Raw genomic sequence first — 60,948 nt, 5'->3', positions numbered from 1 at the left:
GTCACCTGAAAAAGTTGAAGCCTTCTTATGATCAGATGGTGTAAAACTCCGTATAAATTATAAGAAATGATCGGGTGCGATGATTTTTTCAGCTTATTGTTGATAAAAGATAAAAGAGTCACTAGTCGGTCTGCTTACGATTTGCCGTAGTTTTAAGAGGTTGAGTTTTTTATTGAGTAAAAATCCTACACTATCTAATCAATTTTTTCTCCCTCATAAAACAACAATAATAACAAAACTTTAAAGGACAATAGAATTCAATTAAACATATTTTAAACTTAATGTTTTAATACTAGTGGACTTCTAAGTTTGTGGAGAAAAATTTCTCATAAAACAAAATTAGTTAAAAAATGTCGAATACTGTGAACATATAATTATGTGGAACGGCATGCACATCAGGATTTTAAACTTTATCGAAAAAATTTCACCTTAAAAGTAAACAATGCCGGTACAGGTGCATGTACGTACACAATTATTGTATTTTTTTTAAGAAAACATTATGTGGAGAATGATTTAGATATGGTTTGATTTACGTAGATTAAATGAAAATAATCTTCATTTTCTGCGAAGTGTATATTTTGCTTAAACTTCCCCCATAATTGCATAATACATTTCATTAAATAACAAAATACTTAAAGGAAATCTGATAAGTCGTCTGCGTGAAGACTTTTCATCTTACCATCTCGTGCTGGGCTTAGTGGAAATTGATATGTTCCCAGTTCGTTGCTATTGTTGCAAACGGTAAATAAAGGTAGAGATGGTATTAGTGTTAAGTAGTAGATGGTAACGAAATGAAAATGAAAGAAAATATAAATAGTTTCCTCAGATTTTAAACCCTAGTAGTGCAAAACATTTCAATCTCTCGTACAAATCATTTTATCGGCAGAGGCCAAGAATAGCGACGTTGAACTTCGCATTCATCTACCGTTTCACCAACTAGATAGTTTCATCCACTCCTACAAGCATGGTCAGAGTAAGTCTTTCTAACAACTCTTGTAGACAAAACAAAGAAAATTCTTCAAATCATAACTTTGACTCTTTGTTGTTATGTGCAAGTTTATAAGGGACTTCTTAGTACTTCAAGTCAATAACTAACAGTCAAGAAGTATTGGAGTTTAAAACTTTGTGTAGTTGAATTAAAGTTTGCAGATTGGAATCGAGAAGCACCCAGAATTGAAAAGATGAAGTGGTAGAAATCGTTCACAAAGATTTCCCATTAAGATTAGGAAAAACAAGCAAAAGTAGAAAGGGGTTGACGAAGAAATTTTACACCTTCAGACTTTTACCATATGATCAATTGATAGCTGTAAATTTTGGGAAGTAGTGTGGATGAAACGCATGTATTTTTCAAGTTTAGAAGAATTCTTATTTATTTTTACTGTTAGATGGAATTTGCTCCTGTAGTTTGAAATCCAACTCTTTTTCTTAAAACTAACTTCCCGCTAGCGCTACCTACCGAAATTCGAAATGATTGGATACCTATTAATAAAAACTTTGCTGAAGCCTGCAGTCCAATTTAAGCCCACGCCTCATAGGTTATAAGTTGCATGCATGTTTTCGGAAGAGTTTGTGACGTTTTTTTAATGGAATCTCAGAAATACAAAGCCTGTCGAACAGCAAACGAAACTTTTCCAAAAGCAACACAATCTTTTAGCTTTTTCAGAAACTTTTTTATTCATTGAACATGTGTTGGGCATCGGTAGAATGTTTTGCACGATAAATTAGCATATCGAATGGATATTCAAGTCGTTCTGATCTCTCCTTCAAAATCCCGGTCTCAATATCCTTTCAGTGCCAAATGTATATAGTTGCCCGGAGAAGTAGAAGTTACGAGGTGCCAAATCCGGAGAATGGGGTGAGTGGTTGACGATTAAAATGTGAGTTGTTCAGAAAAACAGTGAAAAACGTAGAACAATGAGCCGGCACATTATCGTGCAAAAGACCAGCTTCCACTTTGATAGCCTTGCGGCCTCACACAGTTGACCTTGTGGTTCATTTCCTTTGAATCATAGGAACAATTCAAATGTGTCCCCACTTTTGACGCGGCGTCGTTTTTTTCGGATCTGGCTCCATTGAGTACTTTTTTTCGTGATCATATTGAAAACACCACGTTTCGTCACATTTAGGCCGATTAAGTCGTTACAATGTTGAATTCAAAGCAATTTTTGGTCATTAATCAATTTGTATGAAACAAAGCGAACACAAACCTTTCCCAGTTCTAATTTTTCGGATAAAATGCGATGACATGTTCAATTCGATTCTCATATCCATGCAAAGAAGATTTTGGCTCATTTTTTATAAATTCGCCCACAATTTCAATGTTACTTAACGTAATCTCGAAACTTTTCTGACCTGGATGTTCGTTGTACTTGATTTCTTGACGATCTTGTGTATCATTAAAAGTTTCATCAAGTTACAAACAAAACTTAATATTCGCTCTTTGTTCGAAGTTTATTTTTCGAGAGATGTTATAAACACACTATAATTTATAAAGCAGCTTCTAATTGTCCATTGGTCACGAAATTTTGATATAACGTCAGAGGAGGATGTATCTCTCCTCTCCTACTCATGTGAAAAGATAGCGTTACTGTAAATAGAGATTTTGAAAAAGTCTCATTTACTTTGCAACAGACCTTGTGCATATCTGAATATAGAGCTTGTTGCTAGGATGTTCATATACCGGAACGTTGCTATTGAAATCAAAAGGTTTGGCTATCAAGAATTTATCCTTTCTTTTTAAACACTCTGGCTCCGCGTACGCGTAGTCTGCACGCCCTACGGCTCTAAAGGCTCTAAGGGTTTCGTCCAAGAATACGAGGAAAAGCATCAACTCCATCAAAATTACAAAATGATGTAATAATTCGAAGATGATTTCTAGACCTCATCGTTTAAATGTCTTTAATGACTGCTAAATTGTTTAATTCAAGATATTGAACTCATTTTAGACGTGATCTGTCCGTATCGCGATGATTCAAACTTTCGCATAAGACACACTTGGTACTGTTAGGTACATGATTGCGGTTTCATTGCCTTCTTTTGCGCATTGGAATTTGCTACACTCGGGAAAATTGATTGTGTGACCAAGCCTTCCACATATAAAGCATTATCGCGACTTAGGAGTACTCAACATGAAATTTAGTATAGTTCAAAATGACATTCCGGAATATCTGACTCAACGAAAATAAATTTTGCTGCCAACAACGACATCAAATATTATTTTTAAAGTTATTAAAATCGATTCATTGTCTCTCTATCTGTCGGTCATATGTAGTTTTCTCAGAAACGACTGTACCAATTGACATGAAATTTAGTGAGAAGGCGGGAGCTAAAAACCCCCACACATGATGCTGGATGTTGAAGTTAATGTACTCATGACAAAATATTTTTTACCAAATATGGCTAATATGTAGTGTATCAAATGAAAAGTCTCGATTAGTACTTCCCAAAGCAAATATTAGTTTTAACATTGGTTTCAAAAGCGAGCAATGAGGGCACCCGAAGTCAGTTACTTGAAAGACCCACTCTCAGGAACTGCACAACCGGAAAATCTGAAAAAGGTCAAGGTAGTCCAAGCACTTAGTATCTAGGCCTCAAAATATTCGCTGTTACGAAAGCTGCTCAAATAAAGTTAATAATTGTACGTTATAATATTTTTAAAATTTACTGTGAACCTCCTTTAAGTTAATCCTTAACTGGAAGCATCACCATATTTCACATCAAGTTACTTCTCCCCAAGAGATAAAACGTCAGTACCACATCGAATTTAATATCGGGTATATTACACTACGAGTTGTGCATAACTGGAACCACCATGTACCCAGATATCCAGAAACCTTTCATATCTGTTTTGAGGATACAATGGTGTCTCTTGAAGCATATGACAGTTTGTTGCTAACAAATAATGGAGATTTTAATCCTTGACAACGTGATTCAGCCAGAAATGACGTTCATCGCTGAAGATGATTTTTCGATGGAATACTTCTTTTTCTTCAAGCCTTAAAAGGGCTCAGTTAGAGAAGTTTTCGCAAAATACGCCACAGTGTGGTTCGGAAAATGCCTTATTCCTGAGAGCGACCTAACATCGACTGATTTGGCTCATTTTCAATCGATACACTTACGGCTAAAATATTTTCATCGCTTTGAACGGTGCGACATCTCATTGCCACCGGAATATCGAATAGTGAAAATGCGGACTCAAATTTATCCACTATAGCGCACACAGCTTGCCGGGTGGGACGATTGTTAAGGTTGAAAATTAGAGTATACCTCCTAAAGTTGCGACCACCATAAATGTTAATACTTTCCAAACGTTTCTCGTTCATGAACTTTACCATGATGAAAATGTTGACTTTGCGTAATGACGCAATGTTCGAGGGTGCGTTGATAAGAAGTTACGAAATTGCTATGTCCCTATTGGTCGTTGATGTCAAGTGACAGCTTTTTTGTCAGTGAAATAAAATGCTGAATAAAAATTCAGAGCAGTATGGCTCTGAAACTGCGACTGAAATACGGCTGCTTTAGGTAAAAGACTGAGGAAAGCAAACCAGGATGCAAAATCTACGAACTTCCAAACTTGTACAAGATTTCTCCTTTTGACTGAGTTTAGAGTTTCATCCTTGCGTCTTCGTATATAAGGCAATTATACAAAACATAAACTACTGTCAATTTCTACTTTTGAACAATATTGTGACTAAACTATCGTAAACTAATTCTCAATTATTTGAATATGTTTCAAACTTCATGCTCTTGGTGATTTCCAAATAGGAGAAGGAGGTCCATTCAGGAGGCACCAGGTATTATAGCAAACATTGACGCTACTTGAGGGATTAGGTCACTGCAGAAATTTAAAAAAATCGAATTTTTGGTTTTTTACCAAAAGAATACGCTATTACTTTATGAATGATATGCTGAACGGATTGAGGTGGAGAAGATGTCTATATCCTTCTATTTTGAATTTAGGTGAAATCCCTCTGAGTCGGACATGAACAAACCGAAAATTTGAAAGGCGTTTTTCCCGAAGCTACGTTTTTCAAGTTTACCGATCTCACAACTCGAACAAACCTTGACCGATTGTCTTGAAATTTTACCTGTATACTTATTATACATTACATAGTATTTTTTAAGGTTTTGTTTGTAAAACAAAACCTTATTAAAATCGGTTTACTGTCTGTCTGTCTGTCCGTCTGTCTGTCTGTCTTTTTTTTTTTTTTTTTTGAGGAGGTGGAAATCTTCAAAAGACACTGGTCTGGACACACCAGCGTGTGGGATTTTTACCCACTAAAACCACCCCCGACTCCCTCCATGCCCCGCGGAACCACCATAAGGTATTACATCACGGGGCGGAGTCAGCTCACTCTAGCTTAATCCCATTTCTTCTATACGCGACGCACGTGACCGCGTTTTTCTCCTTTCCTCTGCCTTTCGCAATTTATCTTGAATTGATGCAATCATGGAGTTGACCGCATCCCAATTCTCTTGATGTGCTAGCATTTTCGGCACCACATTTTCTGGTACCAGCACCTCTCCTAGAGTCTCCTCTAGATTCCTCCTTTCTTCCACAAATCTCGGACAGTGGAAGAATACATGCTCTGGGTCCTCTGGGACTCCATCACAATTTGGACAGTCGGGTGAAGTCTCCAATTTAAACCTGTAAAGGTATTGGAGATATCCTCCATGTCCCGTGAGAAACTGGATGAGATTATAATTAATCTCACCGTGTCGTCTCTCCAACCACTCCTTGATGGCAGGAATGAGCCTGTGAGTCCACCGACCCTTTCTCGAGCGTTCCCACCGCTCTTGCCATCTATTTATGGATCTCTCCCTCTCAGCCTTCTTCATCGGCAATAAGGGAGAGATTGGCTTCGTATGGTATATATCCGCCATCTCATCTACCAAGATGTCAATCGGCATCATTCCAGAGATGACGAATGCTGCATCATCTGAGACAGTCCTGAAGGCAGAGCATACCCTCAGAGCTGTCCTCCTGTAGACTGCATTCAGTTTGCTAGTGTTAACTGACATCCGCAACGCCTCGCTCCAAACTGGGGTCGCATAGAGCATGATTGAGGTCACCACCCTGGCTATAAACAACCTAGAGGTATGCCGTGGCCCTCCCACGTTCGGCATCATCCTGGCCAGGGCCATACTGGAAGTGGATGATTTATCACAAACATACTGTACGTGTTGCTTATAGCTGAGCTTCCTGTCTATCACCACCCCCAAGTATTTGATGGCCGGCTTGGAAGTGATGATATGATTCCCGACTCTAACACAGGCGTAATTTCTCTTCCGGCGCTTCGTGATGAAGACCACTTCCGTTTTTTCCTCCGCAAGCGTCAGACCAGAGCTCTCCAACCAGCATTTGACAGCACTGATTGCCTCGCTTGAGTATAACTCAGCATCTTCGAGATGCTTTGCGACAACAACCAGTGCAATGTCGTCAGCGTAACCCACCACTGTGGCTTCCTCCGGAAGGGGAAGATTAAGTACATCGTTGTATAATACATGATGTTCCACAGTAGTGGGCCCAATACGGAGCCCAGCGGGACACCCGCGGTAATGACGTACTCCTGCGGTCCGTCATCAGTGTCGTACCAGAGCCTCCTTTCAGTTAAATAACTATCGACAATTGCGGCGAGGTAGGCGGGAATACCAACCTTCGCTAGGGATTTCCGGATTAGATTCCACTTAGCCGAATTGAATGCATTTTTCACGTCCAGGGTTACTACCACGCAATATTTGCTGGTACTACCCTTTCCGTGGATTGCATCTTCGGCCAAGCCAGTAACCAATTTGATGGCATCAATGGTTGATCTGGCTTTACGGAACCCATACTGCCGATCTGAAAGGCCGCCTTGGCTCTCAACTACTGGAAGTAATCTATTATAGATTACCCGCTCTAGCATTTTCCCCACCGTGTCCAAAAGACATATGGGTCGGTATGAGGATGGTTCACCTGGTGGTTTACCAGGCTTAGGCAGAAGCACCAACTTCTGCCGCTTCCATACCGCTGTCTGTCTGTCTGTCTGTCTGTCTGTCCGTCACACGCATTTTTCTCGGAGACAGTTATAGCGATTGACACAAAATTTGGTAGAAAGGTGGGAACTGTGAACGCTCACGCATATAGTGAGTTACATCCTCTTACGACGAATTTAAGGGGGGGTCCCCATACATGCAAAAGGGGGGTCTAAATTTTTTTTCATCAAATATAGTCATGTGGGGTATCAAATGAAAGGTCTCGATTAGTACTTTTCGAAGCCGGTATTAGTTTTGACTTTAATTTGAAAAGGTGGGGAGTGCGGGGGGTTGAAAGTGGTCATTTATTTAACGAACCCATTCTCAGGAACTACCCAACCGAAAAATCTGGAAAAAATCAGAGGGCTGCCACTATATGATGCCTAGGCTCCGAAATACCCTACATATCGATACCTGTTCAAATAAAGTTAATAATAGTATATTACTATAATTTTTAGTAATTGACAGGAAAACCCCCCTTAAGTTCACCCTAGAATCACAAAATTTTGCGGCAATGTACGCTACAGTATAGATCATGATCCTACAAAATTTGGTGAAAATCACACTATTACTAACAAAGTTATACTAGGTCAAATCTGTGCTCCTCTGCAAATTCAAGACTATGAATGTCAATATCACTAGAAAGTGGCTATTTTCACATAATATATGCATATTTTACGTGCTACATGCTAATGGGACAAATGCACACCCAAATCTCTTTATAAAAGAAATACACAAAACCTTTCATACCTGAAGCGTCTAGCTTCCGGTTTCCCGACTTGTTTATAAATTATTTTTTGGCTATTTTTGTCGGAAATTTTTTTTAAATTCGCCGTTTTTTCGAAAATTGACATATCAAAACAAATGTAGGTACTTCTAATGCTATATATATGTATAATCCAAATATTAAACGTAAGTAAAGAAAAATTCTAGGTGCAATTGGTTTGACTTCGTGCCCTTCAAAAAGAAAGGCTTCATTAAAGAAAAACTTTATAATTGCCATTTTCTTTCGCATTATTTTACAAAAATAATTTATATGTTTTCAGTGTATTACATGTACCATTAAGGATCTTTTTCAGAATTTTGTTTTTTTTTTCATTGTTCTGCTTAAAATAATTCGAAAATATGCTTGTTTTTCTCCACAATTTTTCTACCCCTTAAACGATTTGACGAAACGATTTACCTTTGTTGGCTTATCAATTTTGAATAGTTGATTTCGATTTCGGTCAATTTTAGGAAAGCCTCCTCCATTGCACTTTTAGTTTTGAGAGAAATACTCGACTTGTAGTCACTGACTTGTGTATATTTCACGTTTCGATTCTTATGACAACAAGCCTGTGGTCGAAAGGAAATTTTCAAAAGGGTTTAATCCTTCTTGGTAACATCTTTAATATAACCAAGAAGTTCTTTAGTCAATCAGCTCAATAGATAAGTTGCCCGGTAAACAGGGTATAACTTTTCGGTCTCGTGTTCCGAGCTGGCATTCAAGCTTCGTTTATGTAAGGTCGTGTTAGTCAATGTGTGTTGTCCCTGCTACAGGCTTGCATACTATTGGAAAGGAATAAGCTGGTTCAATGATTCTTTATTAAATTCTTTATGATTTGAGCATGATTTCGCAGTATTGCTCATAACATATTTCTATGGAAACTACAAATTGAGTCTCTGAATTAACGAAACGGCACAGGAAAACCCTATAATTACATTGGCTTCCTGCTCATGAGTATTATAGCGGTGTGCTAATGTTTTGATGAATTTCACTGCGATCAATCAATTGGAAGGTACTTAAAATCGTCACATCAAAGCACTAAACTTTACCAAAATAAAATGAATTCAAGTGGTATAATGTCAAAATGGACATATTAGAACGTACTCTGAGCTTGAATATGTCGCCTATTTATTGGTACAAAATGCATAAAATGCAGTTATTGTTGAACCTTAAAGAAAATCAATGGGAGTTTTCTAGTACTGGAAAACATACTGACGTACTCGCATAATCAATTGAAACAATTACATTGAATTAAACGAACAGCAGTTTGTATGGTTAGAGTTTGGGAGTAGGCTTTCATAAATCACCAAGCTAAAGGAATAGGAGTAGCATTTGCTTAAGAATAATCTTAAAGGTAATGCATGCTTGTAACCTGGTTATTGCAAAATTAGTCACCGTCATAGCGATGTAGTCAGCATTGAGCACAATTGCGAACATAATCCTCAATTTGAGCCACCCATTGACACCTGAATTGACTGATACCTCACGTCCACCATACGACACAAATTCTTCTTCTACTCATGAGACTGATTAGCATTTCAACCACTAAGCTATCCGAACTTACTTTATCTGAAACTGCTGGTTTTCGTTAATCTGCTTCTGCTGCCCATAAAAAGTAAACCAACCTAGATTATTAGAATCTTATTGGGGGCAATGACTTCGACATATATAGACTCTCAGTCCATTCATTCCGCTGCAGAAATGACTGCTGCAGAATTTACCACCTTAATATTCTAATAGTAGTGCATAGCCAGCATTTATAAACTCCTTATCATCCAATTTCAACGTCGTGCAGTGTATTACCGCAGCTCGAGTCACTATCGTTTCCTGCCACATCCTTGCCACACAATATAATAGTAACCTGAAACACTTGGAAGTTTTTATATCAACCTCATACACTCCAGCTATTCAAATTGAAGCCAGCGCTCAAAGGGCAGTAAAGGATCAACTACCGCGCGAATCATATATTTTGCAAATTGATTCCAGTTAAAGAGAAGCTGATTGGAATACATAATTGAGTTCCGGAATATAACAAAATCACACAAACGTTTATTTCAGTCAGTAATGTGGTTGCCATAGACCCCAATGTGAGCCATAACGCGTCAACCACACCTACGCGCTTTCGCTGTCGTTTCGTGGCAACGGGCTTCAACTCCCACCAACAAAATAGGAAATAATTCTTTATTTATTCATAATACCGCCCGCATATTCTAAGCATTACTTGATGTCTCCTCCTGTATGATAAACGGGCGCATCCTACTTGAGCCACATGTTGATCGTGTTCATCTAATCGAAAGATAAGCATTCTTCCAAATTTTAGTTTTATTTTCTTTGTTAGCGTTCGCTACCTTTTCTGTTACAAATCATAGTTTCATTGAAAATAACGCCGGCATAACAATATTTTTTTCTAATCTCCGACAAATTTCACTAAACCTAGGTTACTTGATGTAACCATTCTGATAATTTCACTTATTTTCTGCTATGACTAGTTTCTGGTAATGCCTCATCGTAGTTTAGCAGTATCGTAAATGTCCTAGTAAATACTATTAATGTAACATTCACGTATGCCTGACGACAGGGGGTGGGAAAGGCGTAATTCCCTCCGGGCACGGAGCTTCCTTGGGAACCCAGTATAATAAAGTCCCTATTCCGGACTAGGTGTTTTGGTGATATAGAAGGGGCATTTTCATACGTGCATGGATACAAGAGGGTGCTGACTTGAGATCAAAGGCACGTTACCAAGGAGTGTGACAAAACTCAAATATGCGTAAAGAAGGGTTTGCATAATAACCACATTGCTTCTAGCGCCCAAGGTCTGTATTCCTAGATCTCTTCCGAAGTTGACTCCACAGGAGTTTTCTCCTTTTCAAGACCATAATGGGGAGACTATTTACCTGCCTAGCGGAACCTTTTGTAGGAGTGTGATTAAATCAGATATCCATGCAGAGATAGGTTTCAAAAAACAAAGTCCATCTCGACCATCACACCATGATAGGGTACCTCGAAAATCATAAGTGAGATCACGTGCACTAATTTCGTCATCATACAGCAGCCTCAGCAAGGGCATGATCGCGGCTACCATAAGTGACCGCACCGGAAAATAATAGTAATACCGACAATAATCAGAGAAACGCTCCTGATAATTTACATAAAAATGCAGGGAATTTTTAGTATAAAAATCATAATAAAATGATAAATAGGAATATATGTAATTCAATTTTCCTCATTCAAAGATTACGACAGATGTAAAGAGTTTTAAAAATTAGATTAATTGATTGAATGATCTAATCTCAGCTTCCTTTATTTGTACAATTCACATTTCAGTCTCTAAATCAGGCCAAAATCTTTGTCATGCGTCTCAAATATATCGCATTTTTTTGGGAAGAAAACTCTTTTCCTTTCTAGTCTAAATGTTTTTTCGATATTTCTGTCAGAATATTTCCTAACTTTGTATAATATCCCCCGGGTTCGAATACTTCAAATGTATTCTCTTCGGCTACTTTGCCAAAACCTATAGTTTTTGCAATTTTTTGCGTCATTGTTTTGTTTTTCTTTTTTTTAACAATTTTCGGTATTAATGGGAGAAGAAAACTCAGTTCTCCCCAATTTTGATCATCTTCTATTTTTCAACCTTTGTCCCATGCAGAAGCGGGGTCTGCTCTTCGTGATCGGTTTCCCATTTGGTTCTATCAAATTCCTGATGTAGATGCAATTGCGGGGTTTCTAAATCCCCGTCGAGGATATCAAGCCACCGTTGTTTCAGTCGGCCTTTTGGTCGCTTACCATCGACTTCGATGTTCAGACCAATCTTGGCAAGTGAATCCTAGTTGGCGCAAATTATGTGACCTTTCTCGCAGTTTTTCCACGATCTGTGCAATCCCACCGATCGCGGATATCCTCATTTCGGATGCGGTCAAAACGTGTCACGCCACTAGTCCAACGCAATATCTTCGTTTCCATCACCACAAGACGCAGTTAATCGTCTTTTATAGTCGGCCAAAACTCAGAATCATAGAGAGCGTAAGGACGGACGACATCGCCGTAAATTTTTGATTTGAGACATTCGCTGATACGTCGATTACAAAGAACACCAGTTGTGGAACGCCAGCCAGGTTGCGTTAATGCATGAAAGAATTTCATAACGCAGTTCTCCATAACCTGATAGCGTTGACCCGAGGTATTTAAATCGTTCAGTTCTAGGCAGATCACTGCCGCTGCCAGTGATTGTGCCTGTTTCATGGGGATCGATCGTCAAAAACTCAGCTTTATTCACATTCATTTTCTCATTCATTTTGGACAAGGTACTCAAGATTATATTTACTATGAGACACTCTTCACTTTCAAGACTTCAGATGGGATGTCGTTGGGTCCTGTTGTTTTCCCCGAATTCATTCGTTTTATTGCCTCCACGACTTTAGTTGCGCTGACAGGTGCAACTTCGCCAAATGTCGGGAATGATTATGGAAGTGGAGGAGGATGAACTTTTCAACTGACATTTCTTCGAAATATTCTCGCCATCTATCCGTCGCGGCTCGATGGCTGGTAAGCAAAGTACAGTTCTTGTCATTAATGCAACAGAAGTCTTGGATATGCTGTATGCGTTCGTATCGGCTTTTGGCAAGTTGAATATACAAATTCTTCCAGATTTGCCTAATCAATAATTGTCTATCTTTATCCGGTGCCCTGGTATTGAATTGGCTTCAATTCAATGCATATCATCATCATCATCATCAACGGTGCAACAACCGGTATCCAGTCTAGGCCTGCCTTAATAAGGGATTCCAGACATCCCGGTTTTGCGCCGGGGACAACCAATTCGATATCCCTAAAAGCTGTCTGGCGTCCTGGCCTACGCCATTGCTCCATCTCAGGAAGGGTCTGCCTCGTCTTCTTTTTCTACCATAGATATTGCCCTTATAGACTTTTCGGGTTAGATCATCCTCATCCATACAGATTAAGTGACCCGCCCACCGTAACCTATTGAGCCAGATTTTATTCCAAACCAGACGGTCATGGTATCGCTCATAGACTCCGTCGTTATGTAGGCTACGGAATCGTCCATTCTCATGTAGGGTACCAAAAATTCTTCGGAGGATTCTTCTCTCGAATGCGACTAAGAGTTCGCAATTCTTCTTGCTAAGAACCCAAATCTGGGTGCAATACATGATTACTGGCAAGATCATTGTCTTGTATAATAAGAGCTTTGACCATAGAGTGACACGTTTCGAGCGAAACAGTCTTTGTAAGCTGAAATAGGCTCTGTTGGCTGACAACAACCGTCCGCGGATTTATCATCGTAGCTGTTATCGGTTGTCAGTTTCGACGCTAAATAGGAGAAATTATCAACGGTCTCAAAGTTGTAGTCTCCTTCTTATTCTTCCCGTTTAACCAGTGCAGTTTGATGTTGTTAGCTGGTTGGTTTTCGGTGCTGACGTTGACATATTTTGCCTTGCCTTCATTGATGTGCAGCCCAAGATCTCGCGCTGATTGCCGCCTGCTCGATCTGGATGAAGGCAGTTTGTACGTCTCGGGTTGGGTGGACTTGAAGAGGATCGTACCCCTCGCATTTACCTCAGCATCACGGATCACTTTCTCCAGGGCCAGGTTAAAGAGGACGCATGATAGGGCATCCCCTTATCGTAGACCATTGTTAATGTCAAATGGTCTTCAGAGTGGTCATGCTGCTTTTATCTGGCCTCGCACATTGGTCAGGATCAACCTAGTCAGTCTTATTTCGTCGGGATACCGAATTCTCTCATGACCGTGTACAGTTTTACCCTGGCTATGCTATCATAGACGGCTTTAAAGTCGATGAATAGATGGTGCAACTGTTGTCCATATTCCAACAGTTTTTCCATCGCTTGCCGCACAGAGAAAATCTGATCTGTAGCTGATTTGCCTGCAATGAAGCCTCTTTGGTATAGGCCAATGATGTTCTGGGCGTATGGGGCTATCCGGCCTAGCAAGATAGTGGAGAATATCTTATAGATGGTACTCAGCAACGTGATACCTCTATAATTGCTGCACTGTGTGATATCTCCCTTTTATGTATGAGACAGATAATGCCTCGTTGCCAATCATCAGGCATTGATTCGCTGTCCCATACCTTCAGCACAAGTTGATGAACCACTTGGTGTAACTGGTCGCCTCCATATTTAACCAATTCGGCTGTAATTCCATCGGCTCCTGGCGACTTATGATTTTTTAGCCGATGAATTGCACGGGTTGTTTCTCCTAAACTTGGTGGTGGCAGTATTTGTCCGTCGTCTTCAGTTGGCGGGACCTCCAACTCGCCGATGTTCTGGTTGTTCAGTAGTTCATCAAAGTACTCAACCCATCGCTCCAATATGCTCATTCCGTCGGAAATCAGATTTCCCTCTTTGTTACGGCAGAATGAACATCGAGATGTGTAAGGCTTCACCCTGCTGACTTGTTGGTAAAACTTCCGCGCCTGGTGCGGTTGCTCCCTGTATTTTTCGAATTCACAGACTTGGTGGTTCTCCCACGCTTCCTTTTCCCATCTGTGATGTCGCTTCTCCACTCGCCCGAGTTCGTGATAAGTCTCTGTGTGTCCCCGCGTTCTTTGAGAATGCAACTTTACTCGGTATGCGGCATTCTTCCGTTCCGTTGCTAGTTTACATTCATCGTCAAACCAGTCGTTCCGACTTTTTTTGCGGCTGAGGCCAAGTATCTTTGTGACCGTATTTATGATAACGTTCTTGAGATGATTTTGAAGATCATTTGTTGATGCTTGATCTCCAGGATCTCTGCTGACTGTGGTTATTACGGCATCCATTTTCCTCTTATTGGTGTTGCGGATGGCTTTAGTGTTAACTCTCACCTGATTGTCAGAGGGGATTCTGGGTAATGTTGTTATTCGCGCTCGAAGCACCATGGCAACGAGATAGTGATCGGAGTCTATATTGCCCCCCCCCTCCCCCAAATGTTCTGACTTTCATCAAGGCTGAAACGTGGCGGCGTTCGATCAACACATGGTCAATTTGGTTGAAAGTGGTCCCGTCTAGAGAGGCCCAGGTGTGTTTGTTGACCGCTTTCCTCGCAAACCAGGTACTTCCAACAACCATTTCGTATGACACTGCTAATTGAATAATCCGCAGTCCGTTATCATTTGTATTTTGATGTAAGTTATGAAAGTCAACGTATTGCCTGAATACGGACTCCGTCCTTACGTGGCTGTTAAAATCCCCAAGAATGATTTTGATGTCATATCTGGGACAGGCTTCGAGGGTTCGTTCTACTGCCTCGTAGAAAGTATCCTTATCCAACTACAGTCTCCTCTGTAGGGGCGTAAACGTTAATGAGGCTTATATTTCTAAATCCGCCTCGGAAGCGCAGACTACATAGCCGTTCCCTTTGTTTTCGAAGCAGGTTTCATTTTTTGGCTGACTAAGAAACCTACTCCGAGCACATGGTTTACTGGATGGCACTATTACATATGGTGTAGTGATTCTTCTCCAGGAAACCGGTCCCTGTCCAACGCATCTCTTGTAACGCTGTTACATCAGCCCTATATTGGGACAGAGTATCGGCTAGCTGCTTGACAGCTCCATCTCTGTACAGGGAGCGCACGTTCTATGAGAAAATGTGCAAATCATTATTCCTTTTTCGTTGCCGGGTTCGTCGTTCTAACATCCATAAATTCCGAGGCTCCTGTTGTGGCTTTGTTTCCGTGCAGGGTTGTCAGCCCTACCCAACCCCCAACCTGGAGAACCACTTGGTACAATTTGTCCCGTACAATGCAGATAATATACTTAAAGGTAACAAGAAAATGTTATTCGCCAATTAGAAGACTACGTTTAAATCTTCATCGCTTAGATCCAGGGTTGCAGAATGTCCAAGTTAATTAACAACAAATGGCAAAAACATTTTCTCACTACTCGACAAAATTTAATTCTGATCCGATCGGTGAATAGTGTCGAAGTTACCCAAGTTTTTTATTATGCAAGTGGACGTGTGGTTTCTGAGGCATTTTTCAAGACGCTTGGAAGGGAATAAATTTGAAATTTAGTAGAATTTTTATTCCCAAAATTTCAAAAATTAAGCAAACTCAACCACTCTGCTCTTGAATTGGAAACTTCATTTCAGTTGAACTCTGGAGCCCATCCCCTCATTTTGGATGTCAAAAAATTGACATTGTTCGCGTTTTTTCGTTGGCTTACGGCTGCTACGTTACACCCCAAGTGACAAACTTGTTTTATTTTAATGTTGAACAAAATTGACCTTTTTTCTGCAGGGTAAGAATGTACTCAGGGGATGTTTTGCTGAGTCTGAATGTTGGCAATAGTTTGGCTCAGTGTCTTTTCCTCTCACCACTCATTACAGCTGATTTAAAAATGCGGTGCCATCGTTCGACATGGCCTGGATGGTAAGCTAAACTTCGAATCGCTTTTATTATTATTATTAAAAACGGTTTACTGTTTGTGTGTTTTTTTGTCTGTCACACACATCTTCTCAGAAGCGATTACTCCTATTGAGACGAAATTCGGCAAAACATGCCAATAGTGAACTCCTTGCGTGGGATGGGTGACATAGTTTGCAATTAATTTTAAGGTGCGAAGAATAACCCCATATATGCAAAAGACGGGGTGTAAAATTTTTCTTCACCGCACATATTCCTGTGGGGTATCATATAAAAGGTCTTGATTAGATACCAAAGCTGGTCTCATTTTTGATATTTGATGGAAGTAGGGGATAGACGGACGCGTTCTTGGAAACTACTGAACTAAAAAATGTGAAAAGAAATCAAGCTGCCTCTATGTGATGCCTAGGCCTCAAGATACCCATTCCGATATCTGTTTAAATAAAGTTAATTATAATTAATTAAATATTTCTGTCTGTGGTTTAGCTTGGAATCACAAAGTTTTGCAGTAATATAGGTTATACTATACAGCATGATACTGGTGGGGATCGCAACATTATTAACAAAGTTATAATAAGTCAAAGTTGTTGTTTTTTTAATAAATTACTTCAATCTACCGCTGAATGTCATATTATAGTAAAGTGAATAGTCTGACATACTAAATACATGCACATTACGGGCTAGTTGCAAATCAGCAAACATACGTTCATTACTGAAGCTCCGAATTTTTGGTTTTGGACTTGTTTTATTCTGCCTTCCTGTCTGTGTCCGGATAGCTAAGTGGTTAGAGCACAAGGCTGTCGTACGGAAGGTCGCAGTTCAAATATCACTAGTGGCAGCGGAATTTGTATCGTGATAGGACGTCGGATACCAGTCGACTCAGCTGTGAATGAGCACATTGGTCAAGTCAAGGTAATATTCTCGGGCGAGCGCAATGCTGACCACATTGCCTCCTATAGAGTACTGTAATCCTGCAGTGTAACGTTACAGTCTTGAATGGTGTGCTCTCAAATACTTCAAGGCCCTGATCCAAATGGATTTTGGCGCCAACGATTATTATTATTATTTATTCTGTCGTTAATTCAAATTGCTTGTCTTGCTTTGCTACGAACTAATTCTTAGGAGATTTTTTTTAGCATATTGATTGACGCTATGCGTGATATTGCGTCTGCCACTCCATCACACTCACCAATAATATTGGTGTTAATTATATTAAATTGTGGAATGAAGTCAAGTGGGCTATTTCGAGGTGTCGGCTTTTTAGGTGAATGCACTAATCAACGGTTTAGTTTTTGTCCTAATTGTGAAATGCTATTCGATGAAGATGACTGCACTAAAGATCACCAGAGTTTCGCAATCACAAGGCATTTATCGGCAGAAAGTTAATGGTACCATAGCGTTCTCCAGCAATTGCTAGAGAAACGTGACTGCATCTCGTTGATAGTAAGCTAGAGTTCCTGATTATGCGAGATTACTTTCGCATTTTTCTTAATAATAATCGTTGGCGCAACAATCCATATTGGATCAGGGCCTTGAAGTGTATTAGAGCACTTCATTCAAGACCGTAACGGTACACTACAGCACTATGTTGCACTGTAGGAGGCAATGTGGTCAACATTGCGCTCATCATCATCGTCAACGGCGCAACAACCGGTATCCGGTCTAGGCCTGCCTTAATAAGGAACTCCAGACATCCCGGTTTTGCAGCGAGGTCCACCAATTCGATATCCCTAAAAGCTGTCTGGCGTCCTGACCTACGCCATCACTCCATCTTAGGCAGGGTTTGCCTCGTCTTCTTTTTCTACCATAGATATTGCTCTTATAGACTTTCCGGGTGGGATCATCCTCATCCATACGGATTAAGTGACCCGCCCACCGTAACCTATTGAGCCGGATTTTATCCACAACCGGACGGTCATGGGATCGTTCATAGATTTCGTCATTGTGTAGGCTACGGAATCGTCCATTCTCATGTAAGGGCCCAAAAATTCTTCGGAGGATTCTTCTCTCGAACGCGGCCAAGAGTTCGCAATTTTTCTTGCTAAGAACCCAAGTTTCCGAGGAATACATGATTACTGGCACGATCATAGTCTTGTACAGTAAGAGCTTTGACCCTATGGTGAGACGTTTCGAGCGGAACAGTCTTTGTAAGCTGAAATAGGCTCTGTTGGCTGACAACAACCGTGCGCGGATTTCATCATCGTAGTTGTTTTAAAGTCGATGAACAGATGGTGCAACTGTTGTCCATATTCCAACAGTTTTTCCATTGCTTGCCGCACAAAGAAAATCGGACCTGTTGCTGATTTGCCTGCAGTGAAGCCTGTTTGGTATGGGCCAATGATGTTCTGGGCGTATGGGGCTATCCGGCCTAGCAAGATAGTGGAGAATATCTTATAGATGGTACTCAGCAACGTGATACCTCTATAATTGCTGCACTGTGTGATATCTCCCTTTTTATGTATGAGACAGATAATGCCTCGTTGCCAATCATCAGGCATTGATTCGCTGTCCCATACCTTCAGCACAAGTTGATGAACCACTTGGTGTAATTGGTCGCCTCCATATTTAACCAATTCGGCTGTAATTCCATCGGCTCCTGGCGACTTATGATTTTTTAACCGATGAATTGCACGGATTGTTTCTCCTAAACTTGGTGGTAGCAGTATTTGTCCGTCGTCTTCAGTTGGCGGGACCTCCAACTCGCCGATGTTCTGGTTGTTCAGTAGCTCATCAAAGTACTCAACCCATCGCTCTAATATGCCCATTCTGTCGGAAATCAGATTTCCCTCTTTGCCTCGGCAGGGTGAGCATCGAGGTGTATAAGGTTTCATCCTGCTGACTTGTTGGTAAAACTTCCGCGCCTGGTGCGGTTGCTCCCTGTACTTTTCTAGTTCACAGACTTGTTGGTTCTCCCAGGCTTCCTTTTTCCGTCTGTCAAGTCGCTCCTCCGCTCGACGGAGTTCGTGATAAGTCTCTGCGCGTGCCCGCGTTCTTTGAGAATGCAACATTACTCGATATGCAGCATTCTTCCGTTCCGTTGCTAGCTTACATTCATCGTCAAACCAGCCGTTCCGACTCCTTTTGCGGCTGGGACCAAGTATGTTTGTGGCCGTATCCATGATAACGTTCTTCAGGTGATTGTGAAGATCATTTGTTGATGCTTCATCTTCAGGTCCTCTGTTGACTGCAGTTATTGCGCATCCATTTCCCTCTTATAGGTGTCGCAGAAGGTTGTGTTGTAGATGGCTTCAGTGTTCACTCTCACCTGATTGTCAGAGGGGATTCTAGGTGGTATTGTTATTCGAGCTCGGAGCACCATGCGCTCGCCAGAGATCATTACTATGATTTGACTCAGGTACTCATTCACAGCTGAGACGACTGGTATATCCGACGTCAAATTACGATACAAATCCCACTGCGACCAATGAAATTTGAACCGCGAGCTTCCGTACCACAGACTTGCGCTCTAACCACTCAGCTATCCGGACACATTTTTCTTATCATCTTCTAATATAACACTCAAGAATTTAACATAAGGAGAAATCAGCAAAGTTCATTAACCATTTTCTGCTTTTCAATGCTGCTATAGCTTGCACTTTGGCTTCTGTTAGTCTAATGCTATTCTTCGTTAATCTCGAAAGTACATTTAGCTTTATACCAGGAATACGTCATAGGTATTAATTTTTGAATCTAGAAAACAAAGTTTCTGATTTGCATCATAATCTCCGCTTTCTTTGGTGTTCCTAGTAATACGTCCTGAATTTTGTCTGCATCAAGAATAACGTAATATTTGTTTCAAGCTAATGGAACTTAAATAGTAGCAACCCTCTGGTGTCGATTTGGAGATTTCTGTTTAGATACTCAAATTATAAAGACTCCCTTAAAAGTTATTCAAGTAGTAAATGGGTGATTCAGCTTGTTCTAAATTCGTTCTTTCTAAATCGTGTCGAACAAATTTCCCTGGGATGCTGAATTGTAGTATTATGTTGCATTGCTGTAAGGCTAATTAATATTTAATAATAATAAGTATTATTATTACTTAGGTGTACGAATTAGTCACCTTTTTATAGATAGGATAAATGATGCATTTACAGTAGTTACGGGGAATTTCTTGTCATTCAATTCTTATTGCATCAGTGCTTTGTGAATCTGTGGATGGAATTTCCAATCTACCCGAAGGACTCTTACCCACTTACAAGGTTCAGTACCTTGAAGTGGGTCGCCCACCTTTTGCCACTCCCACTGATCGTACTTCCATTCTTCAGCCTACAGAAACTAATTTTGCTCAAAAACCATATTTAACGGCCTTCGCTATTTTACACTGACGAACTTAATGTCAATGCTCCATGTTTTATGTTCTTGGTTTCTTGCAGTAGGTCCTCGTATTTACTAGTTTTAGCTCTAGTAAGTCCTTGTGCGCATTGTCGATAGAATTGATTTCTCCCTTGAAATACTGCTTCGCATTCGTTGTCGACAACATCGTTTCGCTTTCGTAGGGCATCAAATCGTATTTCGTGTTCATCTATATTTTTGATTTTGTATTCAATTTTGCCCAATCGGCATCAATGGGTATGTTAAGGTATGTTAAGGATTTATTCTGCATTCTATCGGGGCTGAATTCCCAAGGGTGCTAGCTTCCTTCACGCACTGTAGGTATGCAACACTGATATGTTGTTTTCACTAAGTGGGGCTACCAGTTACAGTTAGCGCCTCGAAACATGCGGACTTTGAGTATTCTAATAGGTAATTGTTTTTGAATTAATACGAAGTGGATTTATTTATATCATTATAATGATCTGAACAATTCTGCCTACATTCTTTTATATTTCTAGAGAATCATATTTTTAATCTGTAATCAAAATTAACGATTATGTTTCAAACAGAAAAGGGATAAGTGTAGTTACTAAAAATGGATGTTATAACTAAGATAGACGTCAATTAGGCAGGAAGGCGCCTAGTGTCAAAGTTATCACGGGTGCTCATGGTGGGACCTCTAATAAAATGTTGAAGACAAATTGGATCGCAATATAATTTTTTAAAATATGTGAATTGTATTTATATAAATTTGTCTCCAGTATATGGTATGTAATGAGGCCTATAAGATAACACAATGTAATTCGATTAGAAATCTCAAATACAAAAACCACATTAAAGCCGATATCGGCCCAATTATCGATAATGTAATGTGTAACGTGATAATTACGAGCAATTAAGTAAAACAATCAATATTTTTTTTCACTTACCAACAGAGAGCGGCACTAACTATGTAGTCACTATATCAGAAAGCACTAGAAGATTAACTCAAACATAGCCTTAAATGTCGAACCTCAAACCTTCCCAGCGGAATATGTTTGCATTGTTGTTTTCGTATCAAGTACCTTTAATGTTAAATCTCTTCTCCTGTACAACAAAAGATAGTACTTAAAGCCCTCATAACAATCAAAAGAAGAGTATTTTTTTTCTAAAACCTTATTCCATTGCTTAAAAAGTCAAAGTGCATATTTAATACCCACATACCTCTCGAGACCCTGATTCTAATAAAAGGACACTGATTCTTCCGAGGATTTCATGTCAAACGTTGCAATAACCTATTTAGCTTTTGCTGATGCTGAACCTTTACGAAGTCCTACTAACAAATATAATTTTGCTTTACTTGGGGAGCTTCCTCTTTTGCCCTATGTTAACATAATCTGAATAGAGCACCATCCAACTTAACTTTGCTGGCCAGTGAAAAACGCAACACCCCTTTGAAGGTCAAAACCAGGACACTACTTTTTGCTTGTAAATGGCGGTCATTATTCATACATTTGAATATTAAGCTTAAAAAGAAAAATCTTAGCTTTCGTGTAAAAGCGCGGCTTTTTTACAAATGTTAAATCTTTTTCTTCTATGTAAGCTTCTAAACTTTATTCTCGAGAAACTCGGATACTATTTACATTCGTTGATTTACTGCTCTTTTTCCTTGTTTCATTGTCTCGAAATTGACACTCTAAAAATAATATTTAGCTTTCACAATATTTCAACCCACTCCCGTATTTCCCGAGGCGTCGATATTTCAAATGCAGGTTGAACGTGTTAGAAACTAGAAGCTAGTTACGAGTTTATAAAATTGAGTAACTCTATTTGACCAGATGTAGCAAGCTTTTCGGTTGGACTGGAAACAGTTGAAACTTGGACATGACCAACTTCAGTCTGGACTTTTAAACCACTTGCTTCCCTGTTTGCAACGCGTGGTGATATTTAAGGAGAAAATGTTTAAATCGGTTTTTGTACAGAGAACATGCTTATTAAACTTTGTGTCAATTTATACAACCATTTGCGAAAAATAGGATCTATGCAAACAAGCATCAAACTGATGATCGCAACGATTTCTTTGCAGGAAACTTTAAAGAAAGAAGTGAGTATATTTCACATCATTGAGTGTAAACATCTTTAAGAGATTCTGGTTAATTTCTTTTCATTAGAAATCTTTGAAGAAATCTTTAAATATGACTTGAATGATGATCCAGTTTCCTTGATTGATATTTCGTCTTGGGCTCTAACTCTCCCATAGCAAACCATAAAGGCTTTTTATTTTAATTTCCAGGTATTTTTGAACCGCCTTCAGTAATTAGTCATTCCTTCATATCACCCCCCGTGCAGATGGCGTTCACAGCTTATTTGAACTTTAAATTTAAAATATTTTTTGAACTTCCTTTAGTGGTTACCTCTATCTCGAATGAGCCCTGAGTTCTCTAGTCAAGAGAAATCAATGGCGAAATAGTTTCATTAATATCGTTTATTCAAACATATCTTAATTAAAACTTGTGTACCATCTTCAGTTTTGCATAGAAAGATAGATTGAGGCTACCACCATTTACTAACATTGTCCAATATATTAACCAGGCATTCGTCGGAGATAAGTGTCTACGAAACCCCGAAAAAGTGGCAGCACGCAATTAACATGCCAAATACATTAAAACTGCCCGTCTTATAATGAAAACTGGAAGTATTAGATGAATACTTTAAAATTAGAGCAATATTATTTATTATAAAGAGATGGTAGCAATAACTCTAAGATATAATTACTTCTTAAAAATTTTCAAATCAAATTTTCAAGTCCGATCAAATGGGAAATAATTTTCTCATTATCAAGGAGAGGTTCTATTTTTATGGCACCGTATATTGTATAGTCGCACGGTGTACACCATCAATCCATCAATCTAGTGGCTACCAACTTAAGATTCACATTTTACTGGGAAACCTCCAAGACCTGTTATTATAATGAATCAATAAGAAGATTCTTGTATTTTCATCTGCCCTATGAAGATGTTTGAGATAATCCTTCAAACTTTGATAATTGATCCTTGTTTTGATCATCACCGATGCTAATTTCCTTACAATACCAAAACTGAACAGTTTGAGCTTCAGCTTGTGAAAGAAATAGTAAGCCGCTGAAAATATTTAGTATTTTGGGTTGCAGCAATTTTTCCCGGAAATCGCGACTTTGAGCTACCATAACTTTGCTACCAATGGTACATTTTCGACCAAATTAGTTTGGGAATATCATGCTTCCTACCATAATCTATATTGCTGGAAATTTTTCTAATTCTAAGATAAACCTGATGTGGTTTTTCAGTCAGTTTCCCAAAAAAACAATAATATGATATCGAGAGTATTTTGAAGCCTGGACACCGTAGAGACGCAGCTTCATGATTTCTTCAGATTTTTCAGTTTTTCTGACAATGGGTCCGTTAATGAAATCATCACTTTCAGCCCCCGCACTTCCCGCCTTCCCAATGAATTTCAAAAGTAACGCTGGCTTCGATAGTACTTACTGATAGTAACCTTTCATTTGGTACCTAACATGTTGTTGTTGTTGTTGTTTACACCCCCCTTTTGCATGTATGAGGACTCCTTAAACCAAGCGTAGAATGATGTAATTTACTGCATGTGGCAGCGTTCACAGTGCCCACTTCTCACCAAATTTCGTGTCAATCTGTTTAGCCTTTTCTGAGAAAAGTGCGTATGATAGACAGACGGACAGACATTGAATCGATTTTAATAAGGTTTTCTTTTACAAACCACCCACCCAAATTTCCTGTGTACCAATGAAGGAAACCCTCTAGGGCTGGATCAACAAAGAACAGGCCAGTTTCCACTCTTAATACTCCTGTACTGACCACAATAGAATACTTTCGATCTTTGTGATACCACGTTGTATATTTCGTGAAACCTTACAACACACACACCACACGGAATGTATCTGAATTGTTCTACGGAGACAGGGTATACTTGGGAAGCTAATAACTATTATCAGTGAAATGAGATTTGTTTTAGTTGCACCTGAATAAGCACGATTTATGGTTTATAGTAGCGTGGAGCGTGGTCAGAGCACGTGCAGTAGTATAGATTAGATCACGGGCGAGCAGCTCAATGGCTTTGACTCGGCTTCGAGTGCAGTGTGGACGCTAGAGCAGTCCCAGTCTTATATGGGGAAGCTATCCTCTTTGATTCTATCCTAGAGAAGTTGAAAAGCTATCCTCCTTATGACCAGCAATGAAACTGCTGTAGCTCAGCAGTGTTGATTTTTATTTACACATTCTCGACCTTAGATACAGTTTAATGCTCACGTGGCTATCTTTTTATTTGGCTAAATTCCTTTTCCTAATTTACAAACTATTGGGTCAGTGTCACAATTGGCAAATGCACAGGTCATAGTTCATTACTATAGTAAACTTTACTTGTACAATTCATATTTTCATAATAAGTTTATTGTTTATAGATAAGGTTGATTATATTATGTTCAACTAGGTTGAATTTGCCACCGATGCGATATTTGCATGGGCGAGGTGAGGTTCTTATGGTGTCCTGGCCGAAGGGACCCACAGGAATTTAATGGAAGATGACATCTTTTCTCAAGCACTGCCATTATATTATCTATGATATTACTCTAATCTTCAATTTAGAGGCAAAAACAAGTTCTGATGGGTTGTTTGCTTGATTTACGTGACTGCTCTATAAAATCTCTCTGCTTAATAAGGGCAACTGTGCCAACAGACAAGTTTTTCGTAAGCGTACAATGCTAGGTGTCCACTCGAAACCTTTAAAAGGTACTGTCTTAACGTTTAATTTCAGAACGAATTGATATTGTTCAAGGAAGGTAATAATTCTGTCATCTTATTTCTGACACCTGTTCAATGCCTGCTGCTTAGTCTTGTAGATATAACCTCATAAATGTTTGTGTAATAAGTGTAGTAAGCCCTTGTTTTTTTAACAAGTTGTACCATGGCCACATCTTTCTCAAGTTCGCACATGTGGGAAACCATTGCCACCTAGGGTTTGTCATTTGCCGCAGGAAGAAAGTAAGACAAAATTGAATCCTTCATTAAATTAGTGGGGTTTTCACCTCTGCGACCGTCACAGCTGTTCCGATCACTTACTCCCGACTATGTCCTAGTGACTGAAAACCCAGATAACCCAAACGGCTGAATAAGTCAGCGGGCTAAACGACTCGTGAAAGTCGTGCGACTTTGAGTAGACCCCAACTTAGAGTCTGACATCAGTTTAAGGACCATCGCAAGAATCACAGTGTTAAAACCTACTCAGAGTTCACCGTTTTCCCGTATTCTTCCAGTTGGAATTTCTTTGATGAAGCAGCCTTCTTGCGGTGTTATCAGGTGAAGTAGTCTCTGTTTTCTGAACAATAACTCGACTATGATGCTGTGGCTTGGCTCTCCAGTATCAAAATACCACGAGCATTTCGGACGACCGTGAAACCCGTGTGGTGTCAAAAAAGGCTACTCTGGTTACAGCCTCCATTTTCTGATATAAGTAATTTTGTAACTATCATAATGTATGATGACTGTGTTGACCGTTAATGAAGACAAAGATGTAGCTTTGCACTAGTGGCGCGACACCCCTCGATGACACCCGAAACGAGGATATCCGTGATCGATATGAGGGCAAATTAAGAAAGATTACAAGAGATTACGAATACTTAGTCTAAGCAAGCCGATGGTAAGCGGCCAAAAAGGCGGTTGAAACAACGGTGGCTTATAAGGTGATTGAAGGCCTTGCGACTACCGCCAGATCAGACCATTGATAAAATGAAATAGCACAATAGATCACAATTAGCCGACCTCGCTTGTGAATGGGACAAAGGCTAAAGAAAGAGAAGAACACAGAAGGACCACAGCATCGTTCCCATTTTCTCTGATAATTCCAGGGTTTCATTCATTGTCAATTATAAGACTATAGAAAAAAATGGCTGCTTAGAATGCTACACACTCTCCCCCAAACTTGCTTCAATTATCAATCGGTTAGGAGAGCTCTCCAATATAAAATTTTGTAGAGTCTTTTACATGGCTTTGCTATTCAAGTTGCTGTTTGTAGTGAATTGTCCGTTCAATTGCCTCAACCACCTCATATTAAGACCTGTCCAATGGCAATCCGTCTTGCATCTGTCTAATATGAAAATGTAACATGCGTCCCGAAGCTTTCAGTACAGAACTTGTCAGTCCTGGAATAGGAAGGAGGAATAAAGAATAGATTGGCATGTTTGTCCTGGAGCGAAAGGAATAGATTACGTCCACCTTTCCCTCCGAGATGCACCAACTGCTCCTCTGCTCTTTTGTGTTAAGTGGTCTTATGGCGACTCACTCGTCAACCATTTTAAGGGAGTAAGTTCTATTGCATGACAAGCAATCAATGGAATTGTCACCCCCCTTAATGTGCGTCCTCTACACTTCCACTTTCGGCTTCCCAATCAACTCGTCCACAGGCGTACAGACAGCCGACCAAATTCTTTGCTCGAAACTGTGTTAGTCTCATACCCAATGACACCTCAGAGAGGTGTTTCTGAATAATACCAGCAACATAGAACATTCCCGACTTGATTTTGGTGTTAAGATAAATGCGTTTTCAGATTCTATACTACTCGTCAAGCAACACCCAGTTCAGAGCCACCTAGATGTGGTGGTTGATCAACATCTCCGACACTCATTTTATTGCTGTTTATCTCCGGTTCGACTCTACTTCTACTCGAAATCCGGAGCCCGACGCCCGTGAGTCGATGTAAGAACGGAAACGTGGCGGATGTGCTTGGGTGAAGACGGCATGGTTCATTGAAGTCCTGCGGACAAGGCAGCATGAAAAAGTCACCGATATGGACAGGAAATAATATCGATGACAAAATGCAACCCTAGTGGATTGCAGTTGAATCTCTCATTCCTCTGAAAATTTACCCCGATGCAGCACGTAACATTTTAGGCCATCATATATCATTCTTGTAATAGTTATTAGTTTCTCCAAAATGCCCCTCACTCTACGCTCAAAACACACTCCCTGCTCACGCCATCCCCAAAATCGATGAGGAGCAAGGGAGTTCCACACACCATTCCAAAACTCTTCGTAGGGTGTTGATACGGCGAACCCAGGGCGCTAACAATCCTGCTCGTTGCCAATCAATAATTTCAGATATTCTTGACACAATTCAATTTAATTAAGCCGTTTTCTATAGCCAAAGATCGTAATCGTGAGGTCAGCCCCTATTTGAGGTGATGTTGACGTTCCAGTAGCTCGAAATTCGCAGGTTACCAGCCCACAAAGTTCTAGTCCGTTTAGTCGCCTTTTGTCAATGCAAAAAATAAACTTAAAAGATAATCAAAAAAGGTACTTTTCCTTTGGACAAACATGCCCACATATTGCAGCACCTACAACCTTTAGCAAGTATTATTCAAGTTGTGTCAAAAGTCAAAATACAGAGCAATTTATTGTAGGAATCGAATATACTTGAATCCCTTTCAAGCAGACCCCCTCAAATTGTCTCACCCTTTTTATGAATACCTGAAAACATTTTGCAGACTGAGCTATCTAGAACGAATGGCATTCCAAAAACATACACTAGCGTATGAAGCGGTACCCACGGAGAAACAAACACGATTATTTTTAAGAACCTAAAGCACTTTTTGTTTAGTCGATATGCCATTCAATTGTTGAATAAAGCATAATTCCACTTTAAGTGATCTATATCCCTTGATGAATTCTATAAACGCTTCTGTTCACTCAAAAAATTGATATATTTTATTATTTCTCAGGTCTGGTGCACAAGAGCCATCATTATAAATACAATGATATCAATACTCTACGCGAATGCCTTGAACGTGCAGATACTACCACAAACACTATCATCAGCAAGACGCCTAATACCTGCAGACTCACCATCCTCTTTTTCATCATCGTCATCGTTGTCGGCATCTTTATTTGCTTCTGACGCGGAATCATCCAGCGAAGAAGTATCTGAAAATTACGATTCCTTTCCACGGTACTCCTCCACTTTCACAGCAGAAGATCTAAGTACCGGAGATGAAAAACAACAAGATGAAAAACGTGATGGTGATTCCTCGCAAGGACAGGTAATGTAATCAACCTTCAACTGAGCTTTTTTATTTTCGACGGAAAAAATACCCATGACATAACAATTTCCTTTTCCCTCTATTTGCGACTCGCATAAAATGTACATAGTGGGCTTAAATGGATAAATATACAGTGCGTAGATGCATCGTATTTTATAGTCCCAACAAGTTTTATATAAACAAAGTCAACGCCAAAGTAGAATCGAGCTAAATTAAAATGGTAGTGCTTTTTCTGCGATATTACAAGAGGTGACTATTTCAAATGTGTGCGCAAAAATTGGGAAACTCAATTCGAACAAGAACTTCAGCTTGGTCTGCAAATTTCCAGTAGAGGATTTCAACAACTTCTACATGATTAGGTAATAACAGGGTCCAATGAACATACATTATAGAAATCATCAACAATCATTTTCTACTGAATATGTACTTTGCATCAAATATTTCCCAATAATATTTTGTAACGAGTAATTACTTTCAAGAAAACAAAGTTTTCCGAATTGATTAATTCTCCAACTAAATCTGAGTAATGCTTATATGGGCTCGAATTTCCTTTTGCACTAAAGCGTAATAATTATACTTCCACCCGCTTTACAGTTCAATGAATGTACATGCGAAAATTACAGTACCTTGAATTCATTAAAATAAATACATAAAATGGTAAAGAGTTGTTTTTGCGATTTCCGCCCTATCAGAATCGAATCCAAAATTTATCTTACGTATACTTTCATGGCTGTTCTACTCTGACCGTTGTTACACTGTCTAATCATGCAAATGTGTATGTAAATTCGCAGAACCCTCTGTTGGAATCGAATGAAAGCGGGCAAATTCTGGAGTTTACGGATGATTCAAATGAATTCTCGTCAATCCTGTCACGGGATCCAAAACCCGATGACCATCAGCAATCGGCAGGAATACCGTCATCAATAGAAAATGTTGCCGGGAGTGCGGAATTAAGGACGCAATACCCAAAAGCTCTGAAATCATCACCCAGCGCATCACAAAGTGAGCAACGTCTCACAAGACCCCAGGCCCTAAATATTGCGAGACGTTTTCCACTAAAAGTTTTGGGCCAACGTGTTCCAACCTCAATCATAAATCATTCACCCACTTTATTCAACCCAAACACGGACACTACGACATTTGCTCAGAATGGAGCAGGGACACCGATTCGAAACGCTGGAAATACTGTTATCCAACGAATTCGCCACCCCCAGACAATAATCGAACACCGACCGGCAACTACTCTCATAACCCAATTAGCACCAGGACGTAGGACGATTAGCCTTTTGCATGATATTCTCAATTAAAACTTCCACAACTAGTTACTGATGAGTTTATGCAATGGTTGTATATGCTACTGCTTTTACTGCTATTATTAACATGTACTCTAATAAAAAACGTTCTACAATAATCCCACACAATTATCATGATTACAGCCTGCTCATATGAAAATAAACCCCACTTAGTTGAAAGGTAGCTAGTAAAAACCAAGCATTTACGAGTGTGGTTGTTAAATAAAAAATATGCCATTTTTTAAGTTTCTACAAAACGTTAGTTTTATTATTAGTGTTACAGTCTATAGTACATATTTATGCATGTATTATCATATCAATTATGCAATTGCGATTAATCCATAAATAAAGTGTTTAATTAAAAATGTACAGGAGTGTGTTCAATTCGGTCAATATTAATATTAATAGATAGATATTAATTTCTGAGGAGGTCCATGCTGACGCCAGGTGTTGGTAAGTACTTAAGTTAATATATTTATAATTCTTAGGACTTGAGTTGACGTACTACCCTTAGCAGAGTAGATGTATAGATGTATTTGTAATACATATTTGAAAAACACTTTGGAAACCAGAAACTTGATTTGAGTGTGGTTCACCCCATCTTTACGTAGCTGCCAGACAATTCACTTTGGAGTGCTACTGACAACATAATCCAGAGGCCTCACTTTAAAACTTGCTATGTAGAAACACAATATATATCTATATTAGGCATGTATATATGTATATTCAATTCAGCATGTCAAACTACTCAGATTAGTTTAACATTGATATTTAGTATTTTGGGATGCTGTAATTTTACACGGAAAATACAACTTTGAGCTATTGTAATTTTATGAGTAATGTAAATATCATGCTTCATACTATAGTCTATATTGCAACAAATTTTTATAATTCTTGGATAAACCTAACGTGGGTTTTTAGTCAATTTCCCCAAAAAATAATAATATACTATTATTAACTTAATTTGGGTGACTGATAGAGACCTTTCATTTGATACCCCTCCACAAGCATGTATCCCCCCCCCCCTTGAAGTAAATGTAGAAAGATGGAACTTTGCGTGTATGGGTGTTCTCAGTTTCCAACTTCTCACCAAATTTCATGTCAATCGATATAGCCGTTTCTGAGAAAATTGCGTGTGGCAGACAGACGGATAGACACACAGATGGCATTGAACCGATTTTATTAATTTAATTTATTTTAATTTAACAAACAAAACCTTAAAAATGGACTCCCTTAGTGTTGGTAGTCTATCAATCTATCAAAGCTTACCAAAAACAGACATTAAATTGAACTTTTAATACAAGACCTGAGCGCGGTGAAATAACTGTTACCCTTGTTAAGAATTTGTTTTTGAACGCACGCTTCTAAAAAACCTCACTGAACCAACTGAAAACTGATTAAACGTTCCTAACGAATGGAGTCTGCACTAAGAAATTAATAAATTAATTTTTGGTCGATAGATACTGACCGATGTAGCTGCTAAATGGCATAAAAATGTTTTTGACAGGCCAGTTTCGACGGTAGGGCAAAGGCGACCTTATCAGATGTTGTTTCGAGCTTCTGCCCGTGAAGGAGGTTACCGAAAGTGAATACGGATCTTCTTTTTTACGTCTATATTAAATTCCAACCCCGAAACTAAAAAACAAAAAAACCTTTTAAAAGTTCAAAATTAAATCTCAATTGTGACTGTGATCCAAGGGGCAACCCTGGGGTCATCATGAAGAGCCTGAGTTTAAACTCAGATTCGGCACTTTCTCAGGTGGTAACCAATCTGATTGAGAGGCAGTCCTTAATGGACGAGCCGAAGCAGGCCGCTTCTGTCAGCACTGCTGGCCGGCGCCACCTGCTGAGGCTTAGGAGGAAACTCCTCTTAGCTGCAAGTAGTGCATTCTCGCAAGGCGTTAAGCTTCCCTTTGAGGGTGCATTGTACTCCATTTCAGAATCCGCGAAAGAGAGATATGCCGACGTATAAAATAGAACTGAACGCCCGAGTCACGATCCCTGGGAGGTGCATTAAATCTGTTGCTGGAATTAAGAAAATGGTCCAGATGATCACAACCAGCATGAGAGAAGCTTTCAAAGGAAGCTGTCCAGACGCCACAGAAGGGATTTGGCAAAACAGAGGAAGTCTGATTTAGCCACTGGCTAGAAGCTTCACTGAAAAAATACGGCTTAGGCGCTTTCATTGACACCGAAGGTACCTTCAATTATGCCTCATCCGCGGCAGTTTGTGATGCGGCAAGATAGCATGAAATCGAACGGCCGGTAATCAGGTGGATTCTTCACTTGCTGGAGTGAAGAAAAATCCAGATATTGGTCAGACAGGAGTCTACTGAGGAACGATGTCTTAGGCGCTGTCCACAGGGACGGGTTCTTTCTTCTCTGTTATGGCTCCTGGTAATAGATACCCTACTGAAGCTCTTGGAGGTCAAAAAAGTCTCCGCGCAAGCATTTTCAGGCGATCTGGCCGTAATAATTACCGGCAAGTTTTCGAACATAGTATATGACCGCTTGGATACAAGAAATCCACTGTTGGTGCCTGCGCGATGGACCCACGGTGACTGCTAGGAAGACTGGACTAATTATGTTCACTAGGAACGTCAAAGCTATACGCTACCCACCTTAGGTGCAAATACAGCATGTACAAATTGTCAAGTATTTAAGAGTATATTTCAACTCCAAGCTAATGTAGAAACACCATATCCAGAAAAAAATATCAGAAATCTTGCAGATTGCTTTGATGCCGTAGGACTGCGATAGGGAAGACTTTTACCGAAACAGATTCATTTGATGAATACATCCATAATAAAATCCATTTTGATGAATGCATGCATCATCTGGTTGCCAAGACTAGCGAAGTTCAGTCTCAGCCACCAGCCAGCAGGAAACTTCTAACGCAGATTCAGAGGCAATGAGTACTACGCCAACTACGGCAATCGAATCTATCCTAAATATACTCCCCATTCACTTGGAGGTGAAACGGAAAGCAGCCAACGACGCATGTAGACTCGATACCATTGGAACGTGGAAAGGCGGCCAATCATACAATCATAAATCTATCTAGAAATTCCTAGACAAACATCCGGTAGCTCTGATAGCGGCCTATCATATCGCTTCCAAATTCGTCTTTGAAAAAACGTACACTATCGAAGTCACCTGAAAAGAGGAATGATCGACAAATGGGCATGAGTTTTTTTCAGATTACAGACTTAATAATCTTCACCGATGGGTGAGTAACTGAAAAAGGATCAGGCGCAGGCGTGTTTTCAGGTAATCCGGGAGTGGAACTGGCCCAGACCCCTCTGAACAATGACGGCCATATTCCAGGCGGGGATGTATGCCAGTTCATTGACAGCAGAAAAATGTCTACGACAAAAATGGAAAGGTCGCACTATTCGAAATTGTTCCGACAGTCGGGCAGCATTATCATCACGGAACAGCAACGACATATCAAACCAGTTGATATGGAGTTGTCATCAGATGCTGCTGAAACTTGGCTGACTGAATGAAATAGTCCTGATGTTGGTGGCAGGGCATTCAAACGTCGCTGGTAATGACGAGGCTGACAAATTGGCTAGCCACAATGACGGGGCCAGAACCAGCTTTTGGCATCCGGCCATCCATTGTCAAAAATTCTTGCCAAAAGAACATGGGACCGCTAGAGCGGCATTTTTATTTTCGCTGAAAAAGTGGGACATGAAAACCCTAGTAGGGCTTTACAGTTACCCGGCCTCCTCAGAGCTCAGACGAAGACAACTTTGACAAGGTTTTCTTCAATAAAAAATCTGCATACTCTCGGCCTCTGGAGAATGTTCTCAGATTCACTAAAGCCTGCGAAAGCCATAGGCGGGAAGCTATTGAATAGGCGATTTACGGGGATAGCACAATGGGCCTAAGAAATACCTGAGTGTTCAGAGTGCTGGAGACATTCATTACGCCTCCAGTTTTGTTTCATTCGGGGACCACGGATAGCCACAGGTGCCATCGCGACGTTATTGTTTTCGACCCCACTTGTTTGGTGGTGGGTCGTATTGTCCGTTGCTATCAACTGTCAGTGGGGAAAAGGATTGAATGAAAATTGAGCATGACAGTTAAATGCCTGCAACACCATTAAAGGCATGCCAATTGAAATAAAATTCAAACAGCTCAGGGCCAATGAAACGGAAATTACTGTGGTCCTGAGCGCGAATATAGCGAGCGCTAAATGGACTCCGTCGAAGGCTGTGAATAATTTTTTACCCTGCAGAGCATCGTGAATGGAAGCGGCTACGGCGTTTTATATTAAATTTAAAAGCCAATAAGGGTATGAATTATATTTTTCATTCAAGTTTATAGGAGAAAACAAACTAGTCAAGGTTTCTGCTTCATGATATTTAATAATAATAATAATAATCGTTGGCGCAACAATCCATATTGGATCTAGGCCTTGAAGTGTGTTAGAGCACTTCATTCAAGACCGTAACGGTACACTACAGTAGACTGTAGGAGGCAATGTGGTCAGCATTGCGCTCGCCCGAGATTATTACCCTGATTTGACTCAGGTACTCATTCACAGCTGAGTCGACTGATATCCGACGTCAAATCACGATTCAAATTCCACTGTCACCAGTGAGATTTGAACCGTGACCTTCCGTACGGTAGCCTAGTGCTCTAACCACTCAGCTACCCGGACACCCCGGATATTTACCCACTGATAATCAAAAATTAAATTTTACGAAAACAAAAAATCCAACATCAACGCTAGACATCGCCGTACCGAGAGCGCTGAGCAGGCGGCGGAAGCATTGGCGGCATCACATATTCATATTCAACCGGCAGATTTACAGCCTTGGCTGATTTCAGCTAAGGAACATACAAATTTTCGTTTTAATTAAGCATTGGTCGACGTGGACGGTGGACATGCTTCTTTCGATTTGCGGTCCTTTACGCGTTAACATAAAGCACATTGAACTATTTTTTTAAAGTTTTGTGTAAACACAAAACGTTATTAAAATCGGTTTCCTGTCAGTATGTCTGTCTGTCTGTCCGTCACATTTATCATTATCATTATCATTTCTTTAACGGACCCATTCTCAGAAACCACCCAACCGAAAAATCGGAAAAAATCAAGAGGTTGCCACTATATGGTGCTTATTTGCCTGCAATCTTTTCTCTTCCTGTAAACTAAATGTAGAATACCATTCACTTCAGGCGTGAGTTTAAAGTCCAAATCTTCCCAGCAAAATTTCCGGTCTACAATTCGAAACGTTTCCGTAAAAAGTGGCCGATACTCCGGACATACAGTGCTTACCATAGAAGATCGGAAGAAGTGGCATATGTATTAGTTGGGATGCTCCCCATAGACATCGTAGCAACACCCCAGATATCCAGATATTTAATTCACTATACTGCTAAGATGTGTTAGCATTGAAGAACTACCATATTTAAGTGGATTCGCTCAATATCAAGACCACGTTTTCTCCCATTTAATGCATAATATTCGTAAAGTTTCCATAATCAAGCCATTCATCTTTACATGTCCATTGAAAGTCAATATAATGAGGAATCTTTTGTCAACTTTGCAAGTTTGTAAGTTTAAAGCACCGCTATGATATTGCATTTTGAAATTTAGATGATTTTGAAAAATGTCAGGCGATGACGACTTTACGGTTTCTTACCAGGGCAGAGGCAATTCGTCAGACGCTGCCTCACCTTTGCCCTGGGGGCAGAGTGACCGAAGCGGCTCGCAGATGTTAAGCAGCAGTTATATCTTTAAAGTCAAGATGACCTTTGCAATTTGAAAAAATATCCACTTATGAAATTAAATGATGGAGGGAGTGGGAAATTGTGCTTCTTAAGGTTTTGTGTAAACACAAAACCTTATTAAAATCGGTTTACTGTCTGTCTGTCTGTCCGTCTGTCTGTCTGTCCGTCACACGCATTTTTCTCGGAGACGGTTGTAGCGATCCGCACCAAATTTGGTAGAAAGGTGGGAATTGTGAACGTTCATGCATATAGTGAGTTACATCCAATTGAAGGGGGGTCCCAATACATGCAAAAGGGGGGGTGTAAATTTTTTTTTCATCAAGTATAGTCATGTAGGGTATCAAATTAAAGGTCTCGGTCGGTTTTCGGAGCTGGTCTTGGTTTTGACATTTGTTCGAAAGATGGGGAGTGCGGGGGGCTGAAAGTGATTATTTTTTTTAATGAACCCATTCTCAGAAATTACCTAACCAAAAATCTGAAAAAAATCAGGGGACTGCCACTATATGGTGTCTAGGCTCCGAAAAACCCTACATATCGATACCTGTTCAAATAAAGTTAATAATAGTACATTACTATAATTTTTAGTAATTAAAAGGAAAACCCCCCTTAAGTTCACCCTAGAATCACAACATTTTGCAGCAATGTAGGTTACAGCATAGAGCATGATCTTGCCAAATTTGGTGAAAACCGCTCCTCTGCAAATTTAAGACTATGAATGTCAATATCACTTGAAAGTGAATATTTTCACATAATATATCCATATTTTACGGGCTACATGCTAATGGGACAAATGCACACGCACTTGCGAAGGCTAGGTAACAATCGCTGCAGACTAGTAATCAAGCACGAGAAAAGCAGACTGAAAGGTTTTTCAAAACCCTTCGAAGGCAATACAGCACCAGATCGACAATTCATCCAACATGAGGCAATTTCAGATGGCGTATCTAAAAGAATTTAACCTAAGTATCGAAGATCGTACTAAATACCTAAGGTACTAAGGAATGATATCTACTTAGTAACTGATCTAGAGTCGGATCAGACTACGAAAAAAATCTTATGATTCGGTTTACGCAACTGACAGTATGGCTGGAGTAGCAATAGTAAAGTAGAAACGAGTAGCTCGTGGATAGGAAGCAAACATTTTAAAAAATGTCTCTCCTTTTGTTACTACATCTTTCCTTATTTTTGAGAGTGAGAATGAGTATATAGAGCAACCTGAAAGTTATTTGTAGGTACATAAAAATTTATGTAGGGCATTATTGGTGGGAGAAAAGCGTTTAAATGATTAAAAACTGCCAATAGCAATTCATCTGCTCGGAGTAGGTTTCTTGGTCAGCCAAAAAATGAAACCTGCTGTTATCGGCTTTGAAAGTATAAGCGAACGGCTATGCACTCTGCGCTTGCGAGGCAAGTTTAGAAATATAAGCCTCATAAACGTTCACGCCCCTACAGAGGAGACTGCAGAGTCGGAGAAGGATACCTTCTACGAGGCAGTAGAAAGAACCCTCGAAGCCTGTCCCAGATATGATATCAAAATCATACTTGGGGATTTTAACAGCCAAGTAGGGAAGGAGCCCGTATTCAGGCGATACGTTGGCTCCCATAGCTTACACGAAAAAACAAATGATAACGGACTGCGGACTATTCAATTAGCAGTGTCACACGAAATGGTTGTTGGAAGTACCTGGTTTGCGCGGAAAGCGGTCCACAAACATACGTGGGCATCTCCAGACGGGACCACTTTCAACCAAATTGACCACGTGTTGATCGAACGCCGCCACCTCTCAGCCTTGATGAATGTCAGAACATATAGGGGGGCCAATATAGACTCGGATCACTATCTCGTTGGCATGGTGCTCCGAGCTCGAATAACAATACCACCTAGAATCCCCTCTGACAATCAGGTGAGAGTGAACACTGAAGCCATCCACAACACAACCCTCCGCGACACCTATAAGAGGGAAATGGATGCCGCAATAACCGCAGTCAATAGAGGACCTGGAGATGAAGCATCAACTAATGATCTTCACAACCACCTGAAGAACGTTATCATGGATACGGCCACAAATATACTTGGCCCCAGCCGCAAAAGGAGTCGGAACGGCTGGTTTGACGATGAATGTAAACTAGCAACGGAACGGAAGAATGCCGCATACCGAGTAATGTTGCATTCTCAAAGAACGCGGGCACGCGCAGAGACTTATCACGAACTCCGTCGAGCGGAGAAGCGACTTCACAGACGGAAAAAGGAAGCCTGGGAGAACCAACAAGTCTGTGAACTAGAAAAGTACAGGGAGCAACCGCACCAGGCGCGGAAGTTTTACCAACAAGTCAGCAGGATGAAGCCTTATACACCTCGATGCTCATCCTGCCGAGACAAAGAGGGAAATCTGATTTCCGACAGAATGGGCATATTAGAGCGATGGGTTGAGTACTTTGATGAACTACTGAACAACCAGAACATCGGCGAGTTGGAGGTCCCGCCAACTGAAGACGACGGACAAATACTGCCACCACCAAGTTTAGGAGAAACAGTCCGTGCAATTCATCGGCTAAAAAATCATAAGTCGCCAGGAGCCGATGGAATTACAGCCGAATTGGTTAAATATAGAGGCGACCAGTTACACCAAGTGGTTCATCAACTTGTGCTCAAGGTATGGGACAGCGAATCAATGCCTGACGATTGGCAGCGAGGCATAATCTGTCTCATACATAAAAAGGGAGATATCACACAGTGCAGCAATTATAGAGGTATCACGTTGCTGAGTACCATCTATAAGATATTCTCCACTATCTTGCTAGGCCGGATAGCCCCATACGCCCAGAACATCATTGGCCCATACCAAAGAGGCTTCACTCCAGGCAAATCAGCAACAGATCAGATTTTCTCTCTGCGGCAGGCGATGGAAAAACTGTTGGAATATGGACAACAGTTGCACCATCTGTTCATCGACTTTAAAGCCGCCTATGATAGCATAGCCAGGGTAAAACTGTACACGGCCATGGGGGAATTCGGTATCCCGACGAAATTAATAAGACTGACTAGGCTGACCCTGACCAATGTGCGAGGCCAGATAAAAGCAGCAGGATCACTCTCAAGGCCATTCGACATCAACAACGGTCTACGACAAGGGGATGCGCTATCATGCGTCCTCTTTAACCTGGCCCTCGAGAAGGTGATCCGTGATGCTGAGGTGAATGCAAGAGGTACGATCCTCTTCAAGTCCACCCAACTACTGGCCTATGCTGACGATATCGACATCATGGGAAGAACCACCCGAGACGTTCAAACTGCCTTCATCCAGATCGAGCAGGCGGCGCGAGATCTTGGGCTGCACATCAATGAAGGCAAGACTAAATACATGGTGGCAACGTCAGAACCGAAGACGAATCAACCAACAACATCAAACCGCACTGGTCAAACACAAACACGAACAAGAATAAGGATAGGGGAATACAACTTTGAGACCGTTGACAATTTCTCCTATCTAGGGTCGAAAATCACAACCGATAACAACTACGATGATGAAATCCGCGCACGGTTGTTGTCAGCCAACAGAGCCTACTTCAGCCTACAAAGACTGTTCCGCTCGAAACGTCTCACCATAGGGTCAAAGCTCTTACTGTACAAGACTATGATCTTGCCAGTCCTCATGTATTCCTCGGAAACTTGGGTTCTTAGCAAGAAAAATTGCGAACTCTTGGCCGCGTTCGAGAGAAGAATCCTCCGAAGAATTTTTGGCCCCCTACATGAGGATGGACGATTCCGTAGCCTACACAATGACGAAATCTATGAGCGATACCATGACCGTCCGGTTGTGGATAAAATCCGGCTCAATAGGTTACGGTGGGCGGGTCACTTAATCCGTATGGATGAAGATGATCCCACCCGGAAAGTCTATAAGAGCAATATCTATGGTAGGAAAAGAAGACGAGGCAGACCCTGCCTAAGATGGAGCGATGGCGTGGGCCAGGACGCCAGACAGCTTTTAGGGATATCGAATTGGTGGACCTCGGCGCAAAACCGGGATGTCTGGAGTTCCTTATTAAGGCAGGCCTAGACCGGATACCGGTTGTTGCGCCGTTGATGATGATGATGATGAATAGCAATTCATCTTACTTATTACATAATCGTCGTCAAGAAGCAGCACTAGTTTCAACACAGACCCTGACTGTCACCAAATGGTTAGAATTCACCAAATTCGTCAAGAAATATTTAAATACAAAAACAAGTCGCAATACTGGAAACTGGTCACTGCGGGTATAAAGGTTTTGTGTTCATCTTGTGTAAGAAAATTTCTATGCAACTACTCCTTATTATATTTCCAAATTCCAAGATATATTTACATAAGTATGTACATATTAAAGACATAAATATTTTTGCTAAATAATCGATGCTGGCTTCTCCACTAGTTGACTTCATACCTAAGTAGGGAAGAAGGAGGGCCTCTCAGGGCTCCATATTTAATTCAAATTTGTTTTCATTATTCAAAAATTATCCTTCATCTTTATTTACTTGTCTTATCTTCTATACGCAGACTATCTGAAATTACTTTCTATTTAAATTGTTTAGGATATTTAGCTCTAGTCAGCTCAGGCTCAAACTATTGGTTTCGATTGGATATAATTCGCACCCTTGGCGAGTTTTCCTGAATATATAAAGGAGCGTTTTCCATCCGATGCCACTCACGGTCACGCTGCTCCCAGGGCAGAGGTGAGGCAGCGTCTGAAGAGTTGCCTCTGCCCTGGACGAAACCGTTTGTCCTATAAATTTTTTTTTACTTTCTATTGTTGTTTCGCCTATCGAACAACACAGCGATCAACCAATCCGAATCACGCTATCTCGGTGGTATCATCGGAACAAATAAGCAAAAATGCTTCTGTTAAAAACTTTCTATTCGATATGCGCTTATTAACTAAATTGTCGCTAGTAAAGGAAGAGACACTTTGGTCTGATACGACCAAATTGTTCTAATAGATTCACTTTACGCGGTAATTAATGAATGTACTTTCGAATACTGAAGTACCGCGAGAATGTTAGAAGAAAGAAAAAATGCATCGCACTAGAAACACACTTTCATTTTTAATCAAAATTTCATTTTTAATCAAAATGCATCAAAATTAGAACATTTTCATTGAAAAATCTTATGTCAAATCTAATTTCCTAACTTCCATTATTTTTACGACCAAATCCAGGCCTACTACTACTGTTAACCCCGCTGCGCCACAACATTGACAGTAAGCTTCGATTATATCTTCATCATGTATGTATTTATTTATTCAAAATATGTAATTGGAATAAACCTCAGTTTATTGCAGAATAACAATCATTATTAAAATATAAAGATCTATGAAACAACTACTTTTTATTCAGCTGCCAAGCTCACTATAGTCGAAGGCACACACTTTGCAAAGAAATTATCTTAAAAATACCGATTTTGTAGTTGAATTATTAAACCTATGATATATGAACTTCCGTAGATTCTTACTAATTTATTTTCACAAGGAAAAATTCACTTTCATTAATAGCGTATATAAGTTCGTAACATTCAACGTCATTCTGACAGAGGAAACATTTGATTTTGCCAACTTGGCTTCACACAAGTTACAGGATATCAGTCACAAAAAAAAAATTTCACATTACTTGAGTCAATTGAGTTTAGTGAAAAAAGCATTTTTTTTAATATCGGTTGACTGCCTGTCTATCTTCCCGTCAATCAAAAACACAATTAACCCGAAAGACTGAGTAGGGGAATATGGTCTGTCAAAATCCACGCATGGTAGGAATGATAAGATTTTATGTTCAGTTTATGCGAAAATATAATAGATTGAACCTTTTTTCTGCAAACATAATCAAGCAATATAGCAATTGGAAGATTTTAACAAAGAGTGATAAATCAAAGTGTTGATAGGAGTAGAGTGGTTTCTGGTTCCCTGATGATATATTAGCGACAACAGCAACAGGCAAAGAACATAGAGTAGCTGCCCTCAAATGCAGTGGTTAAAGAGGTTAATATTGGTATAGTGGAGTAGGTTGTGAGTGGATTTCATAGTTGTTTCAGGTAATTCGAGAATGAAGCATTCACTGGGTCAACAGCAACTGCAGAACCGCCTCCTTGAAACTAAAAGATTTACTGCCTCCACGGTGGATCAATGGGATGTAGTCTTCCATGAAGTTTTTGAAAAACTGCTGGAAGAATCGTTGAAAGAGTCGGTAAATATACCATTCTTTTAAGAGCAGACTATAATGGGCACCTGTAATTATATATACATCATATCATATCATCAAATCATATCATCATATCATATCATCATATCATATTATCTCCCATAACGAACATTTCATGTCACCCTAAAATTCAAAGCCACCCTTTGTCGTTTTTCTAGTAAATGCACAGAATTCCGATGTAAGAGAAGCAAATATCGCAACAGCATAAATACCACAACTTCTGCAATAAGTACGTGGGGAAATAATGAGGGAACTTTTGGGGGTTAGCAATCTTCTACGTAACCCACATATTCAACGCAAATCTATGCTCAACTTTCGAGGGAACCATTGTGCACTCCTTCTTTCATGCCTCTAGAATAAGAAGTGTACTGGAAAATAGAACGTATGTTCCGGCGATCTTCTAGAATGCGATGCAAGGCCTTCTAAAAAGTCTGATTTTTAAAATAAAGAAGCTACTTCCAGTGAAATATGGAGTTTCGAAATCTTTTCCTTTGGAGTGAAAATTCAGAATGGAATAGCGAAACTTCATGTCTCCTAATTAAAACATCCAAATTTAAGTTCCACAAAGTAACGTCTTAGGACCGATACTGTACCTCACCTACACTTTAGATATACCAATCGACCTTAATCTCCCAGCCTCAACGTTTGCGGATGATATTCCCACTTGAAATACACACTCCGGTCCTCCGGTTGCATAAAAAAGCTAAAATTCTATCACCGAATTGAAAGTTGGGTTACAAAAAAGAATATTCTCGTCAGCGAAACCAAGTGTTGTAATGTCACTTTCTGCCGGAAGTAATAATGACCGCTCAACAATCAATCGGGTGACGATTCCCCAACAGAGTAAGATAACGTGTTTTGGTATGAAACTATTAAGTGACTAATGTAGCGGAAACATACCTAGAAAATGCAAATGGGGTCCAAAATAAAACGCCGAATACCAACACCTGCAAGACAAAATCGTCATAATGCCAATGTAAATTTTCGGAATTCCGGTGTAGGGTTCAGCGTGCACATTTAATATCGAGTTAACACGGACGGCCCAATCGAGGATTCTACGGATTATCGCCGGTGGATCTTGATATGCAAAAAATGCAAACACCCTCCGAGTCTTCGACAACCAAAGCGACGAAATATAAAGGAAGCTTAGTTTCCCACTCAAACAGTAGACAGTAGGCTCCAACAACCTAGTGGCAGACACGACAAAAAATCCGCCACGTTAGTTATGTAGAATGCTGATCCAAGCCCAGATAAAGTAGAGAGAGTTTGCAGCAGCATTCTTCGTACGATTCCAGTAAAACAAATATGGAATACTCAGATCAGAAAAAGGAATAAATAAAATGTAGTTGGAATGACTGCACTATACTAAATTCTACCACAAAAAAACGAATTTAATGTGGTTAAAAAAATGATGGCGATGAGAGATAAAAAGCCTCGGAGAAATGCAGCTTCAACCGCCCCATAACTGATAGCAAATTGTTCGAGCACAGAGTCTGCCATAAGGTTTCAACTCACTGACACCGCATGAGCAATCAAGTTGCCCACTTCGAAAGGATCACCATCTGACGGTTGCGTACATTCACTTCCGTGTTGGTTTCGCCATTTCCAACATGATGAACCAAGACCTCAACATGATCCAGCTGTCGCTCGACCGTAGAAGAGCATTGTTACTGATCGGACTGGAGATGGATTGAGCATCCCACCTCAGAATATCGATGAGCACTGGGCTGTCATCGAAAATGCTCTTTCCTCGGGTGCTACACAGGTCGTCCACCGCATCCCAAAGAAGAGTCATAAGATCTGGCTGATAGCAGGATCGCGAGGAAACGTCATCAAGGCATTTAAACCGAGTAAAGCCGCTGGACATGACGACCTCCACGCAAAGTTATCTATCGCTGCACCTGCAGTTTCTGCAGATCTGCTACTTCCTCTCGTACAGAAATCCTAAAGGCGGGACTTTTCCCAGAGTTTGGAAGAAGGGGATGGTCGTTTCCATTTCCATTTTGAGTGTGATAATTGAAGTGGTGACTGCGTACTTTCTGCAGCCGCAAAGATAATAGCTCAAATAATTCCCGAAACCCATCAAAGAATATCTCCAAAGCCTGATCGATAGATGGTAGGCTGGTTTCCGCTCTCCATCCTCCTACATGGCCACATCAACATCCTACGGGTCATTTTGAACAGTGCGCTTCATCTGCCCTTTATCGATTTCGATAGCGTGAATTGAAAGTGTATCTTATTATCAGAACGGTATCTGATGGCGCAAAATGTCACTTACTTCATCGGAGTAAAACCTCAGAGGAGTTTGATGTCCACAGCGGAGCTTGCCAGGGATGTATCCTGTCAGCGATATTATTCCTTCTTGCTATCGGCTACGTTGCTCATGCTTCTTTGTCCGGAGAACGTTGAAAAGTTTTATGGACGATGATATCCTCCTAAAATACCTCAACTATGCTCAGTACATCTGTTTATTCTCTCATCGGGTCGTGGACCATGGTGAAATGGCTATGGATTTGGAAGGAAAGGTAAGTAGAGTCGCAAGATAAACACCAACAAAACCAAAATTCTCAGTCCGACGGCTCACCGCTCTCTTCCTATCTGAATTAATAGGCAAAGCATCGACGCCGATTAACGCATATTTTTACGAAACGTAATGCCGATGGTGGAATCGAACTGGATGTCACTGGACGCATTACTAGCGCCAGATCCGCTTTTGCTGAGGATGTGATCAGAAGGCGGAAGCGGCAGTGAATAATTGACACATCAAAAATAGGCCACAATTGCGGTACTAGCTAAGCCATACAGAGGAATCCACTCTCCCAAGATGACCGACGAGTAAGTCGCCCTAAGAGCACTTGGCACAGAACAGTAGACGAGAAGTCAAAGCGTTTCGAGAAGTCCTGGGAGAACTAGAACGCATTTCTGGTAATTGCGAGTGATTACGCGTAAGTGTAGTTTTATTATAGAACTATTAATGAGAATTAAAAATGGCAATTTAAAACTGAATCTTTATAACACTTTATGTTGTTGTGTAATGTGTGATTTTTGATCGATGTTATGTAGTAGGACAAAGAAAAACGCTTCATACAAGCAAATGAATCTTTCGTCAGTTCGGTGTTGGACAGTATTGAAAAAAAAGATCTGCTACGAAGCTGTGGATACCACATGGTACCGCGTCAAAATTTGAAATATTAATATGATATTTATATACTGATTCAGAGCAACACAATCTTGTTCGGAATTCATTCTACTTCCCCATACGCCGAAAAAAGCCGATATAAGTTTTATTCGTCTTGATCATTTCGAATAAAACATTTGTATACATATCTATTTATTACAGTTCACTAGCCACAGAAAGAACGTCATATAGCGCAACTATTAAATATCACAATCTTAATTTAATGCTTTGTGAATAAATTAATATTTCCTACTGCAAAAGGCTTGCTCTATTGATACTAGCAGCTATATAGACCAGGTAACTACAAATACAACTAAAACCTGCGAGATTACGGGTGCATACTACACTAAGCTCCCCGAAATCATGAAAATTAATTGAACCCCTCGCATGGGGTGGAAGCTTGGCTAAAGCCTTTCCGAAAACCCAAATATAAAACTCAATCTTTGTATTTCTAATCATTCTGTCAACTTCACAATCATCCGAAGAAGTTATTCCTGTCATTTGTGTATTGAAACATTTGGCTTTCAATTTTGTCTTGTGATACACAGATGGCTAACCTAAAACCGAATTGTGAAAACGCTATTTGTCACGAATTGGCTCCAATCAAATCGAACTAACATGAATCTTGGTAACCGATTTAGGCTCCCGTTCTTTACATACATACAAGTACATATAAGTATATTCAGGACCACGTGCACGGTAAACGCTAGTTAGTCTTCGTTAGATAAGTGTAACTGCTTTGGGGTGTTTTGCAACGAAATACACACAACTTTTCGCTGTTATTCCTCATGGGTAAAACGTGCTGCTAACATCGTCAGAGACCGCCAGAAGATATAAGTTTATATCTACGAGTGATGCGTGTTCAAACACAAGCAAAGTATTCCAGAGAATGTTGGTTTAATAAACTTTCTTCAGCCCTTTAGACGACAACTATATATATATACATATATGCAAACATTTATATATTCAGGGGACATGAACATATATAAAGGTGTTCAGCCCACATTCACCACATGCTATAGATAAGTTCACGGCAATTGCTTTTCATTCAGGATCATAAAATTTCTGTTAGGAACTTAAAACTTTCTAAATTATGTTATGCTATGCTACATGTCAAGGAAAGGAGTGAGGTGAAATAACACATTCAAATTTTTAATGACTTTTCAAGGTTCTGACTTCTTTTAAGTATCTTTTATGCTTAGATAACAAAAATTCCGATTTGATTAAATTTAGATAGTCATGACCCAGACAGTAAAATTTGTTAATTGAATATCGTATATTCTGGAAAACGTTAAGCCTTCATTAAACAAGAAGGGTTTTTGTTATATTTACATATCACTTTCGTAATAATTCCAACTGCTACACGGATTGAAAATTTAATAAAACTGGTGACGAACTTTACCTTTAACCCGAATTTCTGATTGAATCAATCATATTTGTTGTCCGTGCTGTCATTCCCAAAACAAAGTTTACTTTATAAAAGAAGAAAAAGGAAGCAGTGTTAGGATTTACTAAAATTCTTTATTAATTTCGGCAACTACTTGTCGGTTTTTGGATATGCAAAGGCGACATATCATAGTATCTATTAACAACTTTACTCAAAAGATTTGAACGAAAGTTTGTTTAGTAACGTTTAATTTATAAATAGTCGACATCACAACAGTTAAGGCACAGCGTTTATGATGGGAACGGTGGTGGATTAGGAAAGAACTGGATCGTTTTGTTCAGAATTAGGAACATATTGGTCATGGGAGAGGACGACCGTTGCAGAGAACTGCTCTAACTTCCCTGCGAAACAAACAATTATCAAACGGGAAGGAAGAGTTGCGGAAATTGGTTTTGCGAACGAAGTTGCCAATTTCAATTCTAATGCACTCAACAATTAAGAGGAGTGTGGTAGACAGATTTTTCGAATTATCATCATCGTATATAGCCATGAAATGTCAACGGGCGAGCGGAACAATGAAGGACCTTACACGAGATGCACTTCATACATCATCATTTCCAAATCTGTCAATAAAGTGGGGGACGGGAAAATGAATATGATCAAAGGACTGGCTAACCTCTTGTAACAGAAAATATAGACCTTTCGGGATGGCTTTGCTAAAGCAGATAATAAGTTGTAATGCCCTAAGCCAACTTTACGCGGCCTAATTGCATAAATAACTTCCTTGATATCAAAAGGCTATTTCGGGGTTATCAATCATTTTTCGCGCACTATCCTTCGTGGAGATGTTAACAATGAAATCATCAACGACGCCTAAACCGGTATCCGGTCTAGGCTAGTAGTAGTAAGGAACTCCAGACATCTCGGTTTTGCACCGAAGTCCACCAACTCCATATCTCTGGCGTCTGACGTCCTGACCTGCGCCATCGCTGCATCTCAGGCAGGGTCTGCCTCGTCTTTTTTGCCTACTATAGATATTGCCCTTATAAACTTTCCAGGCTGGATCATCCTCATCCATACGGATTAAGTGACCCGCCCACCGCAACCGTCGTTATGTAAGCTACGGAATCGTCCATTCCATGTTAGGGGCCAAAAATTCCTCGGAGGATTTGTGGTGAGGTGTGTATGTTACGGACAATATCTATGTTACCTTAAATTGCTCCAGTATAATGACGAAATAAGTTGCCTATTGTATCATTCGATTCACAGCGATTTTAAAGAAGTTATATTTGGGAGAGCATGGATTTAGGGAATTGGTTGATGAGCTTCCATTTCTGAATTCAGAGGCAGTTAGAAGCGGTTGTCAAATGGGTTAATTCAAGAGTTATAACATCGGTTACTAGAATGGAAATATATTTAAGTTGGGATTTATGGTGATGCTGGTTATAGTTATTTATATTAATGATAGCAAATGCCAGACTGAGGTAGCAGACGTTTCATATAGTAGGACTTGTTCCTAGTCAGCTTAGACTCTGAGTACTCAGTCCGTAGTAGCCCATTATAATCCAACCCACCATCTATCGGTTCTTTAATGGATATGATGCTTTTTCCTGCAACCGGATCACATCATCACCAAAAATCTTATGTCACACTTATGCGGCATCACATGTAAAATACATCCGCATCACAGCCACGACAAGTGTTTTATACAATTCCTATTTTTTTAAATAACATCAATCCTATTGCAAGCCTTCCTGCTTCTCAACACGGTAAACTTTGCGATATATTTGCCTGGTTTTGAGAGGAGCAAATTTAATGCTTGTTTCTAATTATTGACACCAACGTTAATCAACTCTAGATGAAAATTGAAACTTCTTTTACTAAGGCATTCGAGATTACATTTCACTCTGCGCCACATAGGCCAGGTGTCCAGAGTGGTTCCACCTTATTTAATTAAGAAATAAAGTTCAATCGATTCCTACATGCCTGAATGATTTTTGAGGTGATCACAGGATTACTCAATGCGCTCAATAAAGCTTGACTACCGCTGCAGGTTGCCGTGCGTCTGTCCTTCAACCGTTCATCACTCACTTATGTTGTTGCTTTTAGGATCACATATACTTCAATCTGAAAGACTGTTTTTCGGTGGTCAAAGATCAGTCAGTTTCATCCTTTTCAGAAAGAATACCATTATGATTTGTGAAGATTGTGGACTCAAGCATGGCTGATGCACCAACTGTCATTCAAATCAACGGCGCATTGTATATTTCTACACACCGCTTAGAAGTCTCGAACAGCTGTGACAGCCGTGTTATACGCATAAAATTGGGCGCATACTGGGAAATTTTGTAACTCGCAAAAAGTCAATCAACACAGTGAAGTTAATACTCCGGCCTGGGAGCAGCATTTCGCTGCTTCTATTTTCAGGTAGCGATCAACACCTAGTTCAGCAAACAGCTACCGATGCATTGACTTAGATCTGCTTAATTAAAGCATAATCGACACCATGCTCTCTGGAAAATCACAAAATTTCTAAAAAAAATCCACAGTCAAAAGCCCCGACATTGTTTTATTGCGTACTCGCCTTTCAGAATTGCATCCTCTATTTTTACAACTAAGAAATGGTAACAGCAGAGCTGGACTTTCCATGTTGGTAAGCATGTTGGCTTTCATTTAGTGGGTGCAACCTTCGAGCCTTCTCGCGAATGAGACACTTAAGCGTTCTATATAGACATTTCAGCGAGAATTATGTAAAGTTAATTTGTCTGAATTCCTTTGGTATATATAGTCGTCTTTTCCAGGCTTCGGCATTAAAACTGTTCAGAGGAAAACATTCTAGAAACATTTTTCTAAGAAACCGCGCTAGGTACTCCATACCCTCCTTTAGTATCACTGGATGCATACCTTGCTAAGTGCCTTAGCGTGATCAAAAAGTATAGTAGTTTTCGCCTTCTCACTGTTTCCATTCCCCTTGCAACACTTTTGTATTGAAAGGATTATAATTTTTCATTCGGCCTCTCCTTCCACCTTTCAGCCTCTTTCTTCTCTAAATTGTTATGCACTTTATAATCATTTTTGGTATTACTTTACTCAAGATAGGTTTAATTTAATTATTCAGTGTTGCCTGCATGCCTCACCGAACAACATAAACCATCATGATAATTTTCTAAGTTGAGAACTTTTCACCAGGCATCATTTTTAAAGTTTTGTGTAAACACAAAACCTTATTAAAATCGGTTTACCGTCTGTCTGTCTGTCTGTCTGTCTGTCTGTCCGTCTGTCTGTCTGTCTGTCTGTCTGTCTGTCTGTCTGTCCGTCACACGCATTTTTCTCGGAAACGGTTACAGCGATTGACACCAAATTCGGTAGAAAGGTGGGAACTGTGAACGCTCACGCATACAGTGAGTTACATCCTTTTACGTTGAATTTAAGGGGGGGTCCCCATACATGCAAAAGGGGGGTGTAAATTGTTTTTTCATCAAATATATTCATGTGGGGTATCAAATTAAAGGTCTCGATCAGTACTTTTCGAAGCCGCTCTAAGTTTTGACATTTGTTAGAAAGGTGGGGAGTGCGGGGAGTTGAAAGTGACCATTCCTTTAAGGAGGCCATTCTCAGAAACTAACAAACCGAAAAATCTGAAAAAAATCAGGGGGCTGCCACTATATGGTGCCTAGGCTCCGAAATACCTTCCATACTGATATCTGTACAAATAAAGTTAATAATAGTATATTACCATAATTTTTAGTAATTGGCTGCAAAACCCCCCTTAAGTTCATGTTAGTAACATGAAATTTCGCAATAATATAGGGTATAACATAAAGCACGATCTCACCAAGTTTGGTCGAAATACCACTATTACTAACAAAGTTATAATACGTCAAAGTTGTCACTTCCTTGTAAATTCAAGACTATGAATGTCAATGTCATCCGAAAGTGGATATTCTCACATAATATATGCATATATTACCTGCTACGTGCAAAGAAATACACAAAACCTTTCGTACCTGAAGCGCCCAGCTTCCGGTTTCCCGACTTGTTTACTATTTTTTACTTCCTGTACCATATATACTACACATCATTGTCCGAGCCCGTTTTAGGGGATGAAATATCGGAAATCTTAACTGTAGTTGTCCCTTCTCCACGTTCATGGTTTGTAGCGATTTTAGTCCTACCTATACACATTATCCACACCAATTAATCTAATGCCTTTAACTCTAAATGTAACCTTACTTCTATTGAAACCCGCCTCACTTTACATGCCAGTACCGCTCATTATGGTAAATGTCCGAATAGCTGAGTGGATTTGTATCGTGATCTGACGTTAGATAGCAGTCGACTCAGCTATGAATGAGTACCTGAGTCAAATCAAGGTAATAATCTCGGGCGAGCGCAATGCTGACCACTTTGCCTCCTACAGTGTACTGTAGTGTACCGTTTTTCAGCACCCTTTGAGAGAGCAGTTCCTGAACTGCCCGGAAATGGTTTAAATTCTGCTGTAGGAATTTCATTTACGAAAAGCTGAAATCGCCTTCTTAAACGCCGGATATCTGTGACTGCCTGTGATTTGGTCGGCTTCCTCCTGTGTTTTGCTGCATAGCAGGCATTTAGGATTCCCATTACACTCTTTGACAATATGCCCTTCTTCTCCGCATCTTTGGCACAACTTAGATATATCGTACTCGCTTGAACAGTTTCTCGAAATGTGTCCAAATTCCAGGCTTTCGAAACACCTCTTTGTCGATATCTACTCTCTCTGACCCAACCGACTCATATTTTGTCAAAAGTAATATTCTTTTTTGCTGCTTCGAATGGTAAGGCTATTGTGGCCGTCTGAGTACCATTATATTCATTACGGAGCCTTATCACGTTGGACTCAAGGACCGAATCTAGCCCGAGTTGGGACTTTAAGGCCTCGCAGATCTCCACTTTTGTGGTGAACTCATCTAGGTATCTGCCTGCCTGTCTGTTTGTCTGTCTGTCACACACAATTTGCTCGGAGACGGTTATAGCGATTGACACTGAATTCGGAGGGAAGGTGGCAACTGTAAACGCTCACGCTTACAGTGAGTTCCATCCTTTTACGTCGAATTTATTGGGGGGGGGGGGGGGGTTTCCATACATGCAAAAAGGGGAGTATAGCCATTCAAAAATCTCTACTTCGCGATTTGGGGTGTCAACCTCAGCTAGTATGAAATTACAACAACGAAAAACCTCCAAGTAGACGGGTCACCAAATCAAACATGTAATTGGATACATCTCGAACTTCATGCAACTCGACATTGTCAACTACCTATCCGGTACGGGAATAGACCAACAACAGTGACACGATCTGCAGCAAATCATACAAATATGTTAGCTAGCCGCCCAATATTGCAGCACTATAAATAAATGTGCAAATTGCAGCACTATAACTTGAAGAGTAGGAGCAGGTACTATTACCAGGGTTGTTTGGTGAACATTTCGTTGGCACCTTCTTCTTCACTACAATTCGAACTTTTCAGAAATTATTTCCTAAGGAGACTTATTGCTAGCTTTTAGATACAACTGATCTTATTTGAAAATAAGTTTCATATAGTATTTAGTGTCACATAACGTGAGAGCATTATTTATTCAGATAACGAAACGATCATAACGAAAAATCGGCATATCCTCCTCTCCAAACCCTCCAATGAGTTCATCGAAAACTCTTTTCCTTGTACCTTATAGTGCATTAACTGAAGGTGATCCTCCAGCTACCCCTCAATTCGTGAATGAGCACACAGTAATCGTTTCAGTTGAAGAATTTTTCGTTAAAGAAATGATTACTTTTGATCCTCTCACTCCCCACATTTCCAAAAAATGCCAAATTAATAAGAGGTGTTTCAAAAGCCTGGAATTTGGACACATTTCGAGAAACTGTTCAAGCGAGTACGATATATCTAAGTTGTGCCAAAGATGCGGAGAAGAAGGACATATTGTCAAAGAGTGCAATGCGAATTCTAAATGCCTGCTATGCAGCAAAACACAGGAGGAAGTCGACCAAATCAGAAGCAGTCACAGATATCCGGCATTTAAGAAGGCGATTTCAGCTTTTCGTAAATGAAACTCCTACAGCAGAATTTAAACCATTTCCGGGCAGTTCAGGAACTGCTCTCTGAGAGCGTGCTGAAAAATGAGATTGACGTTGCCATTACATGGAAATATCACAAAGACTTCCACAGTGGTGTCTTTGTATCAGACAGGAGCGCCAAAGCGGCAGTCTTGACTTTCAAAAACCGAGCGATCGAAAATGCGAGCAATAGGCCAGAAGACGGATTCACACGAGCTAAGGTAGGCGGTGTGTCCGGATACCTGAGTGGTTAGTGCGCAAGGCTGTCGTACGGAAGGTCGCAGTTCAAATCTCGCTGGCAGCAGTGGGATTTGTATCGTGATTTGACGTCGGATACCAGTCGACTCAACTGTGAATGAGTACCTGAGTCAAAATCAGGGTAATAATCTCGGGCGAGCATAATGTCGACCATATTGCCTCCTACAGTGTTCTGCAGTGTACCGTTACGGTCTTGAATGAAGTGCTCTAACACACTTCAAGGCCCTGGTCCAATACGGATTGTTGTACCAACTATTATTGTTATTATAAGGTAGGCGGCATTCAGATATTCAGCTGTTACGCTGCGCCGAGCCTCGCGCTAGATGAATTCGTATTGAAGGTGGAAAAGTTGGCTTCCGAAGCAAGCCGCCACAACCCAATAATAATAGCTGGCGATTTTAACGCTTGGGCCGAAGATTGGGGTAGTCGCGAAACAAATGCTAGAGACCGCATATTCCACGAAGTATTTTCACCTCCGAATGTCATTCTGACAAATACTGGAGGCATCAATACTTTTCCGGGAAGGGATGTGGGATCGGTGATAGACCTTACGTTTGTTAGCGATACATTATCTAAGGATCTCCAATGGTAGGTGAGTGAGGAATATACGCACAGTGACCATCAGGCTACCATCTTCTAGATGGAGCGTACGACAGGAGCAAAGCGAATCAAGGAAACTGCAGTTGACAGGTTTGCAGGTTTCACATCCAAGATAAAGAAATGTTCGAAGAAATGCTTCTGCAGGAAGCGATGCCAGTGAGAAATGTACGAGAAAAAGTGACGCAGGTTCTTGAAAAGATACAAAAAGCATGTAACGTTTCCATGCCTCGCCGCACGGTACTCAAGAAACGAATGCCCAACTTCTGGTGGAATGCCGAAATCGAAGAACTTCGTAAAGTTTGCTTAAAGCCAAAAGACACAGCCAACGTAGTTGAGACCGACCTGAGTCTGAAGAGTTACACAACCGATATAAGAAGGCGTGGAAAGAATTACAAGCAGCCATCTTTAGTAGTAAAACTGAACACTTGAAGAAGTTATGCAAGGAGGCGGACTTCGACCCATGAGGAGGTTCATATAAGGCAATTATGATATCAATCAAGAGTAAGCGCTCACCGCCGATCACCAAACGTGATTTGCTGCGGGATATCATTAGCACTCTCTTCCCATACGTTTCAAGTCAATCGAACCTACCCACTTTCCAGATAGATTCCGATGAAACATCCGAGGTAACCCCTGAAGAAGTCCTGGAAGAAGAAGAAGATTGCCGAAAATAAAGCTCCCGGTTTAGACGGCACTCCGAGTAAAGCACTGACCCTGGCCGGATTTTCCCGGAAGAGTGGAGGAGACAGAAGCTTGTGCTTATCCCGAAACCAAATAAACCTTTGGGTGATCCTTGGTCTTATAGACCTATATGCCTGCTAAGCGGCATCGGCAAAGCTTGTACCAATCATAGAAAAGGAGGGTAGTTTCTCAGACAGACAGTTCGAATTCCGAAATTCAAGAACTATTATCTATGCCATAAGCACGGTGACACAAATTCCGGAAAAAGCAATGGAGGCCAATAAATTTTGCGCGATAGTTACTCTCGACGTGAAGAATGCCTTTAATACGGCAAAATGGAGCGAAATAATTGCGGCTTTAGTCAAACTGGGGGCACCTAAATACCTGGTGCACATAGCCATGGAATTTCTCCGGAATAGGATATTGTGTTACGATTCGAACGATGGACCTAAGGCGTATACAACAACCTGCGGGGTTCCACAAGGAACAAGGAACCTCGGTCCTCTCCTGTGGATAATAATGCATGACGGAATTTAAAAGTTGCAACTACCCAAAGGAGTGACAATCATTGGCTTCGCAGACGATATCGGAGTGACCATCATGGCACAAAAAATTGATGAGATCGAGGTAGTCACAAACGAGGCAATTTTTGAAATCAGGTCTTGGCTAGAGGAAGCTGGTCTGACACTCGCGGAGCATAAAACCGAGGTAGTTTTGATTACCAAGCGAAGAAAGCAAACATCGATAAAGATCAGGATTGGTGAACACATCATACAATCGCAGCCAACGCTTGAATACCTAGCAGTCATGGTTTACCAAAGAATAAAATTCATGTCCAAATTTAACAACCAAAACTTCCGGAGTGGCTGCATTATTGGCAAGAATGTTACCAAATATAGGTGCTCCAAGGCAAAACCGTCTGCTCCTGATCTCGAAAGTTGTCAGCTCCATCTTGCTTTATGCAGCTCCAGTCTGATACCGATAAAATCGCAGCGAAGGTTGTGCACTTACCGTACAACATTAGACGAAGCGGCTTATGTGATAGCAGGCATGATCCCCATCATCTCCGACATCTTAGCGAACGAGGGTTGACGCCTCTATGACCCATCAGATCCAATCGGCAAGTCCTATACCTATCGTCGGCAATTGGCACGAACTGAATCTATAGAATGGCAAAAAAGATGGAATGATTCACCTAAAGAACGCTGGACACACAGGATTATTCCAGATGTCTCTAAATGGATCAAACAAAGGCACGGTGAGGTTAGTTACCACCTAACTCAATTCCTAAGCGAACACGAAGGATACCATCGCTTCGGGCGTGACAACTCCTCGTACTGCCCGACATGCATTATGATTCCGGATGACGCGGAGCATGTTGTTTTTAACTGCCCGCGGTTCGCCGCATACAAAGCGGAGGCGGAAATTGACATCCGAGAATATCGTGGACCACATAATAGCCTCTGAAACATCCCGTAGGGTAAACGAAGGAGAAGGAAGTGGTGGTTTTAGTGAGTAAAAGTCTTACATAACGGTATGACAAAAGTCAGCCGCAGGTTTTGAAACTTTCCACCTTCCAACGTATAAAAAAAACAGATAGACAATAAATAATCTACTCTTACTACCACCGCATCCATACAACCACATAGCTTCTAATGATTAATTTCAAACAGAATATACATACAGCAATCGTATTCGTATGAACTATTTCTTTTGAGACACTATAAAATAAAAATTGTTCTTCGCGACAGTTATAACTGAAAATGCACACCTAAATTCATTTATGGCTTAGTTATATACAGAAGATCACTTATGCTGTGAATTTTTTTTTCCTAAATTCACCACAAACTGTACTTGACGAAAGAACAGCAATTAACAAAAATCATGATCGATACTCGACGACGCATTCGTATTCGTACGAGCAAAAAATGTCCCGTTATATTTCAGCTGTTGAATTTTTGGGTATATTCTTAGAAATGATTTCTGTTCTAGAATTTTTCTAGCACTCAAAAACGTCATTGTAGTTCGAAACAAGTGTTCGAAGTGATAAAAAGTGCAGGATGGGCAGAAAAGGCAAGGAAACTTCAATAGAGACCCGTGAAATCGTTGTATCCCTACATAATCAGGGAAAATCGTTAAGCGAGATAAGTAATATCGTTGATCGAGCTAAATCAACGATTCAGTATATAATTCAAAAGTACAAGTCGGAGAATATGCTGGGAAATAAGCCGAGAAATTTAGGACGAAAAAAGTTGACACCGCGAGACGAACGTTTTATTTTAAGGCAAATAAAAAAAAATCCTAAGGAATGTGCTACAACGATAACCGCAAGACTCCATCAACATTTTAATAAAATAGTTTCTGTTGATACCGTCCGAAGGGCACTTAAAAGGTATGGTCTCTTTAACTCTGTACCAAGAAAGAAACCGTATATCAATAAAGTAAATAGAATTAAACGGTTAGATTTCGCGAAAAGATATATTCACAAGGATTACGACTTCTGGAAACAGGTAATATTTACAGACGAAAGTAAATTTAATATCATCACCTCGAACGGAATTGGAAAAATTTGGCGAGAGAAGAATTCAAGCTTGCATCCGAAGAACCTAATACCCACCGTAAAGCATGGCGGAGGATCTGTTATGGTGTGGGGGTGTTTTTCTGCAGCAGGAACGGGCAATTTGCATTTCATTGATGGAATAATGGATGCTGCCAAATATGTGAATATCTTAAAATGTAATTTAAACCCAAGCGCGGAAAAATTACGAATACAAGATAACTTTATTTTTTATCAAGATAACGATCCGAAACACACGGCTCTCAATTCGCGTTTATGGTTACTTTATAATTGCCCTAAAGTATTACAGACACCCCCCCAATCACCGGACATTAATCCGATAGAACATTTGTGGTCGGAAATTAAAAGAGGGTTAAAAGAATATAATATAAAAAACGCGGCAGACTTGAAAGATGCAATCGGAAAAGAATGGAGTGCAATATCCCCTCTATTTACAGAAAAATTGGTGAGGTCGATGCCAAATCGATTAAAACATGTTATTAAAAACAAAGGCTACCCGACTAAATACTAAATGCTTAATTTTCTCGTTGTTTTTTCTCGAAATTCATAACGTACGAATACGAATGCGTCGTTTAGTTATACGACAGTTTAACTGAATACTTAATTTTTGGATTTTATTTTATTGTTGAGTAATTGAATTTGAATATTATTTTGTAAATTTAATTGGATTTAGATATTGTATTTATATAAAATTTACGCAATGTAAAAATAATGTTTAAAATTCTTTATTTTTTCATGATTACTTAATTTTTTCCCTCAATACTCACGGTGTACGAATACGGATGCTGGCCTCTGTACATATGTATGTCTAAATTCGAATGCATATGTGCATTATTATGTACTAAACTTATTGAATTAGTCCTGCCGCGCCATGCCAGATATCTAAAGATATATTTTTTCCTCTCTAAAATTTCCCCAATTGGATTTACCGAATGCTACCTTCCCTGAGTTCAAAATGTTTGCCTAAGATAAAGCGTTTTCACCGGAAGAAAGGTTTCATGAATTACACAGAAGAAAAGAACCGCTATTCCACTAACCGCTTCCTTGATTATTCCTCTCATAAAACCGTTTAAAATTATTTTATCCGTTCTTGTCTTATATGAATATACATTCACAGAGCGATTTTAAGGCGAATGTTTAAATTTGCAATTCAAACCATTATAAACATTCGAGACTGATTTGAACGACTGGATTCTCATGAAATTCCTACGTCTCTCCAGAAAAGTCTTCCGTTGTTTGTAAAGTAGATTCAGCAATTAAATCAAATATTACAACCAAGGAAAACCACAATATGTTTCTTGGCCTAACTTAAAATTCATATTCCAAATAATTTATTTGTTTCTCTTGATAACAGAAAACGTATGAACAATAACTGATTTTCATTTAAGAAGAAAAAAGCAAGTTCATATTGACTTATTATGATTTATATAGTTAATTTACGAAAAGCATTTTAAACAACACACGTTAACATCTTCTCTATAGCCAACTAGAAATTTGTTAAGTTGCTATATAACATTCCTGACTAATCGATATCTTACGCCTATATTGCAGAAGTAAAGTTCCTGGCAATAATCTGCAAGATTATCATTCTATCTAATTAGGGCGTTCATCTGAGAGCAACCAGACCTGATTGACGCCGATTGACAATTGCGACTAACAGCGAAGCAACTCATCGAACGCTGGTCGACCTCTCTCTATTTTTTGCATTTTTCAACTCTTTACGCCCTTAAACATTACCGCTTAAAATATTTTATAGAAATTCTAGACAAACCCTTCTGGTTGGCCCGAGTCGAACAAGAGAGCACAGCTGTCCAAAAACCTAAAAAGTTTGCAAAATTGACCGCGAATGTCGTCCTAGGAATACTGTCCAGTCGACGCGCGCTTACACGCCACTGTACCACTACTCTATATACGAGGGGACATTATCATTGAATCATCCTGCTGCGTGACTTCTAAGTGAAGCTAGATAACTTGAGTGGCTAAAGATATTTAGATAACATCAAGCTATATGATGATGAGTATTTTAAATTATATTAATTACATTTTTTCAAACCCAAGCAAGGCGAATGTCATCACGAATACTCCCAAAATAGAATTGGTGAACTCTACATCCAAGCAACGACGGTGTGGACTTCAATAGGTACTTGAAGATCTTGGAATGATCCCATCCTCCAGTTGATGGTTTGAAGAATGCTTTGCTTATCGAATTCCTGCGATATCTGTAGCTTTTATCGGAAAAATATAAAATAAGAACAGTCAACATGTTCGTAGCATTTTTACTGGCACATACATTCCAAATATTAAAGTGAACAAAGCTCGCCATTAAAAATGTTCAACTACGTCAACTTCCAAATACATCATTCGAAATCTGTGGTAAAGCGACTGAACTTGACTCACGGCAATGGATATTGTAGCAAAATATTACCCCCAAACAACCCAGCTGCGCACTTATTTTTAGCATTTCACCTTTCGGGATTGTTTTCTTGTTTCATAATTTTTCAAAAAATTACCGAGGAATATAGGTGCTCTAAAAAACCCTCGTCCCATTGCGGACAGTTAATCTCGAAAATGGCACGCTGGAAATATTAAAAATCTAGTCGGGATTCCAGAAACAAACATTGTGTACAAAATTGATTAATCTATATTCACGCATTTCTACTTTACTCTGTATTCGAAACCATACATACATACGTCCATCCTATTGAACACTACCTACATATTTCATTAGCATATACGTATACACACACATGCTTGTCTCCAGTAATTTATAGAAAAGCGGAATTGTCTCCAGGGACTCCTAAAAGTTCACTTTATACATATGATGAAGACGTCATACACGTCCTAGAAAGCAATAAATTTACGTGATGCATTTTGAGGCCAAAACTTTTTAAAGATGCCACATTGTGATTTTTTTCAAATTTTTCGATTGGGTAGACTCCCCTATGTTTCACCTAATGTCAGAAATAAGATAAGTTTCGAAAAATACTTATCATCATAACCATATCCTGTCCTCCTTTCGCATGTATGCGGAGCCCCCTTGAAAATCAACACAAAACGGTACCACTCGAAGCATGTAAATAGACCCACAGACCACATATCCTCATCAAATCTCGTGACAATCGGTTCAGCCATTTCAGAGTAAATCGGGTGTGACAGACGGGTAGACAGACAGACAGACTGACGCGTAGACATTGGATCGATTTGTTTCACACAAAACCTTAAAAAGTGCATTTCAAAAAACAAGGAGCCCTTCATGAAAATTTTACACCTTATGTAAAAAATCAAGGAAACATAAGAAATGGCGAACGATTGATATCAACGATCTTTGGTTAAAAAATTTTCTTTTTATTGTTTGGCGATATTCTGGAGCTGGGAAAAGCAGGTTTAAACTTTTTTTCACCATTTGTTTCAGTAATATTTAAAAATAAATTAAGTTTTAACATTTACAATTCGTCAATCTGTCTGGATGACTCAAGTGGTTAGAGCGCTGGGCTGCCGTAGCGGAAGGCCGCGGTTCAAATCCCACTGGTGCCAGAGGGATTTGCTATCAGGGATTCGCTGTGAATGAGTACCTGAATCAAATCAGACTAATAATCTCGGGCGAGCGCACTGCTGGCTACATTGCCTCCTACAGTGTACTGTAGAGTACCGTTATGATATTGAATGAAATACTGTAACACACTTCAAGGCCCTGATCTATTGGATTGTTGCACCAACGATTATTATTATTAATTGGTCAATCTGCTATTCCTAGACCATACAAAAGTACTCCTGAGTTGACATATTCCTGCTCCTCTTCTTGCTTGACTACTTATTTGGAACGCCAAAGCCGCAGCCATCGTATCATTTTCGGCCTCTCTTCATCTTTTCTTACTTTGTTTTCGTAGGATTTAAAGCAAAATGGCCGGTCCATTATGTGCAGAATTTTTATCAGAGTGGCTGGTAAAATATGCACACCCAACTCAACGACTTCCTTGCTCGCAAACGCCTGCAGCGTTTTATTATAACAATCATTCCTATTTTGAGTGTTCTTCCAGAAAAAAACCTTGAGTAAGTCGTCGTCTGTAAAATTTTCAAAAACAGATTTAACATACTCCTGTTCCTCTAGACTAAGACTCCAGACACCACTCTAGGTTACAATTCTACTGTTGCGGTGCACGAAAACGCTGATACGCGAAGACTAGAAGTACTGCAACATTCTTATTTTTTTTTAATTTCTTTATAAAAATATAGGACGTGATTTCTGAAGGTTTATGGAATCCAAAAAAAGCAAAAATAAAAACCTTAATTCAATAGCGTACCGTACTAGCACTTTAAAAATAGCAGATGGAGAGAGGTTAGTGTGATTATTCCG

General features: G+C 40.0%; 1 protein-coding gene across 1 annotated transcript; it reads left to right on the top strand.

Annotated features, from left to right (window-relative positions):
- Positions 1-856: 856 nt before the first annotated feature.
- Positions 857-30,167, top strand: LOC119647265. The gene is made up of 3 exons (XM_038048153.1): positions 857-973; positions 28,238-28,555; positions 29,347-30,167. The coding sequence occupies exons 1-3, from the start codon at positions 965-967 to the stop codon at positions 29,860-29,862; spliced, it is 843 nt and encodes a 280-aa protein (XP_037904081.1). The 5' UTR covers positions 857-964; the 3' UTR covers positions 29,863-30,167.
- The last annotated feature ends 30,781 nt before the right edge of the window (positions 30,168-60,948 follow it).

Source organism: Hermetia illucens, chromosome 1 (genome assembly GCF_905115235.1).
Source record: "Hermetia illucens chromosome 1, iHerIll2.2.curated.20191125, whole genome shotgun sequence".
NCBI classification, from domain to species: domain Eukaryota; kingdom Metazoa; phylum Arthropoda; class Insecta; order Diptera; family Stratiomyidae; genus Hermetia; species Hermetia illucens.
The sequence above is the reverse complement of the archived record's forward strand: the minus strand, read 5'-3'. Positions and strand labels throughout refer to the sequence as shown.

Excerpts from the sequence above, each read along its gene's own strand:
- LOC119647265 (XM_038048153.1), top strand. Across the intron at positions 28,556-29,346 it reads GTGATTCCTCGCAAGGACAG|AACCCTCTGTTGGAATCGAA; the intron begins GTAATGTAATCA and ends GTAAATTCGCAG.